General features: G+C 50.8%; 2 protein-coding genes across 11 annotated transcripts; one reads left to right on the forward strand and one right to left on the reverse strand.

The window, feature by feature from the left end:
• Positions 1-15,661: 15,661 nt before the first annotated feature.
• On the reverse strand, positions 15,662-52,883 carry Snap47 (synaptosome associated protein 47). 8 transcript variants are annotated; one of them, XM_042669494.1, is made up of 7 exons: positions 52,255-52,649; positions 50,975-51,086; positions 44,106-44,232; positions 37,638-38,178; positions 36,113-36,603; positions 28,984-29,108; positions 15,662-16,356 (listed from the first exon to the last, which is right to left on the reverse strand). In XM_042669494.1, the coding sequence occupies exons 4-7, from the start codon at positions 38,135-38,137 to the stop codon at positions 16,210-16,212; spliced, it is 1,263 nt and encodes a 420-aa protein (XP_042525428.1). In that variant the 5' UTR covers positions 38,138-38,178; positions 44,106-44,232; positions 50,975-51,086; positions 52,255-52,649; the 3' UTR covers positions 15,662-16,209. The 8 variants fall into 8 exon arrangements, with proteins under 8 accessions (XP_042525428.1, XP_042525432.1, XP_042525429.1 ...); XM_042669502.1 differs by lacking the exon at positions 28,984-29,108 and adding an exon at positions 44,975-45,062 and having other exon boundaries at positions 16,210-16,356; positions 52,255-52,653; XM_042669498.1 differs by lacking the exons at positions 50,975-51,086; positions 52,255-52,649 and adding an exon at positions 52,841-52,883.
• Positions 52,884-53,075: 192 nt separating this feature from the next.
• On the forward strand, positions 53,076-57,903 carry Jmjd4 (jumonji domain containing 4). 3 transcript variants are annotated; one of them, XM_042669489.1, is made up of 6 exons: positions 53,076-53,394; positions 54,244-54,409; positions 56,082-56,216; positions 56,380-56,647; positions 57,112-57,186; positions 57,442-57,903. In XM_042669489.1, the coding sequence occupies exons 1-6, from the start codon at positions 53,133-53,135 to the stop codon at positions 57,739-57,741; spliced, it is 1,206 nt and encodes a 401-aa protein (XP_042525423.1). In that variant the 5' UTR covers positions 53,076-53,132; the 3' UTR covers positions 57,742-57,903. The 3 variants fall into 3 exon arrangements, with proteins under 3 accessions (XP_042525423.1, XP_042525422.1, XP_042525421.1); XM_042669488.1 differs by having other exon boundaries at positions 53,077-53,394; positions 56,416-56,647; positions 57,040-57,186; XM_042669487.1 differs by having other exon boundaries at positions 53,078-53,394; positions 57,040-57,186.
• Positions 57,904-69,825: the final 11,922 nt, after the last annotated feature.

A 69,825-nucleotide genomic window follows, 5' to 3' on the forward strand; every position in this document is an offset into this window, starting at 1 on the left:
GAGCACGCTCACGCCAGGCAGCAAGCAGAACCTGGGCTGCTAGGCCCGGCCTGCCTGCTGGACAGCAGTCCCTCTTATTCCCAGTTTTGACTTCTGATTTCAGTCAGCCACTGGATGAAAATGCCAAAAATGGTTCTCGAGAGCCATCACTCCCAGAGCAGCCAGCCTCTCAAGGAGGCCCGTCCCCTGTGGCACCCACCTGGCCAGCCAGATGAGCCCAACCAACTTGAGATCAGTGGCATGAAATGTCGCGGCCAGATCGCCCTCACATCTCTGAAAATAATTCTTCAATCTTAAGCTGCGTATCTGCTGAGTCTGTGAGACTCTTAAATAAGCTACCAGAAAACCAGAGGTGGTGCTGTGGCTGAAGCGATAGAGCACCTGCCTTGAGCTGAAGAGCTGAGGGACGGTGCCCAGGCCCAGAGTTCAGGCCCCACAACTGACAAAAAAAAATCAGATGTGAAGGTGTTAAAATCTGCTGAGTTGCCCATCTGTTTCTCTGCCCAACTGAACTTCATTATAGGTAGACATGCCTAGGAAAAGCAGAAAGCTAAGGCTAGTTCTCTCTGAGGTTCCCGGAAGCCACAGGGGGCCTGGGGCCTGTGGCTGTGGATCAGGGCCGGTGGGTCCAGTAACTGAGTCAGAAGGAGCGTTGGGTGTGGACTGCCTAGATCTGCCTCCTTCTGTGCCCTGGCCTGCGGAGAGGCCCGAGATCCCTTTCCTTCCCCCGTAGCCTCTGGCTCTGAGTCCAGGAAGGTGGGGCGCAGGGTTTGTTGGATACTTTTGAGGCCAAACTCCAGGCATAACTTCTTTTGAGACTGGAGCCCTTAGGAGACAGGACTGGGAAATGGGAATTTGAACTACAACACTACAAGGCACACAGGAAGCTAATATCTATTCTGTGTCTTGTCTCTGGAGGCTCGGTCTCTCACGGTGCAGTGTTCAGACTGACTCCTCTGTCTGTAGAGGGCTGGCTGAGGGACCCCACCGTAGGGCAGGGTGAGCCTGCAGAGACCCGGCTCCTCCACGTCCCTACCCCCCCCCCCCCCCGACCCGTCCCTTCCCGTGGCACTGAAGTGCCCCTCAGGCACACCTCTGTGGACGGCTAGCCAGGCCTGGTGTGCCGGCCTGCACTCCTGGACCCCCGGTACCTTTCTCTCTCTCTGACTTCACTGCTGTAAACACTATCTGCCATATATAAACCGTTAAATTAAAAACATGTCTCACATGTGGAACGAATCCTCGTCTGTGGATGGAGCTGTGCATGCGCTGGCCTTTTCGCTGTAAGTCAGCCGGGCAGGCAGCGGCTGCCTCCAGGCTGCAGTAGCTCTGCCCTCACGGCAGAGATGGCCCTGGCGGTGACAGGCCCTGGTCCTATTGTGAGCGAGGAGGATGGCACCGAGGGGACACCGTCTATCCATGGCGTCCGTGTGTCCGCTCTGTCTTGGGCAGACATGCCAGAATGGAGGCAGGGGGCTGGCTCTGAGAGGCAGCTTGGAGGGATCTTGGAATGGAGCTGCTGGTGAAGGGCGGGACAGAAGGTGTTGGCTGGTGCTGCACGGGCCGGGACAGGGCACGAGGGATGGCAGAGGCGGCCCACACAGCTGCGTCTGGGACAGGGGCCTTGCCTGGCTAGGATGCGGGGCTTCCAGAACTGTACATGGGGCCCAGGGGCATTGTAGATACAGAAACAGGTGTTCAGAGGCAGAACAGATTTCCAGGGGCCCCACAGGCTGTGGAGCGGCCAGCACCTGAGGTGCTTCACAAGGTGTTTGAGAAACAGTTCCAGCTTGCACTGAAAGGTGCAGAGACAGGACACAGTGAAAACAGCTACTGGTCTTCCACATTTTCCCGGTTAGAGTGGAAGTATGGGCTAGACCCTGGCGACACAGGTCAAGGAAAAGCTCTGCCTGGTGATGTCCTGTTACCGATCAGACACTAAGGGCTCTCGGTGGAAGGACTGCACATCCAGGCAAGACCTGGAACGCATGGGCCCTGCGTCAGGGAGTTTCCTTGGGGGCCTGGCACGGTCACACCTGCCTTCTCAGGAATAAAGTGAGTTCCTGCTGCTCACAGAGGAGCCCCGGACCTCAGTGGAAGGAGCTACGCTGCCGCCAGGATAAAGAGGAAAGGGTGTTCCCTGGGAGCTCAGAGCACCACCCTCCCTTGGCAGCTAGAGGAAGTGGGGACCTTGGTCTATTGCCACGAGGAACTGAATTCTTCCAATAGCCTGGTTGAGCTGGGAAGAGGTCCGTATGCACCAAGGTGAGAATAAAGTCTGACAACACTTTGATTTCAAATTCCAGCCTTGGGAATTGTGAGATAATAAATCTCAGTTGTCTCAGGCTGTGCAGTGTGTGGCACTTTGTTAGAGCAGTCCTAGGAAATTAATATAGAAAGAGGGATTCTGCTGAAACAAAAATCTGAATACGTACAAGTGGCTTTGGAATTAGGAACGTCTAAGGCCTAACATAGAGAAAGTGTAGGCGACTCTGAGTAGTGTTGGTATGAACATGGATGTTAAAAACAGTGCCAAAGTCGGGCGCCGGTGGCTCATGCCTGTCATCCTAGCTACTCAGGAGGCTGAGATCCGAGGTTCAAGGTTCAAAGCCAGCCCAGACAGGAAAGTCTGTGAGACTCTTATCTCCAATAAACCACCAGAAAACCAGGTGTGGTGCTGTGGCTCAAGTGGTAGAGCGCTCGCCTTAGCTGAAGAGCTGAGGGACAGCGCCCAGGCCCAGAGTTCAAGACCCATAGCAGCCGGGCGCTGGTGGCTCACGCCTATAATCCTAGCTACTCAGGAGGCTGAGATCTGAGGATCGCGGTTCAAAGCCAGCCCAGGCAGGAGAGACCGTGAGACTCCTATCTCCAATAAAACCACGAGAAAACCGGAAGTGGTGCTGTAGCTCAAGTGGTAGAACGCTTGCCTTGAGCTGAAGAGCTGAGGGACAGCGCCCAGGCCCAGAGTTCAAGCCCCACGACCGGACCAAAAAAAAAAAGATCCATAGCAGACAAAACAAAACAACAACAAAACAGTGCAAAGGAGGATGCAGAAGAAAATGGAGAATGTATAATGGAAAACCAGAGTGAACTTGCTATAAAGAGGCCAAGAACTTGGGTGACTTGTTCTCCTGTTGGGTGGAAAGCAGAAATCCTAAGATAGTCCTGAGAAGATTTCTATACAAAGCACTGAGGGTATGGCCTGGATTTTCCTAGCAGCTTACGATAAAATGCAGAAGGAAAGAAAGAAATCAAGGGTGGGACTATTTAAAAAACAAAAACAAAAGAAACAGTACTTGGTGGTTTGGAAATTCTTGGCTTTTCCAAATAGCAAAGGATACTAAAACCAGGAGGTTCTCCTTCTCTGGAGTGTTTGCTGAGAGACAAGTTGGTGTGTGTGACTTGGGGAGCCAGTGCAGTGTGCAGGAATAAAGATGGGCTGAACAGGTTCCTCTTGTACCATCTCAGTAACCTTCTTGACCTGCACAGATTGCAGACAACGTTTTTGCGCATTCATCAAAATTGTCGCCATTTGAGCAGAAAGCTACAGAGACAAGATACAATGAAAAAGGGACGCTGGATTTCCAAAATTCCTTAGGCAGGAAATAGGCTGGTAGAGATACTAGGCTGTGAACATGTTCTACTGTGACAGAAACAGGAAGAATGACTCCAAAGGTAGAGATTGGGGCCCAGAGGGTAGATACTTGAGTCACAGAGCATTATTAAAGTCCTCACTTGTTTGTGGGTCAAAAGAGTTAGTATTGTAAAAATGGCTGTATTACTAAAAGCAATTGACAAATTTAATGCATTCCTCTTAAAATGTTATTTTTCATAGAGAAAAAATTTCCAAAGTTTATTTAAAATCGCAAAATATCCTGAATAGCCAAAAAGCAATTCCAAGTAAAAAGAGCATCACTGGAGTTTCCACAAAACCTGACCTCAAGTTATACTACAGAATCATAATAGTAATGGCACAGACACAGACACATCGATTTAATGGAACAGAAGGTACAGAAATGAGCCCACATAACTACAGCCCTCTACTTTCTGACAAATATGCCAAAAACATGTATTAGAGAAAAGACAAATCAACAAATGGTGTTAAGGAAACATTATGTACATGTACAAGACTAAAACTAGATCTCTATTCTGATCCTATAATTTAATTTAAAATTACATTTAAAATGAATCTAAGATCTTTTTTTCTCTAAGATCCTAATGTAGGACCTGAAGCTTTGAAACTGTTAGAGGAAAATGTAGAAAAAAATTCATGAGGGGGAAGTGGCGCTGTGGCTCCAAGTGGAAGAGTGCTAGCCTTGAGCAAAAAGAGCTCAGGGAAGCCAGGCGCTGGTGGCTCACGCCTGTAATCCTAGCTACTCAGGAGGCTGAGATCTGAGGATCTCGGTTCAAAGCCAGCCCGGGCAGAAAAGACTGTGAGACTCCTATCTCCAATAAACCACCAGAAAACGGCAAGTGGCGCTGTAGCTCAAGTGGTAGAGCGCTCGCCTTGAGCTGAAGAGCTGAGGGACAGCACCCAGGCCCAGAGTTCAAGTCCCACGACCGACCAAAAAAAAAAAAAAAAAAAAAAAAGAGCTCAGGGACAGCACCCAGGCCCTGAGTTCAAGCCCCGTGACCAAAAAGAAAAAAAATCATGAAGATAGAAACAAAGTTTTTCTGAATAGGACTCATCACTCAAGAAATAAAAATTGACAAATGGGGTTGCATTAAGTTAAAAGACTGCTAAAGGCTGTGGTCTTGGCTCAAGTAGTAAGCCCTGAGTTCAAACCCAGGAACTGAAAGAAAAAACAAAGAGAAACAACTACCACACACACACACACACACACACACACACACACACACACACACACTGAAGCCAAAGGAGAATAGGAATAGGAATGGTGGACGAAAGCTCAATAGCTATGTACAGAAGATCATATAAAATAACATTCTATGAAATCATCTCCAGTAAAAGGAAACGAGACATTTTTTAGTTGCGGTTGTTGCTGTTTTGTCTCTGCTTTTTCTCTTCCTTTTGTCTTGCTTGTTCATTCATCTAAAAGGTGATCAAGGATGAACAAATACAACAGTGATACTCAGTAGACATCGTGAAAAATGAACTGGATATCTTGTAGGTGGGGCAGGAGGGAAAAATCAGGAGAGGAGACAGAAGGGGAGGCACGGTTTAAAAAGAATGGCACTCATTACTCATTACCTGACTCATGTAACTGTAACCCCGCTACGACAGGATGGGGGGGAGGGCGGAGAAAAAATCTACAGAACAGAAGAAATCTATGTCAGGCATTCATAGAAGATCAAGTAATCCAATTAATGAATGGGAAAATAAGTGGAACTTCTGTTCCCCAAAGAAATGATACATGGGGGCTGGGAAGGTGGCTCAGTGGTAGAGCGCTTGCCTAGCATGCATGAAGGCCTGGGTTTGATTCCTCAGCACCACATACACAGAAAACACCAGAAATAGCACTGTGGCTCACACGGTAGAGTGCTAGCCTTGAGCAAAAGAAGCTAAGGGAGAGTGCCCAGGCCCTGAGTTCAAGCCCCAGTACTGGAGGAGGAGAAGGAGGAGGAGAAGGAGGAGGAGAATGAGGAAGCGGAGGAGGAGGAGGAGGAGGAGGAGGAGGAGGAGGAGGAAAAGGAGGAGGAGGAGGAGGAGGAGGAGGAGGAGGAGAACAGGAGGAGGAGGAGGGAGAAGAGGAGGAGGAGGAGGAGGAGAAAGAAGAGGAGGAAAAGGAGGAGGAGAGGAGGAGGAGAAAGAGGAGGAGAAAGAAGAGGAGGAAGAGGAGGAAGAGGAGGTAGAACAGGAGGAAGAGGAGGAGGGAGAAGAGGAGGAGGAGGAGGAAAAAGAAGAGGAGGAAGAGGAGGAGGAGGAGGAGGAGGAGGAGGAGGTAGAACAGGAGGAAGAGGAGGAGAACAGAAGGAGGAGGAGGAGGGAGAAGAGGAGGAGGAGGAGGAGAAAGGAGGAAAAGGAGGAGGAGAGGAGGAGGAGGAGGAGAAGAACAGGAGGAGGAGAAAGAAGAGGAGGAAGAGGAGGAAGAGGAAGTAGAACAGGAGGAAGAGGTGGAGGAGGAGGGAGAAGAGGAGGAGGAGGAGGAAAAAGAAGAGGAGGAAGAGGAGGAGGAGGAGGAGGAGGAGGAGGAGGAGGTAGAACAGGAGGAAGAGGAGGAGAACAGAAGGAGGAGGAGGAGGGAGAAGAGGAGGAGGAGGAGGAGAAAGGAGGAAAAGGAGGAGGAGAGGAGGAGGAGGAGGAGAAGAACAGGAGGAGGAGAAAGAAGAGGAGGAAGAGGAGGAAGAGGAAGTAGAACAGGAGGAAGAGGTGGAGGAGGAGGGAGAAGAGGAGGAGGAGGAGGAAAAAGAAGAGGAGGAAGAGGAGGAGGAGGATGAGAAGGAGGAGGAGGAGGAGGTAGAACAGGAGGAAGAGGAGGAGAACAGAAGGAGGAGGAGGAGGGAGAAGAGGAGGAGGAGGAGGAGCAGCAGCAGCAGCAGCAGCATTGCGGCCGCACGCTAACCCTCCCAGGTGCTGGTGGCAGATGACATGTTTCTATGCTTCTGCTCTACTTCACTTGAGGAGCCGCACAGTGGGTGTCTCCTGGACAAGTCAGAGCCTGGAGAGTCAGAGTCTGGATTAAAGAATCCAGATTCGTAATGTTCTTCTCCATCCATCTCGTGTATGGATGGATGTGTGGCCAGCAGCCCTCATGAACACCAGCACAGATGAACCAGATGGTAAAATCCTGTGGGCTTTCCAGCGGGTCGGGGCACGGGCGACCTCCGTGTGCCGCCCGTTAGGGCCCAGGGAGCCCACCTGCATTAGGAGGCCTCTGGCAGCGAAGGACGGGGACCCCTCCCCTCGTGTTTGCAGCAGTGGTGGACCCAGAAGCCCTTGTCTGGGTGTGTGCCTGGCAGGAAGGGGTCGAGGGTCAGGGGTCCTGGCAATGAGCGGCAGCTGTCCAGGCTTTGGGTGGCCAGCAGGGATAACACTGCTCTTGTAGACTCGAGCCACACGAGCATCTGACAAGAGGGTCTCCTGGATGTCAACTCTGCCGCGCTGGTCAGTGTCCCTGGAAGTTGCATGGCACTCCTAACCAACTCCTGCTCATGCCCAGGAGCCTGCCCATCCATAAGCAGCGGCTCTGAAGTCAGCGTACCCTGCACACCCCGGGATGGCTATGCAACTGGCTAGGGAGCATCCTGAGAGGAGGGGGGGGAGCACAGTGTGAAAGGTTAGGGGGTGTCCTGAGAGGAGGGGGGGAGCACAGTGTGAAAGGTTAGGGGGCGTCCTGGGAGGAGGGGGGAGCACAGTGTGAAAGGTTAGGGGGCGTGCTGGGAGGAGGGGGGGCACAGTGTGAAAGGTTAGGGGGCGTCCTGGGAGGAGGGGGGGCACAGTGTGAAAGGTTAGGGGGCGTCCTGAGAGGAGGAGGGGGGAGCACAGTGTGAAAGGTTAGGGAGCGTCCTGAGAGGAGGGGGGAGCACAGTGTGAAAGGTTAGGGGGCGTGCTGGGAGGAGGAGGGGGGCACAGTGTGAAAGGTTAGGGAGCGTCCTGAGAGGAGGAGGGGGGAGCACAGTGTGAAAGGTTAGGGGGCGTCCTGAGAGGAGGAGGGGGAGCACAGTGTGAAAGGTTAGGGGGCGTGCTGGGAGGAGGGGGGGCACAGTGTGAAAGGTTAGGGGGCATCCTGGGAGGAGGGGGGCACAGTGTGAAAGGTTAGGGGGCGTGCTGAGAGGAGGGGGAGCACAGTGTGAAAGGTTAGGGGGCGTGCTGGGAGGAGGGGGGAGCACAGTGTGAAAGGTTAGGGGGCGTGCTGGGAGGAGGGGGGGCACAGTGTGAAAGGTTAGGGGGCGTCCTGGGAGGAGGGGGAGCACAGTGTGAAAGGTTAGGGGGCGTGCTGAGAGGAGGGGGAGCACAGTGTGAAAGGTTAGGGAGCACGCTGGGAGGAGGAGGGGGGAGCACAGTGTGAAAGGTTAGGGAGCACGCTGGGAGGAGGGGGAGCACAGTGTGAAAGGTTAGGGCGCGTCCTGGGAGGAGGGGGAGCACAGTGTGAAAGGTTAGGGGGCGTGCTGAGAGGAGGGGGAGCACAGTGTGAAAGGTTAGGGAGCACGCTGGGAGGAGGAGGGGGGAGCACAGTGTGAAAGGTTAGGGGGCATCCTGGGAGGAGGGGGGGCACAGTGTGAAAGGTTAGGGAGCGTCCTGAGAGGAGGGGGGAGCACAGTGTGAAAGGTTAGGGAGCATGCTGGGAGGAGGGGGAGCACAGTGTGAAAGGTTAGGGGGCGTGCTGGGAGGAGGGGGAGCACAGTGTGAAAGGTTAGGGGGCGTGCTGGGAGGAGGGGGAGCACAGTGTGAAAGGTTAGGGGGCATCCTGAGAGGAGGAGGGGGGGCACAGTGTGAAAGGTTAGGGGGCGTCCTGGGAGGAGGGGGAGCACAGTGTGAAAGGTTAGGGGGTGTCCTGGGAGGAGGGGGAGCACAGTGTGAAAGGTTAGGGGGCGTGCTGGGAGGAGGGGGAGCACAGTGTGAAAGGTTAGGGGGCGTGCTGGGAGGAGGGGGGAGCACAGTGTGAAAGGTTAGGGAGCGTGCTGGGAGGAGGGGGGAGCACAGTGTGAAAGGTTAGGGGGCGTGCTGAGAGGAGGAGGGGGAGCACAGTGTGAAAGGTTAGGGGGCGTCCTGGGAGGAGGGGGGAGCACAGTGTGAAAGGTTAGGGGGCGTGCTGAGAGGAGGAGGGGGCACAGTGTGAAAGGTTAGGGGGCGTCCTGGGAGGAGGGGGGAGCACAGTGTGAAAGGTTAGGGGGCGTCCTGGGAGGAGGGGGAGCACAGTGTGAAAGGTTAGGGGGCATGCTGGGAGGAGGAGGGGGGGGCACAGTGTGAAAGGTTAGGGAGCGTGCTGAGAGGAGGAGGAGGAGCATAGTGTGAAAGGTTAGGGAGCATGCTGGGAGGAGGAGGGGGGAGCACAGTGTGAAAGGTTAGGGGGCGTCCTGGGAGGAGGGGGAGCACAGTGTGAAAGGTTAGGGGGCGTCCTGAGAGGAGGAGGAGGGAGCACAGTGTGAAAGGTTAGGGGGCGTGCTGGGAGGAGGGGGGGGCACAGTGTGAAAGGTTAGGGGGCGTCCTGAGAGGAGGAGGAGGAGCACAGTGTGAAAGGTTAGGGGGCGTCCTGAGAGGAGGAGGGGGGAGCACAGTGTGAAAGGTTAGGGGGCGTCCTGGGAGGAGGGGGAGCACAGTGTGAAAGGTTAGGGGGCGTCCTGAGAGGAGGAGGGGGGAGCACAGTGTGAAAGGTTAGGGGGCGTCCTGGGAGGAGGGGGAGCACAGTGTGAAAGGTTAGGGGGTGTCCTGGGAGGAGGGGGAGCACAGTGTGAAAGGTTAGGGGGCGTCCTGGGAGGAGGAGGGGGAGCACAGTGTGAAAGGTTAGGGGGCGTCCTGGGAGGAGGGGGAGCACAGTGTGAAAGGTTAGGGGGCGTGCTGGGAGGAGGGGGGGAGCACAGTGTGAAAGGTTAGGGGGCGTGCTGGGAGGAGGGGGAGCACAGTGTGAAAGGTTAGGGGGGCGTCCTGGGAGGAGGGGGGAGCACAGTGTGAAAGGTTAGGGGGCGTCCTGAGAGGAGGAGGAGGGAGCACAGTGTGAAAGGTTAGGGGGCGTCCTGGGAGGAGGGGGAGCACAGTGTGAAAGGTTAGGGGGTGTCCTGGGAGGAGGGGGAGCACAGTGTGAAAGGTTAGGGGGCGTCCTGGGAGGAGGAGGGGGAGCACAGTGTGAAAGGTTAGGGGGCGTGCTGGGAGGAGGGGGAGCACAGTGTGAAAGGTTAGGGGGCGTGCTGGGAGGAGGGGGAGCACAGTGTGAAAGGTTAGGGGGCGTCCTGGGAGGAGGAGGGAGCACAGTGTGAAAGGTTAGGGGGCATCCTGAGAGGAGGGGGGAGCACAGTGTGAAAGGTTAGGGGGGCGTGCTGGGAGGAGGGGGAGCACAGTGTGAAAGGTTAGGGGGCGTGCTGAGAAGAGGGGGGAGCACAGTGTGAAAGGTTAGGGGGCGTCCTGGGAGGAGGGGGAGCACAGTGTGAAAGGTTAGGGGGCGTGCTGGGAGGAGGGGGGAGCACAGTGTGAAAGGTTAGGGGGCGTGCTGGGAGGAGGAGGGGGCACAGTGTGAAAGGTTAGGGGGCGTGCTGGGAGGAGGAGGAGGGAGCACAGTGTGGAAGGTTAGGGGGCGTCCTGGGAGGAGGGGGGAGCACAGTGTGGAAGGTTAGGGGGCGTCCTGGGAGGAGGGGGGAGCACAGTGTGAAAGGTTAGGGGGTGTCCTGGGAGGAGGGGGGAGCACAGTGTGAAAGGTTAGGGGGCGTCCTGGGAGGAGGAGGGAGCACAGTGTGAAAGGTTAGGGGGCATGCTGAGAAGAGGGGGGAGCACAGTGTGAAAGGTTAGGGGGCGTCCTGGGAGGAGGGGGAGCACAGTGTGAAAGGTTAGGGGGCGTGCTGGGAGGAGGGGGGAGCACAGTGTGAAAGGTTAGGGGGCGTGCTGGGAGGAGGAGGGGGCACAGTGTGAAAGGTTAGGGGGCGTGCTGGGAGGAGGAGGGGGCACAGTGTGAAAGGTTAGGGGGCGTCCTGAGAGGAGGAGGGGGGGCACAGTGTGAAAGGTTAGGGGGCGTGCTGAGAGGAGGGGGGAGCACAGTGTGAAAGGTTAGGGAGCGTCCTGGGAGGAGGAGGGGGCACAGTGTGAAAGGTTAGGGGGCGTCCTGAGAGGAGGAGGGGGGGGCACAGTGTGAAAGGTTAGGGGGCGTGCTGGGAGGAGGGGGAGCACAGTGTGAAAGGTTAGGGAGCGTCCTGGGAGGAGGGGGGAGCACAGTGTGAAAGGTTAGGGGGCGTGCTGGGAGGAGGGGGGAGCACAGTGTGAAAGGTTAGGGGGCGTGCTGGGAGGAGGGGGAGCACAGTGTGAAAGGTTAGGGAGCGTCCTGGGAGGAGGGGGGAGCACAGTGTGAAAGGTTAGGGGGCGTCCTGAGAGGAGGGGGAGCACAGTGTGGAAGGTTAGGGGGCGTGCTGGGAGGAGGGGGAGCACAGTGTGAAAGGTTAGGGGGCGTGCTGGGAGGAGGAGGGAGCACAGTGTGAAAGGTTAGGGGGCGTGCTGGGAGGAGGGGGAGCACAGTGTGAAAGGTTAGGGAGCGTCCTGGGAGGAGGGGGGAGCACAGTGTGAAAGGTTAGGGGGCGTGCTGGGAGGAGGGGGGAGCACAGTGTGAAAGGTTAGGGGGCGTGCTGGGAGGAGGGGGAGCACAGTGTGAAAGGTTAGGGAGCGTCCTGGGAGGAGGAGGGGGGAGCACAGTGTGAAAGGTTAGGGGGCGTGCTGGGAGGAGGGGGAGCACAGTGTGAAAGGTTAGGGGGCGTGCTGGGAGGAGGGGGAGCACAGTGTGAAAGGTTAGGGGGCGTCCTGGGAGGAGGAGGGGGGAGCACAGTGTGAAAGGTTAGGGGGCGTCCTGAGAGGAGGAGGGGGGGCACAGTGTGAAAGGTTAGGGGGCGTGCTGGGAGGAGGGGGGAGCACAGTGTGAAAGGTTAGGGGGTGTCATGGGAGGAGGGGGAGCACAGTGTGAAAGGTTAGGGGGCGTGCTGGGAGGAGGGGGAGCACAGTGTGAAAGGTTAGGGGGCGTGCTGGGAGGAGGGGGGAGCACAGTGTGAAAGGTTAGGGAGCGTGCTGGGAGGAGGGGGGAGCACAGTGTGAAAGGTTAGGGGGCGTGCTGAGAGGAGGAGGGGGAGCACAGTGTGAAAGGTTAGGGGGCGTCCTGGGAGGAGGGGGGAGCACAGTGTGAAAGGTTAGGGGGCGTGCTGAGAGGAGGAGGGGGCACAGTGTGAAAGGTTAGGGGGCGTCCTGGGAGGAGGGGGGAGCACAGTGTGAAAGGTTAGGGGGCGTCCTGGGAGGAGGGGGAGCACAGTGTGAAAGGTTAGGGGGCATGCTGGGAGGAGGAGGGGGGGGCACAGTGTGAAAGGTTAGGGAGCGTGCTGAGAGGAGGAGGAGGAGCATAGTGTGAAAGGTTAGGGAGCGTCCTGAGAGGAGGAGGAGGGAGCACAGTGTGAAAGGTTAGGGGGCGTCCTGGGAGGAGGGGGAGCACAGTGTGAAAGGTTAGGGGGCGTCCTGAGAGGAGGAGGAGGGAGCACAGTGTGAAAGGTTAGGGGGCATGCTGGGAGGAGGGGGGGCACAGTGTGAAAGGTTAGGGGGCGTCCTGAGAGGAGGAGGAGGGAGCACAGTGTGAAAGGTTAGGGGGCGTGCTGGGAGGAGGGGGAGCACAGTGTGAAAGGTTAGGGGGCGTGCTGGGAGGAGGGGGCACAGTGTGAAAGGTTAGGGAGCGTGCTGGGAGGAGGGGGGGGGCACAGTGTGAAAGGTTAGGGGGCGTGCTGAGAGGAGGAGGGGGGCACAGTGTGAAAGGTTAGGGGGCGTCCTGAGAGGAGGGGGGAGCACAGTGTGAAAGGTTAGGGGGCGTGCTGAGAGGAGGGGGGAGCACAGTGTGAAAGGTTAGGGAGCGTGCTGGGAGGAGGGGGGGAGCACAGTGTGAAAGGTTAGGGGGCGTCCTGGGAGGAGGGGGGAGCACAGTGTGAAAGGTTAGGGGGCGTGCTGAGAGGAGGAGGGGGCACAGTGTGAAAGGTTAGGGGGCGTCCTGGGAGGAGGGGGGAGCACAGTGTGAAAGGTTAGGGGGCGTCCTGGGAGGAGGGGGGAGCACAGTGTGAAAGGTTAGGGGGCGTGCTGAGAGGAGGGGGAGCACAGTGTGAAAGGTTAGGGGGCGTCCTGGGAGGAGGGGGGAGCACAGTGTGAAAGGTTAGGGGGCGTGCTGGGAGGAGGGGGAGCACAGTGTGAAAGGTTAGGGGGCGTGCTGGGAGGAGGGGGAGCACAGTGTGAAAGGTTAGGGGGCGTCCTGAGAGGAGGGGGAGCACAGTGTGAAAGGTTAGGGGGCGTGCTGGGAGGAGGGGGGGCACAGTGTGAAAGGTTAGGGGGCGTCCTGAGAGGAGGGGGGAGCACAGTGTGAAAGGTTAGGGGGCGTGCTGGGAGGAGGGGGAGCACAGTGTGAAAGGTTAGGGGGCGTGCTGGGAGGAGGGGGGGCACAGTGTGAAAGGTTAGGGGGCGTGCTGGGAGGAGGGGGGGCACAGTGTGAAAGGTTAGGGGGCGTCCTGAGAGGAGGGGGAGCACAGTGTGAAAGGTTAGGGAGCGTCCTGGGAGGAGGGGGGAGCACAGTGTGAAAGGTTAGGGGGCGTCCTGGGAGGAGGGGGGAGCACAGTGTGAAAGGTTAGGGGGCGTCCTGGGAGGAGGAGGGGGGAGCACAGTGTGAAAGGTTAGGGGGCGTGCTGGGAGGAGGAGGGAGCACAGTGTGAAAGGTTAGGGGGCGTGCTGGGAGGAGGGGGGAGCACAGTGTGAAAGGTTAGGGGGCGTGCTGGGAGGAGGGGGAGCACAGTGTGAAAGGTTAGGGAGCGTCCTGGGAGGAGGAGGGGGGAGCACAGTGTGAAAGGTTAGGGGGCGTGCTGGGAGGAGGGGGAGCACAGTGTGAAAGGTTAGGGGGCGTGCTGGGAGGAGGGGGAGCACAGTGTGAAAGGTTAGGGGGCGTGCTGGGAGGAGGAGGGGGGAGCACAGTGTGAAAGGTTAGGGGGCATCCTGAGAGGAGGGGGGAGCACAGTGTGAAAGGTTAGGGGGCATCCTGAGAGGAGGGGGGAGCACAGTGTGAAAGGTTAGGGGGCGTGCTGGGAGGAGGGGCAGGGAGGAGGGGCAGGGGCACAGGTGTGAAGGTTAGGGACTGCCCTGTCCTGTCAGAGGACCAGCCGTGCCCTTCTCCATCCCTGGTGCTACAGGTGTCAGTGGCAGTGAAGGTGTCTCCCTGGTGCTCAGCTGCAGGCCATGGCCATGGTCCCAGAGACCACCAACAAAGGAGCAGCCCTGTCACCTTTCCTGTTCAAATGGGGCCTGGAAATACCTCTCCAAAAATGAACCACCGCACCGAACTTCCAGGGGGGACCAAAAGCTCAAAGATGTAGTGGATGTGCAATCTCCTGACAGCATGGATGCTCTGAGCTGCACCCAAGCCGTGACTCATCCTTTGGCCTAGAGCCCAGAGGCTGGCGCCTGGCCTTGGGAGAGGGAGTGCCGGAGGCCAAGGCTGCACCCAGGGCCCCTGGCCTGGGTGGACACAGCAGAGAGGCCCCTCCCAGAGGGGCCCTGCCTCATCCTGTTCTACACAGATCCCACCCTCAGAAGCTGACAGGTAGTGCTTTCCTCTCTCCTAAAATGTCTCCACATATGCCCACGTGAGGCCTTGAAGCTCTGCTCCCTACTCACCCTTCTTTTGAGTACTGCCTGTTACTGCTTTTATCAAGTTGCGTATTTCTAGGGTCTAGAGACATGTCAACCCATGTCCACAACATGCTGTAAAAGCTGACCAGGGTGATTAGTACACTCATCTCCTCAAACGGTTTCCACTTCTCTGTGTGACCACATTCCCAACTTCTTTCTTCTCCATGTTCAAATATGCAATTTGTTATATTCATCATAGTTGCTAGACTGCATGACAGAACACTACAAATCATCCCTCCTAATTTTGTTTCCATTCTGTGGCCTTCCTGTGCCTGTCATTACCTGTCCCGTGGCGAGCATCATTCTACCCTCCAGTTCTGAAGACTGGCCTTTCTACCTTCCGTGTATCAGTATGATCATCTGGTCTACGAGTGGGTAAAGGCTTGGGGAGGGCAAGGTGATTCACAACTGTAGTCCAGTACTTGGGTGGCAGAAGCGTGGGGCTACAAGCTTGAGGCCAGCCCGAGCTATATACAGTGAGACTCTGTGTCAAAAAAGATAGGAGAGAGATGGATGCCAGCAGCTCACGCCTTAATCCTAGCTACTCAGGAGGCTGAGATCTAAGGATCAGGTTCGAAGCCAGCCTGGGTAGAAAAGTCCCCATGAGACTCTTATCTCCAATTAACCGCTAAAAAACTGGAGATGGCGCTGTGGCTCAAAGTGGTAGAGTGTTACTTAAGTAAAAGAGCTCAGAGACAGTGCCCAGGCCCTGAGTTCAAGCCCCATGACCAACCAAAACAATTTTTAATTTTTTGTATGTGAACAAGTTCAGTGGTAGGGCACTTACCTAGCATCAAGGCCTTGAGTCTAGCACCTCAAAAAGGATGTAGAAATACATGTATATACAGTGGGACGATACTGAGCAATAAAAAGAATAAAATCTTGTCATTTGCAGCAGCACACATAAACCTGGAGGGTGTCAGGCTAAGGGACAGGAGCCAGGGGCAGAGAGACAAGTTCCTCCTTCAGGGGAGGAAAGCCCGCAGGCGAGGCACAGAAAGGTGTTCAGCAGAGGCTGGGAAGGAAGTGGAGAGGGCAGAGGCCAGACCAAAGCACAGCGGGCACGAGGAAGAGCTCTAGTGCGCCGGCTACAGTGGGGGCGTGACAGTGTGCAGATAACACTTTATAAAGCCCAGGAGAGAAGAGCTGCAAACACTGGTTCCCAGCCTGACCGTCACACACTGCAGACCCTCGCAGACACAGACAGCACGTGTTTCTTAAACGCCCATGAGAGTCACAAGTCCTGTTGTGGGGGTGTGGAAGGCCCAGCCCTCCCTGTGTGGGCTCTCCTAGTGGTGCAGTGAGTGCACTTGCTCCAAGTACACCAGCAAGCAAAGGGGAGCAGCAAGACACAGCTTCAGAACCAAAATCAGAACTTTCCTTTTATTTCTGGATAGCAGCAAAATCAGAGATCAACCTTCTGCTGGTAGCATGGTGGAAGTGTTTCTGTAGAGCTTCGGGGTAAATGTCCAAACATGCACAAAGAAGATGGCTGACCAGAGAAGACAGCAAGGTGTGGGTGGGTGCCGCTGTGGCTGAGCAGGAGGAGTTTGTGTGTTGCTGGTAGAGCATGCCTGTGGGGCTCAGACAGGACAGGGCTAGGCTGAGTCTCCTACTTCCTTCAAGAGGACTTACAGGTTTCTCTAATGCTCGGTGAGAACGGTGAAAAGACAAAAATGTGACCATATTCATGTTGGACAACTGGGCCCCGGCCAGGCCCAAGTGTGAAGACTGAGATCTCGGGGTCACCCGGTGTTCACGGCCTAGGCCTCAGAGGGCCCGGCCACATGCTACAGCGTCCTGGGGGCCCTTCCCGAGTGCGGTGCTCTAGGCGGCCCATCGCAGCTGCCCAGGTCCATACGAAGGGCGTGGGAAGCTGGACACGGCAGCTCCGCGGCCCATGTCCCATCCTGCTAAGTCAGCTTTCTCATGCGCCGGGTATGTTTGTCCACAGTCAAGGTTGCTCGGTCCACGGCTGCGGTGATGCCGTCCAAGGCTTCATCCTGCCGCTCCAGTTCTGTCTCCGTGTCCAGCGCCAGTCCTTTCAGCTTGCTCAGGATCTGGGCAGCAGCACAGACGACAGCGTTAGTGGATGTTCTGTAAGCACCCAGAGACATGTCTATCCCCTGCATCCCCTCTATAGCACCCCTGACCCTGGGGTGACAAGGTAGATTGTTTGAGTCACTGGGGACAGAGCCAGCGTCGGGGCTTGGCCTTCACAACCAAAGGACCCTGCAGTCTCTGGCAGCCCCCAACACAGAGCAAGTACTGCGGAAGTGGTGAATGAGCCTGCGTGGATATGTGAGTTCCTGTGCTGTCTGTGCGTTACCTGTCTGCGACCACATGGATGTGGGAAAAACAGGACTAACCAGAAAAAATAGGGCTCTTTCCTCCACTGCATGTATGAACATAAAGGGCAGGACCAAGCAGGCTGGCACAGGCGGAGCAGCAGGTCTCCGCGGGCAATGGGCTTCGGGCAAGTCCACAGATGACAACGGAGCTGAGCAACCTGTCCCCTCGTGACCGCACGAGGTCCACACCGTTCAGCCTCGCGCATCTCTGGGGTACTGTGCTGCCAACTGCAGACAGCAGAGCAACCATGTGGAGGAGGAGACGCGTGGTAGGGATCACGAGTGATTGTTAATGCTCGTGGACCCTCGGCGCCATGGGCTTATCGACGAAAGGGCTCCCTGCAGCACTCCCCTGACGGTCTCTCGGAGGCTTCGCCACCCCAGCGACGCTCCCACCTAGGTCACCCTGACGTTCGTGTGAAGCACAACGCCTCACAGCACGCTCTCCAGAAGCACTTCCTGTGACCCACTGGGTGCAGCAACTGGGCATAAAAGCCTGTCAGAGATGCGGGAGGCCCGGCAGTGCTGACCACAGGGGTCCAGGGCTGTGGAGCCTGCTGGCCGGGCTGGCCAGGCTGAGGCCCCTCCGCTCTCCACCCACCCTCCGTGACTCACACCACACCCAATGTCGTTATCCTGTGGAGACTCATCACACTGTGGAGTGCTAGTTTAACTACATGCTCATGAAGCCTGGGTGTAAAAATTCAATATACAAAAAGGAAAACGTGGTAAAAGAAATAACACTGACAAGCACTTGTGATCCATGTGAACACCCTCTTAGGGAGTCTCCCCAGACGTGAGGGAGTGAGGCCATGAACACAAGCCGAGGACCCCGAGTTCCGTGTGCACGGGAGCCTTCCGCTAGCTCAGCACCTCCCTCAGCCATCCGGTGGCCAGGACCCCTCAGGGGCCCTTCCCTGCACTCACCCCTCAGGGGCCCTTCCCTGCACTCACCCCTCAGGGGCCCTTCCCTGCACTCACCCCTCAGGAACCCTTCCCTGCACTCAGTGGCCAGGCATTGCCCCCAGACCCCTCAGTGTCGCACGTGTGAAACGCTGCCCCCGGGTAGGGGCCTGAGCTGCGCCAGCGCCTCGGGTGGAGTAGCTGGCTGTCACCAGGCAGGTATTCAGAAGATGTACTGCCGCTGAATGTCAGGTTCTCCACTCTGGAATCCATACTGTTTGCTCACAGGCCAGCCTCCCACAGGACGGGGAGAGCTCGGTCCTTCACTCTGTGTCTCGATTCAACAAGAGCTGGGAGGAGCCCAGGACAGTATGGCCCCGCTCCTTCCCCAGATGGGGAGGTACGCACGATCTGGCACAGTAACAGCTGTGCCGACGGAGGGGGGCCTCCGTGATGGAGCCTGTCCCACCTGTGTGCAGGCAGACGGGAGGTAGGCGGTGCACGCAGACTTCAGCAGTCTGCGCGGGGACCACCATCACAGGAGGCCAGCACCGCTGACTGCGGGCAGCTGTTCTACGCCAGCTTTCCTGCCCTCTCTGGGACACAGTGGAAACTCCATCATTGAGTCATTCCTGAGAAGCTGGCTGGAGCTCTGGAAAGTATACTGTGGGGTCAGCTGGCTCTGGGGGATGGGCAGATGACGTCATGCAGCAGGTCTTTTCCATCTCTTCCTATGACTTCACACAGCAGATGCCCAGACAGTGCAGTAAAAAAGAAAAATGAATCCCACCCACTGCCACAGCGGGTTGCTCCTCCCTGCCACGTGCTGTGGTTGGTACCAGCCCTCCCAGGCACCTGGTCTATTCGGAAGGTCACCCTGCCAGGAGCGAGTGCAGAGGAATCGCCCGTGCCACCCCGGCACACCGTCTGAGGTCCTGCGAGGAGCACCCTGCCTCCTGTGGTCAGACCACACACAGCCTGGAGGTGGTGCTCTGCAGGGTCTAGGGCCTGTCCATCACTGTGAAACTGTGCTGGAATTTATGGCTACGTGCCAGGTAACGGTGGAGTTAGTGACGGTGCCCTGTGCAACCTTCCTTAGTTTGTGTTCATGTACCAGAAATGCCCCCCAAGGACACGGTACTCGGGCTGTTCCCATCCCTAAGGACACATGTCTGAGTTTAAAACTGAAAGGCTGTCATGGGCCGTAAGGCTCTGCACTAGCTGCTGTGCTCTCTGGGCACAGCAGCTGAGAGCAAGGGTCTCGGCCCTTCTGGAACTTGGGCGCTTCGGCGTCCAGCGTGGCTATGTGTGTGTCCTGTTGTCCCACCTGCAACTTGTTCCCTCCGCTCGTGACTCACCAATTGCTTGTTTTTGTTCTAGCCAAGAATGGTGCATGTGGGATGCAAGCAAAGTCAGGCAGGAAGAGGTCTTTCACACTAGTGCTACAGGTTTGGCGTTCCTACTCTGAAAATCCAAAGTCTGGAATGATGTTGCACCGAACATTCCACACCAGACCTCCTAGGTCGGTGGTAGTCAAGACAAATGTGTACTAAAATTCAGTAAGATCACCCGCGGTGTATGTATATACAGGTGTACATGAAACAAGTTAATTCCATGGTTAGACTTAAGTGCCATCCCTAAGGCATCTCATTTTGTCTATCTAAATACTCCAAATCCTAACCAACCCAAAACGCACAACACTTTGTCCTCAGCATTTCCTTCCTAGCAGGAGAAGCCCTATTTTTACCACTATGTCAAAATGTTCTTATAAAGCAAAGATATGAATTCAAGCATATACAGTTCTCTTTTCTGTTTGTTGTTTTCATTCTCTTGCTGTTGTAAACAAAAGCTGAGAATTAAGGGACCCTGGCTATTTAACTGAACATGGCTTTATGAACTTCACACATAATCTGCAAACATATGAACAAGGTCAAGGAAGGCTGGGCACTGGCCCACAGTGGAGATCCGCTGGACCCAGGCCAGGCCAGCCTGCAGCAGGGTACAACCTGCACGACATGAGACATTCTGGAACACTGACTCAGTAGCAGCACCAGGATTCTGAGAAGTCCTCTGTTCCTGAAAACCAGAACGAGGACTTCATCAAGGACATGAGGAAGCCACATACACACCCAGAGATACAGGCCCAGGTGCTGTGTCCACACTGGAACCTCCACAAAGCCTATCCACTAAAAGGAAATGTAAGATGCAACTACAATCGGAAGGACCCACGTGTCAAGAAGCAAACAATGGCTATCTACAAAATACCATATTTTACAAGGAAATCCATTAAAACGGTGAGTGACTGGGTATAATATTCCTTTTCAAAAAGAACTCTTAATATTCTTTTTTTTTTTTTTGTCGGCCGTGGGGCTTGAACTCTGGGCCTGGGCACTGTCCCTCAGCTCTTCAGCTCAAGGCGAGCGTTCTACCACTTGAGCCACAGCGCCACTTCCGGTTTTCTGGTGGTTTATTGGAGATAAGAGTTTCACAGTCTTTCCTGCCCGGGCTGGCTTTGAACCGCGATCCTCAGATCTCAGTCTCCTGAGTAGCTAGGATTACAGGCATGAGCCACCAGTGCCCGGCAAGAAATCCTAATATTCTTATGTGAATGTCAAACTTGAAACATATGTCGACCAGGACAAATAGCTAAACACTAGCCACATGTGAAACAAGACCACAGAGCCACAGGACCACCAAGGACCACCTCCATGACAGACTTTCTGAGTGTCCTTCGCTTCCTTCCTTAGCTTCCTGACAGGCTAGGAGATAAGAATATGCACATCCCCTGGCCTTCACCTAATATGCACATGCAACCAACAGCCAAAAGCAGCTGATTACCTATGAACGCTTGGGCATTTTACTGTATAAATACTCAAAATAAAGGCTGGTTGCTATTCAACTTTTGACTTGGAAAAAGTCTCACCATTTTTTAAGTCTTAAAAATAGAACTCATTCCGAACAGCCAGTTAAGACCCTTGGCCTGCCTGCCAAAATGCACTTGAAATTAATTAGTACTGTAAAAACTGAAAAGATCTTTATAGCTACTAAGTGTGCAGACAAAGAAAATGACTGAGTTAACCTTCCAAGTGCTAGCAGTACCTCTAGAATCTTGGTAGGCTTTCTTCTTTAAAAGAGGGACTGAAGTAATTAAGCAGCGTCGGGCACATTCCATATAACTGAGGATGGAAAGAATGGAGCTCATGAAGTCTGGCCAAACCTTAAAAACAGTTGTTCCCCCTGTGGCCCAGGATGACAAGCTGTCTAGTCATCAGTGCACAATGCCGCCAGCCTCTGAAATATCCAGGGGCCTCTCTGATGAGCCCTTTCTGGCTGTGTGTCAAAGACTAAGCTCAAAACGGATGCTTCCCCAAGTCCCTGCTACATTCATGAGTAAACATGGTCACTAGGCAGTTTTACCCACGTAGAGGTTTACCTGTCTCAAAAGTGCTCTGAGTTCTAGGAGAAAGCAGCACAGAGCCTACACAGCACAGGCAAGACACAGAAATGTGTGTGTGTGTGTGTGTGTGTGTGTGTGTGTGTGCGCGCGCGCGCGCGCACGCGCATGTGTGTGCATTTAGAAAGAAACCTCCACGACAGCCAGAGCTCTGTGGTTCGGGGCAGTCCCAATGTCTGCACAAGGAGAGGCAGCAAGTGCTGCTGCTGAACAGGCTGGCCGGTCATCTCCGCCTATGAAGGAAGGAGAAGGGCTTGGGGGACTCAGGCAGAAACCAGCCAGGAAGCAGAGACTTGAACAAGCTCAGGGGAGAAGGCAGACAGAGGGGAAAGCAGTCATGGTCCTGAGGATAGACACTTTCCTAAGGCTTTCTTTGAGGAGCCAAGATCCTCGAGGCTTGGCCACCTTGCCAGCCCTTGGGTCCCAGAGATGCCCCGGAACAAAACACGCATCGCTCAGTGATACGTGCCGGCAGCCCACATGTACAAAGCTGCCTGGATTTAGGACAAGCATCACCAACACTGCCTGGGTTGACAGGAACACCATACGAGATGTACCACAAGAGGGAAAGTGGGGAGAGCCATCTCCATTTTGTCCAAAAGGAGAGGAAGTAGGTAGTGTAGCTACAGCTCACTGAGGCTGCACAGGTATACTTAACACGAAGCTTGTGCGCAAGCACCACCTCTCCCTGCTGGGGTGCAGCCTCAGCCTGGCAACCTACCATACAGCCCAGCTCTGGTGACCAGCTCTGTGCCCCCGCTAGCTGCTGTCACTCCGCCCCAGGGCTCAGGTGAGACCATGTGAATCTCAAGTGCCTGCCGTGAGTTCACTGTTAGCTAGCTTGGAAGCCTCAACTGTCACGCTGACTCACCCAGAAACTGTGAATTTTCTTGCAGTGAGAAATTAGCAACCATTTAGGAACAGAGCTGGGATAAATCAAGCTGTCTACAACTCCAAATAGCTCTACCAGTCGAGGCCGTTAATATGCTGTGGGGAAGGCAAGACAGGGAAGTTGGCTTTCGCCACAGCAAAGCCCCAGGGGCTGCAGGAACATGCTCAGCTGCAATCTGTCACATGCAGCACTCTCAGACCACCCTGCCTGCTCCGAGGGGTGTGGGGGCTGGGAGCAGGGTAGGCGTGGGGCTCCCCTCTCAGGAACCCCACATCTGTGGAGTGGTGGGGCTGGCTTGTGCTATTTCTGATGGACTTAAGAGACCCCGGAGGTCTTCGGGGACCTGTGCGCCTTGAGCTACATCTGGCAGCTGGTTGCCCTGGTAGATGGCTGTTCTTACTCCAGGTCCAAAGAGAGAAATAGTGCTGGATGCTGAGCATTCGGGGCTGGGCTTGGTCACTCCCTTGATTTGCTACCAGGCCACAATGAGATGCCAGGGTTTGAGAGAAAAAGGAATCTTCATTTTTTAACAGAAGGGATTTGAATTTAAAATGCCACTTTGAAAGGTCATATGAGAAAATGTGTGTGTGTGTGTGTGTGTGTGTGTGTGTGTGTGCGTGTGTCTCAGCGGTACCCTTAACACAGGACAGAGAGAAGATGAACTGAACGGTCTCTACACAGTCTACTAGGCTCAGGAACACGTGGGCTTCGTTAGTTCAGTCAGTCCCCAGCAGGGCTCTGCCACGTGGAAAGGGCAGCGCAGCAAGGAGCCATCCGGCTAAGAAGTAGCATGGTATGTACCCATCTCAGGATGTGCTTTCTCACTGCGCACAAGATGGACAGACAGACATGTGCTGTCCAGACCTAGCACCAATGGCCTCCTTTGGCTTCATCTCCTCTCGTTTGCATAATACGACCCAACAGCATCACAAATCCAAAACCTGCTTCCCAGTCTAAATCAGGAAGTGTGTAGCACTTATCACTTATTTCTAAAAGTTAATAGCAGGGTGGGGGAAGATGGCTCACACCTGTAGTCATAGCTATTCGGGAGCCTGAGATCTGAAGATTGAAGTTTGAAGCCAGCCTGGCCAGGAAAGCCTGTGAGACATCTCTAATTAACCAGCAAAAAGCAGGAAATGGCTCAAGTGGTAGAGTGACAGTCTTGAGCAAAAGAACTCAGAGACAGCACCCAGACCCCAAGTTCAAGCATTTAGAACTGTTCCCTAGGCAGGTCCTCCGGGAACGTGTCCTTTGGGATTTTTATGGAGGCTTCCTTAGGAAGCATGGCTGATTAGAAGACACATTTCTGCAGAGAAATGGCAGGAAATAGGACTAAGACCAAATGTATATTTCATAACACAGAGGCAGATACACGAACTGCACATATCCAGTGCCAGGCAATGGAAGTATGAAATAGTAGGAAGTATTTTCTTTGATCACAGTGGAATCAAGATGTGGTTAGAAATCTGGAAATCCATAACATTCACAAATATGTAGAAATTAAACACCATTCTCCTACAATCAATGGAAGGAAATCAGTAACTCCTTGAGATAAGAACCGCAGCGTGATAACCATGCTGAATCCATGCAGGTCTGGCCCTCAAATGTGGGGTCGACTTGGAGAACGGGAGAGATGCGCATCACTCCCCCAGGAGGAAAGCCACAGGGCCACTTCCACTGGCGCACAGAAGATATCACCAAAGCTCACATCCCCTCCTGACGAAACTCTCAGAAACCAGCAACACCAGGAACGTCTTCACCATGGCCAAGGGTGTTCCTGAGAAGCGACCACTAACAGTTTTCCCCAAGATCGGGACAGAGGTGGGAGCAGATGCCAATGTCTACCACAGGGTGCTGGCACCCTGGAAGCTATAGCAACAGAGAGGCCAACCATGGTAGAAAGGACACAGTGAAATAGTCTCTGCGTGCAGAAGATATTATCTGTTCAGAGCTGATTCACGAGCTTAGTACGGTTGCAGGCCTAACAGGACAATAACTAGTTGGTTCTATACAGGAGTAAAGAATCAGAAAAGGATGTTAAGAAATTAAAACATACAATAGCATCCCAAACAATAACAAGGCAGAGTTTATGCAAGGAGGTGAAAAGCGTGCACACTGACAATGACTGAACACTGTTGAATGAAGGGACACCCTACGTGCCTGGGCTGGGAGACCTCATGGCAGCTCAGCTGTGGCCTCCTAGAGAGATCTCGAATCTGTGAAGTCACTATCAAAACTCCAACTGCAGTTTCTAAAAATGAAATGGAAAGGCCAAGACTTAAATCCCTATGAAACAGAATAGTAAGATGGAAAGACTCACCCTTCCCAATCTCAACGCTTGCTATAGAGCTATAATAATAAAGTATCACCGATGTTGGACAAATAGAAGTGAAAAAAGAGAAAAACCAGAAATAAAGTTATACTTCTACAGCTCTTGGGCGTCTGACATGGAATCAATGCTACCTAATTGGGGAAGGAATGGCTGGTTCACCAGGCAGGGCAGGGACAAGTGGATATCCACATGGCAAAAACATCTCAAGCAAGCTGGGCGCCGGTGGCTCACACCTGTCATCTTAGCCACTCAGGAGGCTGGGATCTGAGGATCGCGGTTCAAAGCCAGCCCGGGCAGGAAAGTCCGTGACTCTTATCGCCAATAAACCACTAGAAAACTGGAAGTGGTGCTGTGGCTCAAGCGGGAGAGTGCTGGCCTTGAGCTGAAGAGCGCAGGGACAGCGCCCAGGTCCAGAGTTCAAGCCCCACGGCTGACAAAAAAAAAAAAAAAAAAAGAATTATTTTTATGGAAGTGGAGTTGTAGCTCAAGTAGTAAAGCACTAGCCTTGAACCAAAGAAGCTTAGAGACAGTACCCAGGCCCCAAGTTCAAACCTTAGAACTGGTGGGCATGCAAGCGTGCACGCACACACATGCACACGCGCACGCGCGCGCACACACAGAGATATAAAGAATTTCTACACAATGAAGTCTTATCCAAAACAAGCACAAGAGCAAGGCTTTCAGAGTTTGGACTATTTCCATGCATATTTCATCTCATGATGAAACCTAAATGAATATCAAAGTTTACTTCTGATTTTTATACACCTTACACATACATAGCCCAAAAGGATCTTATGCAGTACCCTCAGTACACCTGTGTTGTGACATCAAGTGTGCATCATGTCTTTGGTCAAAAAGATTTAGATCTTGGGACATTTTATATTTTTGGATCAGACAATCTGTGAGTGAGATAGATGTTTCAACGCATCACTAACATCTACACTGGAATCAAAGTTACACGGAAAAACAGCTCTATAAACCCCCTGCTCCCCAAAATCTGTCTTAGCTGCAGTGTAATAAGGAAGTAGATGGCCAGTGTCCAGTGGCCAGCTCCGGCAGCAGGAGGTCGCCAAGCAGAGACGACAGAACCCTGCAACGTGCTGTGACACACACACACAGTACCCCATGGCTCCAGACTCCTTTGTCTGGCGGGCACTCCCCAGGTGAGCAGTCTGGCTGTCAGGCCTGTTCACAGGGGCCATGTGCTCCTCCCACAGTGCTTGCCCATGCAGAGCTCTTGAGGTTTGCACCAACAGTCACACGGACAAACGAGCTTGTGGCTTCTGCAGGTGGACCGTGTGTGTGCAATCGCGTGTATGTGTGTGTATGTGCACAGCCAGCATTCATCGGTCCTCATGCTCATCTCAGGCTCTTGTTGGCTGGGGCCCCATGGTGCAGATGAGGCGCTAGAGAAGAGGCTAAGTGATGCTCTTCTAGCAGAGTGAGGACACAGACGGACCGGAGCAAGTTTAAACCTGAGTGCTGAGATCAGCCAGGGAGATGAAAGGCGAAGGAAAGACAAGCGTTTCTTAAAACAGTTCCACAGCCCTAAGATCATCTACCTGTGAGGACGGGCATGGGGTGGCGCTGGAGTTGGCACAGCCTGACACGGACTTCACAGATGCAAACATGAAGACAGAAGCACCTGCATCTCTTGTGGCTCTCAACTACTCAGGGCCTGAGAGCCTTGGGCGGCCACCACACCCCCACCCCACACTACAACTCCTCACACCCGAAGCGTCCCCCTGGAATAACTGTTTTGTTGAGCTGAGTTAATCAACTTGGTCCTTTTCATTTCTATGCACTCTGTGTGTGTGTGTGTGTGGCTTTTTTACTGGTTAATTGGAGATAAGAGTCACACAGCCTTTTCTGCCCAGTCAGATCTCATCCTCCTACGCAGCTAGGTTTGCAGGCATAAGCCACCAGCACCCCATGTTCTTACTGTTTGCGAGAGCCCCAAGCACAGCAGGTGCGTCCCAAGAGGAGCCTCCACACACTCTTCTCACCACCACACGAGGGTCTGGGCACAGCAGTCCCCTTTCTCCGCCATAGCCTGTCACTAGGACCAGCTGCATCCTCTTGCTAACACCCAGCAGTCCCAACTGCTTGGTATCCCCTGGCTGCTTCTCATTCCAAGGGGAAGTGGGGATGAAGAGCCTCCAAATAGGACAGAACAAAGAAATGGAGAGGAAAAAACACAACGTGGGCCCCCCATACCCTGCTGAGCACAACCTATTGCCATTTTTTGTTTTATAATCCTCAACGTGGCACCCACAGATCTGATAGAGCACAGCCGCAGTTCTAGGGAGGAGAAGACACGGTGGCCAGCAGAGGGGCGCTGCCAAATCCACCAGGGAATGGGCTCCCCGCGGCCCCCTGGGATCTTCCTCCCTAGGCCACAGTGACGCGGCCGCCGGCAGCCGCAGACCACGCACCCACACAGCCCACTCCCATCCCCATGCCATCCTGGCTGCCTCCCCCAGCAGCCTCAACGGCAATTTAAATCATCAGGACACGTCTCAACATAATGGCCTCCACAGCATCTACAACCAAAACCACAGCTGGATGGAGGAGGAGTTCGTGCATTTTTGTTTTCTCCAGAAAATTTAACTCATTCCTACTTATGCTGAGCTTCAACTGTAGAGTGAAGAATTCTTTCCTAACTATGAAACATGTGTTTTTAATCTTGCAAGGAACATTCTGTGTAAAGCTGACCAGTAGACAGGGCTCAGCAGCCTTCTCCACGGGTCCCGCCAACTGCTCCTGGCCAGCCCCATCACAGACAACTGTCCACACCACTGGCCTGGGCGGCTCAACAGGCTGACCTTGACACACGGTACCCTCTGTGACCCTGGATCCTGCCACAGACAGTCCTGTCCTCGCCCTGTGTGAGTGCACCCTGACATCCCCATCTCAGGCCAGCCTATGGCACAGGCTGGCCACTGGCTATCTGGAGACAGAAGAGGGCCCTGGAAACAGTATGTTCACCTAACAGACGACGTTCCCACCTTTTCATCCAGAGCGTGGCTCCTTCTTCAGTCTAAAGACAACTAGAGAGCACAGCCACTAACACCATGGTACGGGGCACCCTCAAACCTCTCCTGCCCTACGACCCGGGTGTGCTCTCGCAGCCTCTTAGACAAAGGCTCAGGAACAGCCCAACAAGATGGTACTCAGTGAGCCCGAAAGTCAATACACTGAGGACACTGTGACCTGTAGAATGTGCCATCACAGCTGGCAAGTAAGGTGTGTGTGTCATGCTTGAAAATGACTACTAGATCACAAGGAAAAAGGGGCATGGATGCATTTTTAAATATACCATTCAAAAGATGAAGGCCTTTCTTCATTCAAAGAAAGAGCTGAGCTCAAAGAAGTTTATGGCTATGTGAACACATAAAATGTAAATCAACATGTGGCGGCTTATACCGGTAATCCTAACTACTTAGGAGGCTGAGACCTGAGGATCACAGTACAAAGCCAGTTTAGGTAGATAAATCAGACTCTTATCTCCAATAACCAGTAAAAAGCTGCAAGTTGAGGTGTGCCTCAAATGGTAGAGTGCCAGCCTTGAGAAAAAAACCAAGCAAGTACACGAGGCTCTGAGTTCAAGCCCCAGTACCCCCTACACACAAGAATTTGTTTTTAAAAAGCAGGCTTAACAGATTGCTCATAACCACTTTCCAGTGGCAGTGGGCAGACTCTCACACACTTTGTCCGATAGGACACCAGGGTCCATCTACTGTCTGGGATGGAGCTGCTGCACATCCCCTAGTACTGAGCATGGACACAGGTCTTGGACAGGCCAGGCCACTGTGTGTTCATTTCAATAGCAGAACTGGGCAAGTGTAAATGCTGACTCAAAATTGCATGATTTGGAGGAATTACTATTCTTTTTTCAAGGCAAGAATGGTATCGAGATTACTGTTTAACAGCTTTTATCTTTGATCTTGGTGTTTTTGAGAGAGGGTCTCACTATATAACCCAAGCTGGCCTCTAAGCCATGGTTCTCCTGCCCTAGCCTCCCAAGTGCTAGAATTACAGACGCAGAGACCACAGACGTACACTTCCATGCCCAGCTTATGAACAGCTCTTATCTGTTAAAGAAACATACTGACGTATCTGCAAATGAAATGATACAATGATGAGGTGCTACTCAGAAACTAGAAAACACATTACACTGTCCAGCAATACCACAGGAAGACAAACTAAAAATGTGTGTACCAAATATTTGTTTCCTAGGGAAATGTTGTGAGCTTCTTTACAAACCAAAGCTCAGGATGAGAGGGAACTGCATGTGCCAGTGCACCCTGGCTGCACATGCACGCGTGGCCCATGTGCACACGTGCGTACGTAGGGGCACGCGCGCGCGCACACACACGCCCCCCCCCCCCCCCCGGCAGTGCACATACCAGTACATGAGCAGTAGACGCAGTACACACCACACACGTACAGCACACACACACGGACAGTATATGCAACAGGAGCACAGGTGTACAAACATACACTATGGGTGGAAGAGCTACCAAGGCAATTGTGTGTGCAGGAACAAACGAGCATGCTGTGCCGTACTTATGCCATGACAAACACGGACTTGGAATGAATGGGCAGTGCCCTTCCTGTCCTCTTCCAGCTACAGGGAGCTCAGCAAACCACTGGATGCAGGCAGCTCTCTCCAGAGAGTCCCCCACAAGAGAGCAGAGCCTGTCTTCAGAGAGAACACTGCCCTCGCCCGTGGCAGCTCTGAGGATCCGCTACCTGTGTCAGCTCCTGGGCTTCCCTGTCAGAAAGGAAGGGCTGTCTCCTCTGCAGCTGCAGCCGTCTGCCCTCCTGGTCTCCTGTGGGTTGCTCGTGGTGCATGGAACAGCCCATCAGCCCGGATGCTGGAACGGAAAGTTGAGGTCAGCGGTGACATCTTTCGGAAGGCGCAAACCACACACCAATGTTCAGAACCTCACAAAGGGACATTTATCACCACAGCACTTTGGTCTGGTGGGGTGTGTCCGTGTGCTCATTATGGGTCTCTGTCCCTGGCTCCCACAAATCTGAATACCCCACCCTAGGGACTTCATCTAGCCTTGGCCCCACATCATTGAAGTTTGCAATACCATAAACACCTAGTGGCTAGTTCTGTAACTATCTCTCCAAAGTAAAGCTCTTTTAGTCAAGAGTGGTTGGGAGCTTTTTTTTTTTTTTTTAAAGAAAAAACTAAACGTGGTGAATAAAAAACACAAGAACCGTTGAACCCTGGTGAAATGTACATAAGAAACATCACCAGGAAACTGTGGGGACAGCTGAGCTATTCCACAGAACACTGTGGTTCCAGAGAGCACAGGAAATGGCCGACAAACGGAGCCAAGCAGAGCGGTGTGTACAGCTGCCCCGAGGTGGGGTGAGTCAGAGCCGCTCTGTGCTTAGGCAGGGCTCGGGGCAGCGGGCAGCTCCATGGCTTGGGAACGTACACGAGCCACCAGGTTCCCTGATCACCCGCACACCGGGTATGCACACATCTCACACCCAATGCCGAGCAGCTGACTGAACGGTGAAGGGGGGCCATTCAGCATGGCCCTGTGGCTGCCACAGGGGACCACCTGTTCTTTAATTAGAGCCAGTCCAACTGCAACTCCAGCACTTCCTGGCTCAGATAAGGGCTGCAATTAAAGTCTGATCTTTGCTCTCCTCTGTGACACAGGCCACCTCAGATACAGAGCAACAGCCAAGGGCGTACATTAGACTAGGAAGAAAGAGAAAGGGCACTGGGTTGATAACGCGCATCTCCGGGCAGCCAGCAGGTATCCTATACAGTTGCCTCACAGCTAGATGAGATACAGCAGCTTAAAGGCCAATGCTAAACACATAAGAACAGGAAAAGGAAGCACACGTGTGTGTAGAGGTAGAGGGGGGGTAAAGTAGGGAGGAAGGCTCGGAACCTGAAGACCAGGAACTAAATAGGTGGGCCCTCACGATATGACAGCCAGGTACTCCATTCCTCCCTAGGAAAGATCACAAGCCTACACACACACACACACACACACACACACACACACACACACACACACACACACACAAGGTCACAAGCCTACACACACACACACACACACACACACACACACACACACACACACACACACACACACACACACACACACACACACACACACACACACACTTCTAGTCTGACCATCTTATATATATTGGTGCTGGGCCTGGGCTTGAACTCGGCCTGGGTGCTGTCCCTGAGTTTATTTTGCTCAAGGCTAGTGCTCTACCACTTGAGCCATAGCTCCACTTCTGGCTTTTTGGTGGTTAGCTGGGGATAAGAGTCTCACAGACTTTCCTGCTCAGGTTGGTTTGAACCATGACCCTCAGATCTTAGCCTCCTGAGTAGCTAGGATTAGAGGAGTGAGCTAATGGTGCTAGGTTCTCCCAGTAATCTTTACAAGGTAACTTCCCAAGTGTGAGGCTGAGCAGGGAAGTGACCTCACCCACCCATAGGAATAAAGGTGGGGCAAGGCGGGCGGGCAGGGTAGATGCGCCAAGGCTGGTGGGAGCCACTTGGGAGGGAGGCCTCATCAACTTGACCCCCACCCTACACAGCTCAGCATCTGGACCCAATCACACACAGCATTAACTTAGGATGTATCCTTGGGATGGCTGCCTTCTTATTCCGCTCCATTTTTTCTTTTTTTGTAGGTCCAATATCAGGACTCAAACTCAAGTACCTGACTTTCACTCACTAGCTAGTGCTCTACCAACTGGCTACAACTCCCACTCCTTATTCCATTCTTAAAAACCAATCTAGTGGCAGGAAGCCAAATTTATTTTACAACCTGTGTCTGCCCATGCTAATGGTGGAGACAAAGCTCCCACTCCTCCTGCAGTCTTCAGAGCTCATCAGTTAGTCTGTCTGCTCATGAGACCGCCCATTCCTGACTGTAATAGCACTTTGGTCAGCAGTGGACACAACCAGCAAAACAGGCAAGAGGCAATCTCCTCAGACCACACCCAGAGGACCCACTACTATATTTAACCTGGCCCCTTTGTCCCTTGTAGACCTGCTTAGGGACAGGAGCAACCTCTTGACCTGGCCTGTGTAGTTAGCCACACGCTGTCCATGACCCGCCCACCTGCACATACCTACAGCGGTCCTGAAGCATTCTCAGCGTCTCCTGTGGGGATGCCTAGGTAGAGCACGGGATCTATGGAGTACAGCTGGGTCTTCCTTTTCACACCTGAAGCTGTAGCAAAGACCCTGTCTGACTGAATTTTAACAACTGGGACTTTGCTTCAAAAAGCAGAAAGTTGAAGTAGGGCTTTTCTTTCCGGATGTTACTAATTACCCACAGATACATGGAGTCAGATTCTGCCACAACCTGCAGGGTCAGCTGGGACACAGCTAAGCCGCAGGGCTCCACCACCTCCAGGGCTGGTTGCTGACTCCGTCAGTCTATGTCTTAAAACATCTGAGAAGAATTACCGTGGTTCTATGAGGATTGTTTCTCTCTCTCCAGTCACTACCAAACTCAAAGCAACAAGAACAGCTCCTGCTGAGGGAATGAGACAGCACCTTCCAGAAATAAAGAGGCAGGGAAAGGACCCTGGGTCAGGTCATGCTGGCAGAGGGGACACAGAAACTGGCTCTGGAAGAGGACCTCCACAGGACGCCTTCTGGCCCGAGTGGGAGGCCCTGCCCTGCAGAGGAGACACACAGTGCCGCGCGGGTGCCACACCTGCCGGGCAGGCCTCTCCCCTGGCTTCCCCTTGGTATCTCACGTGTACTCGGAGCAAGGCTCCCTCTAGCTGGGGCACCCTGGCTCGGAGGATGCCCAGTACTAAGAAAAACCAAGCGGTATATGCCCACATGGGAAGGACAGAACAAGGGGCTGGACAGAAGCAGAAAGCAGCAGGTGTGGCTTTACAGACACAGAGCGTTCCCACAGAAAAGGTAGTACATGGCACAATCTGGCCCAGAGGCCTCTAGAGGGCTTAGGCGTCAGCTCCTGGCCACCCAGGACCTCCATCACACACCACACACAGCACGCCTCCCCACAGGGTCTCTCCTGGAGTTCTCGAAGCTGTCACATAACACACTGCTGGACCCTTGGTCACTCCCCCACCCCCCACTCCTCCCCCAAGCTTAGCCACACACACAGCAAGATCCTCCCTCTCAACTCAACTCAGTCTTGCAGAGTGAAGTATGTACATCATCTTGAGACCCTTAAGGACTTCCCAACGCTTCAACCTAACTCTGGCGATTCAAAACATGGCTTGGAACCAGCACGGAGACAACTCATCCACTGTGCCAGTGGCCCGGCCTGCCTGGTGCTGGGAAGCTCTGAGGGATTAGGCATGAGGTGCCTGGAGGGTCCTCAACCCAGCTCAAGCAGTCTCTCTGAGAGCAGGTGACGCATCAAGCAGTTCACAAAATCAGCAGACAAACCATCTGTAGAAAATGGTGTCTGTTGCAGGGCACCGGTGGCTCACGCCTGTAATCCTAGCTACTTAGGAGGCTGAGATCTGAGTATCGGTTCAAAGCCAGCTTGGGCAGGAAAGTCTGTGAGACTCTTATCTCCTTGTTAACCACTAGAAAACCGGAAGTGGCGCTGTGGCTCAAGTGGTAGAGCGCTAGCCTTAATCTGAAGAGCTGAGGGACAGCGCCCAGGCCCAGAGTTCAAGCCCCATGACTGACCAAACAAAGAAAAGAAAATGAAGTCTGTGCTCAGCCATGGATATGAGAGGGCACCTCACCCCATGGCCCTCGCATGAGCCCCCCCAGCCCTCCTACAGGTTGTCTAGGGCCCTGTGGGGAATGTGTGAAGCACTGTCAGTCAGGGAGCCAGGGCTGGAGGATCACAGGCCCCCAGGGTCTGGGCCAGGAGATCAGGTGGAGACAGGGTATGAGACAGGCTCTGTCGGTAAGCCAGGACAACACAGAATACTAACCTCAGGTGTCAGCCAAAGGGCGGATGTGGGGGGGAGGGGGGAGGGAAGGGAAAAATACAGGACTCTGTACAGGTTAAGACTGAACATCCCCAACCTGATAATCCAGAATCTAAAATGCTCCACACCCTGAAACACTCTGAGCATAAACATGATGCCACAAGCGGAAGATTCCAGGCTGTGCAGCTGTGTCATAGGCAATTTTTAAAACATTGTATAAAATTACCCTCAGGCTATGTGCATAGGTGGACATGAAAGGTGAGTTTCATGTTTAGACTTGGATCCTATCCTCACTGGCTATGTGCAAATATCCCACAATCTGACAGGGGATAAAAGGCCTGCATTGTCTTCAGATGTTTCCTGCAAATCTGAAACTGTTCTAAACGCCAGATTCTAAGGATGCAGTACAGAGGAACATCTGCAATTGTGCTTCTGAGGGGTTACGGCCCACGTTTCCCACTTGCCTGTTCCAGGGGAAGCCTTCAGAGGGCCGGTGCCTGGAACGCTGCTTGGCTGCCACCCTGTGGCCATTCGTACACAGTACATCTCCAGGAGGGAATGCATCCTGGGACCTGTTTCCAACTTCCAGCAGTAAAACCAGCTGGCAACACACCACAGCCCGGGAAAGTGGGAACAAGGTGCTAGCTCTGGTCACTGAACACGTCTTAGTTTCCAGAAACAGAGCCTGCCTTTCTCACCAAGGCTCAGTATTCGCCAGCCTCCTGCAGATAGTCAGGGAACTCTATCTTGGGACCCCAAGTCCACAAGCTGTGGGCTACACTCACCAGCTTGAAAGAGAATGGTATTTCCTGCTGAGCACAAACACACAACAGGGAGTCCTCACAGGAGACCAAGAATAACAGATGAAAACCCATGCCATTCTGCAGGAATTCTACACATCTCACACAGGGTCCTTGCGATGATGGCTTTTCTGTGCTCCTTCACCAGAGAGAGATCCCAGTAATCTGGTCAAATCCCGACTACAGAAACACCCCCAAGGCTGACATCCATAACTAGGGACCTGAAATGAAGGGGCCTGCGTCAACGGAGAGGCAGGTCTGAACAGAATTAGGGTCTTGAAACACCTCAAGCCTCCCTGAAGAAAATGAAATCAACTGTAAACCACCGTCAGCCTGAGCCTAAACAGCAGTGGAATTCTGACCACACAGGCCTTGAGATGTCTTCTATCCAACAAACCTGTTCCTACACAACTTCTGAATTCTACCTGTGGGATAAAGTCTAGAAATTCCTGGAATTCCCTCCCCCAGGCATAACATGCCTCTTCCTTAAAGTCACATAAACCTGCACCATGTCCCCAGTCCTCCTCTGCACTGGGACAACCACCATGTCCAGACGTCCTGTCCTCCTTCACAAGCGTCCCATACTTTCTGCCTCTCCTCAGTCTTGGGTGAGACAGTGGTTTCTTGCTTTCTCATACTTAGACGTAGCCACAGCATCTGATTTGTTACATGTCTCAAGCCCCTTTTCTCATCTGGATCCTGGCGCAGCTCAGAAGTACACAGACGTCCCCATGCTGGAACCTGGGGTTGGTCTGGTCACTGTCATGTGGAACACCTGAATCCTGAAAACTCACCACTGTCTGCTGAATTCTCAAAGATGCAGACACCCAAACAGACATAGGCACTGTGCTCTGGAAAGACCTCAATTTAATGTTAAAGGAACTGGAAAAGCTAGGAAGGGAGAGGGACGAGAGACACACCAAAGAGAGGGTCGTGTCAAGTGAGATCTGAAGACAGACACCCTGACAGTGGACTTGGAGCTCCCCTCTGTTCTGAAAAACTTACTGAAGTCGTGCTATTGTTCACACCTGGTTTGCGACCCTCTAGGGCTTATATTGTCAGTTTGGTCCCCAGTGCAATAAAGTCAGGAGGCTCTGAGATCTTATAAGAGGAGCCTAGTGAGAGGTACTTATTAAGTCGCTGAAGGGATTTAAGTCATTTCTATAGGATTCTAGTTAATTCTCAAGAGATCAAACAGATATACAAGACCAAAGTGGCGGAAGTGGTGGTCGGGCGCCAGTGGCTCACGCCTATAATCCTAGCTACTCAGGAGGCTGAGAGCTGAGGATTGCGGTTCAAAGCCAGCCAGGGCAGGAATGACCGTGAGACTCCTATCTCCAATAAATCACCAGAAAACCAGAAGTGGTGCTATAGCTCAAGTGGTAGAGCGCTCACCTTGAGCTGAAGAGGTGAGGGGCAGCACCCAGGCCCAGAGTTCAAGCCCCACGACTGACCCAAGCGGCCAGTGACTCTCTCTGGCTTGGTGGCCATCAGGGCATCTCGCCCTCTCCCTCCTGCCAGGAGGCATTCACCAGAGGCCAAACAGAGGGAACTAAATAACCTCGGATTCTACACCTCCAAAACAGTAAGCTAAGAGTCAACTTCTACCATGATAGGAGCACAGGGAGGAGCAAAACTGATCACCACTTTTTTTTTTTTTTTTTGAGATAAAGTCTCACAATGTAGTCCAGGCTGACCTCAAATGTGAAATTCTCGTGCTTTCACTTCCTGACCTCCGAGATTATGAACATTGCCACCATGTCTAACTCACAGTGCACCTCATCACTAGCCAGGAAGGGAGAGCGCGGCAGGAGCGGGGCCCACCATCACCTTCGCATGCCTGCCTCCGGCGACCTACGGACCTCGCTTGGCCCTCCTGCTCAAGGCTTCTCACCTCCCCGTAGTGCCACTGTAGGGACCAAGCCTTGAACACATGGCCTTTGGAGGGCACTGAACATCCAAACTGAAGCACTGACCTATCCTGAAATGAACTTATTCATCAACTCGGCAGTCTGAGACTCATGCACGTCGAGAGGGAGGATGGCTGTCACGTGTGAGCACACAGGCTGCGTGGGAGCACCACAGGAACACTGAAAGTGGCTCTAGTCTGAGAAGTTGGTCTAGACACTGCCCAGCTGGCTGCTCACCTGCACGCCAGACAGAGCAACTCCTCTCTGCAGCATTGGTGGCTCCTGTGCTTCTAAGCGCTAAGGCGTCTTCCAGAAGCTCAACCTTCTTGCTGAACTGTACTTCTAAAATGGGAATGACCTCTGGCATCTTGGCAGATATCACTCGATAAGTCACATCTGGCTTCCCAATAAACCGCTGGCGTATGCTGACTTCATAAGGTGAGTGGACCTTAATGTCATCTACATCTTCCCTCTCGAACCTGTGCAGAAGCAGAGAGCTGGAATCATGGATTTCCAAGCCAGAAACCAAGAGGGTAAGCCTTCCTGGTTTCATGTGAGATTCTGTTCTTTGGGAAATAACGGCAGGGATTTTGATCACAACCCCTTCCTTTCCAAAAGGCTCACAACCCGCTATGGAGGTGCCCTCCTTGGGCTTTGCTTCTGCTGGTGTCTTCCAAAGCTTGGAACTGAAGGGCCACCAGGAAGGGGACTCCAGTTCTGTCAATAACCTAAAAACGCAAAGAAAACACAACTAGCTTTAAAGACAATTGAATCAATTGGTTTTAGAAGACCTCTGTTAAGCATATCATGATTTTACAACCAAGCTTTATCAGCAATGACTAATGAGGCAGGAAAGGCAGGCTGTTGCCTCCCTGATGAGGGAAACCTAGGGCTCAGAGTGAGAACACCTGCCCAGAGGCACCGGTTAACCAGCAGAACTCAAAACATTTGCAGAACAAAAAGGAATTCTTGAGAATTAAAATATAACCAAAGGAAGGAAGAGAAACTCAAGAAATATAGACTATAAGAAAAACAAAGACCCATGGCAAAATGAAGAGAAAATATGTAAAGTTTGACAAAAAAAAAAAAAAAAGTTCTACAAAGACCAATATATATTTTTTAATCAGGGAAAGAAATAATACAAGAAAAATTTCCAGTCTGAGGGACAAACTCTGTAAGCTCAAATCACAGCTGAAAATGCATTAAAAAAAAACCAACAAACAGAGTTGGGAAGGTGGCTCAGTGGTAGAGCTGGGAAGGTGGCTCAGTGGTAGAGCGCTTGCCTTGCATGCATGAGGCCCTGGGTTCAATTCCTCAGCACCACATAGGCAGAAAAAGTCAGAAGTGGGGCTGTGGCTCAAGTGGTAGAGCGCTAGCCTTGAGCTGAAGAGCTGAGGGACAGCGCCCAGGCCCAGAGTTCAGGCCCCATGACCATGACCATGACCACCACTACCACCACCAACAACAAAAAAACACATCAAAACATAGATCATTACAGGAGAAGGCAAGACTTTGCTTCTGTGATCTAAGACTTGAGGATGTAACCTAATGACTAAACAGAAGCCAGATGTCAATGGAGTCCCAGCATTCTGTGAACTTATGGGACTCAGTGTTGATGACAAGGATGGCTCTCTGAGATGTTGCCCACGTGGCATCCACAGGACATGCGCAGCCCTGCCCAGATGTGTGCTAATTACAGCACTGCACTTCACCAGGTCTGCCAGGTGGGGATGAGACCGAGAAGGCCTCCAGGGTCACTCACCGATCAGCCACATCTAAGTCTGACTCCATCTTCTCTAGGCCTCTCATGACACTGTCCAGCTGCTCGCCCTGGTGGTTCAGTACCTTTGCCGTGTCTTCTAGACGCCTCTGGGAGCCTGCCATCAGAGCCGTCAGCTCCTGCCCCCTGGTCTTGAGGGAGGTGTTTGCATCAGCACCAGCACCAGGCTGGGACAGCAGCAGCTCCCTCCAGAAGTGCTCAATGACATTGAAGACAACATTGCGACTGGGTCGCAGGGAGCTGAACCAGTGCTTCCGGTGGCTCTCCTCGAGGATAGTGACAGCACTGAAAACAAAGTGTGATGCTTCCTTTCTGATCTCTGTGATGCTGGAGAGGGGTAAGCCAAGGAGGGCTTCTCCAGTTCCATCTGTGCTGAACTTCAATGAGCGTGGTGTCAGGGACAGTTTCCCAGGGACCCATCGCTTCTCAAAGTCCAAGTAGTAGGAGCAGGGCCAGGAGTGGACACAGATATCGCTGCTCATCTGTCCCTAAGTGGGCTGGGCTGAGACCACAGTGTTTACTTCTGTGGAAGACAGACAGTTAGCAGATAGGACAAAGCTAAAATGTCTAGAGATACAGTAGGAAAGCAAACTGGAGGAAGGTTAGTCTTGAAGCTGCTCTTGGCACTTCCTGGTAGCCTCAGGATGAAACCAAGCCCCCAGTCAGAAAGTGAAGGGTGCAAGGATAGGGTAGAGAGTTGAGATCAGATCCAAGACAACGCCCCCACTCAAGTCCTAGACCTGTGCCTAGATCCTCAGTCCCAATATGAAGCTCTCCACCCCTGCTGTGCTCCCTAGACATGCCCGGAGGAGAGCAACCACTGGATGCCACGCCCCAAATCCTAGGCCTGCTTTCTTTGGCAAGACCGATAGCTTAGCCACAGACCTCACAAACGCGACCTTATGGCTGTGATGCCCCTATTCCCACTCACCCATACAAAGTTATACTCTGTCTCTGTCACATGAACACAATTTTATGAAGAAGTGAATTTACCATATCTGTGTATGTGTGTCAGTATTGAACTCAGAGCCTAGGCAACGTCCTTCAGCTTTTTTCACTTAACACTGGTGCTCTACCACTTGAGCCACAGCTCTACTCTCAACTCATGGACTTTCCTACTTGGGCTAGCTTAGAACTGTTATCTTCAGCTCTTAGCCTTTTAAGTAGTTGGGATTACAGGTGTAAGCCACTGACACCTTGCTGTTAATTCATTTTTAACACTGGGAGAACAAATTTCTAATAGGGTCCCTCAAACATTAAGAAGTATAAGCATTTCACAAAATAGTTCAGGGATACAGGAATGTTCCTGGGTCAGCTAACAGGTCTGCAAGCCCCTGATACACAGGTGATATGCTGGGCAGCAAGCACAAGAGGCAATGCTGAGCCAGGCGACGGTCGCTCACACCTGTCATCCTAGCTTCTCAGAAGGCTGAAATCTGAGGATCGTGGTTCAAAGCCAGCCTGGGCTGGCTTTGAAAAGTCCCTCTAAGACTCTTATCTCCAATAAACAACTCAAAAAAAGCCAGAAGCGGCACTAGCCTTGAACACAAAGAGGCTCCGGGACAGAGCCCAAGCCCTGAGTTCAAGCCCCAAGACCAGCAAAAAAAAAAAAAAGAGGCAATGCTGGTATAGGCACTGGCTCATGAGGTATATGATGAAAGAGAAGCGCATACGGCCTCTCACTGAGCCACCCTGTGAAGAAACGGTTTTCAAGATAATCACAGACATGGAACCTGTATCAAAATGAGGCATATCCAGACTGCAGTCCCCAGGCAGAGAAGCCCTGAGTGGTTGGGCCCAGTAGGGCTGGGCAGCTAACAGACACAGGCGCATACAAGTTAGAAATAATACACAAGTTCAGCAACGTTTTTGAAATACAAAATTAGCATACAAATAAACAGATTGCTGGAAAAGACATCAAGCCTAAGTGACAAAATAGTAGGAGAGTATTTTTATAATGACGATGGGACATTGATTAAAGAAATTATAAAAGCCAGGTGTTGGTGGCTCACACCTGTAATCCTAGCAACTCAGGAGGCTGGGATCTGAGGATCATGGTTCAAAGCCAGCCCGGGCAGAAAAGTCCATGAGACCCCTATCTCCAATGAACCACCAAAAAACTGGAAGTGGAGCTGTGGCTCAAATGGTAGTAGAGCACTTGCCTTGAGCTGAAGAGCTGCGGGACAGCGCCCAGGCCCAGAGTTCAAGCCCCATGACTGACAAAAAAAATAAAAATAAAAATAAAAAAATAAATTATATATATATATATATACATACACACACATATATATATACATATATATAGAAGGGGGACAAAAAAACAATATGCTGTGTTCATAGATTAGAAGAATATTGATAAAATACTTGAAGGATCCACAGTGATCTGTGAATTCAACACAAACCTCATCAAAATGACGATGATATTCTTCACATAAATAGAAAAACATAAAACTCCTATGAAATCACAAAAGATCAATAGAATAGCCGAAGTGGCCCACAACAAAACAAAACAGATGGAGGAATTGCTGTAATTGACTTCAAAGCATAATACATAGTAATCAAAACAGCATATTATTGGCATAAAAACCAACATAGAACAATGGAACCTAAATATGCTTCCATATACAAACTAATTCCCAAAAAAAGTACAAAAAACATACAGTAGAGAACAGACAACCTCTTTAAAAGCAACAAAAACAGAGCCAAAATTTCAAGAACCTAAATGTAAGGCTTGAAGTTAAGAAATTACTGTAAGAAAAAAAAAGCCAATACTTCAAGACAAGGAAACTAACTTTCAGATATGTATTAATAAAGGTATTTTCTTCGCTATGACAAATACCTGCAGTGCCTTGGTTCAGGGCTTCAGAGGATTCAGATTACACCAGTGTGAGTCTGTGGTCAGACAGAACATCATGGCCGAGAGGAAGTAGCGAAGCGAAGCAAGAAGCCAACTGAGAGTGGCAAGAAGAGAACAGGGACAAGATAGATACCTTTGAAAGGTGTCCTCCCCATGACCCAGCTCCTCCAGCCAGGCCACATTCCTAATCATGACTTTGGTATGCATAGTGGATGCATCATAAGAGATAAATTCAGGGACTAAGTCAGAGCCTATGGGATCCGTCACTTCCCTAATGCTCACCATCTAGTAAACAAGTCTAAAGCACATGAGTAAGCCTTCAGAGGACATGTCAGAATTTCCCCACAGCAAAGAAAATAACCAACAACAGTGACAGCCTACAGAATGGGAGAATATACTTGGAAACTGTTCAACAAGATAGGGTTCCCATCCAGATGCTCTGATTCTTGGCTGCCATGAGGACAGCTTTTCTCTGCCACGTCTCCCGTCTGCCTCGCCACTGCAAAGAAACATGGTGGCAGTGACTGTGGAATGAAGCCTTGGAAACCATATTTGTCACAGTGATAAAAACTAACTGACAGGGAGGGAGCTCAGTGGAAAAAGGTACTTTCAAAATGGAGGAGATATCTATCCCAACACGTGCAAATGCAACCAAGAAACAAAAGATGTACTACTGAATATTTTAAAAAAACAACAAGTAACCTGACTATTCTAAAACTTCGAAACTCTTCAACAACAAAATCACAAAATAGATGAAATGCTGGACAAAAACACTCAAAAGGAATTTAAAAAATAATCAGTCACTTCAAAGGGGATAAACAGCTGAGTGAAATAAAGAAAACAATATAAGGTGTACATGAGAAGTTTTAACAGAGAGAGAGAGATTCTGGAAAAAAAAACAGAATCTTGGAAATGAAAGTCTCAATAAAACTCAAATGATAAAACTGAATAAAATTTCAGGGGAAGGCATCGCTAAAACACTGAATCTACCAGAGAAAAACATATCACGGCTTAAAGACAAATTCAATAAGTTATTATACTTAGGCAATAAGAAAAACAGAAATTATGACCTCAATATTTATGACTTCTAGGACAAGATCAGGAAACCAAATTTTTAAATTTTTGGTAAGGCAAAGACAATTTTTTCAGTAAAGTAACAGCAGAAAATGTCCCAAGTCTAGGGAAAGCTTACGGACATCAAGATAAGAGGCCCTGTGAATCTCAAACAGACCAGAAAAGAGCCTCTCTGCATCATAGTTGAAATACCAAGCGAACAGGACAAAAACAATACAGAGAGCCACAAGCGGGGCTGGGAACGTGGCTGGGTGGTAGGGTGCTTGCTTGCCAGCACCCATCAAATCATTCCTCAGCACCACACGCACAGAAAAAAGCCGGAAGTGGTGCTGTGGCTCAAGTGGTAGAGCGCTAGGGCTAGGCTTCACGATGTCTGTGAAACCACCAGCCACAGCATCTGGCCAGGTACAGGGATGGCTGTGACTCAGTTTCCCCACTACATTCCCTACTGCTAGCCTTGACCAAAAGCAGCTCAGGGACAGTGCCCAGGCCCTGAGTTCAAGCCCCAGGACTGGCCAAAAAGAAAAAAAGAAAAAAGAAAAAATACCCAGTCCTCCCAAGAGTATAGAGCTAAAAGTAAGAACTGTTAGGCACTGTTTTTTTTTTTTTTGGTCAGTCGTGGGGCTTGAACTCTGGGCCTGGGCGCTGTCCCTCAGCTCTTCAGCTCAAGGCGAGCGCTCTACCACTTGAGCTACAGCGCCACTTCCGGTTTTCTGGTGGTTTATTGGAGATAGGAGTCTCAGGGTCTTTCATGCCCGGGCTGGCTTTGAACCGCGATCCTCAGATCTCAGCCTCCTGAGTAGCTAGGATTACAGGCGTGAGCCACCAGCGCCCGGCTTGTTAGGCACTGTTAAAGCTCTATCATTCCCAGTAATAGGCCCTCTTTAGGCACTTCTTTTAATGTTTATTTTTCCTTTAAATAAGTTAAGATGTAGGGGCACAATGATTTGTCTCCCTAACAGTTTTTAGACCCTGATGTTACCTTGAGTAGTAAACTGCCAGCCAAATAACCCTGCTTTGTCAGCCAGCCAGTCATCATGACAACCCTGCTACTTTAAACTTTCAACCAACACCCTGAACAAGCTATACAAGTGCTTGCTGCCAAAACACAACTCTGATTCCGGAAGTCCAACCGTTTCAAACTGCTTACAATGGACTTTGCCATCAGAAGCCTCAGTGAACTCTAGCACTCATTTTCACCCAGGCCAGAGAGAAAAACACTTCCCCCCATGGTCCAGTAGAAGGTCTGCAGTTGGAGCAAACAATCCTTCCTTTGCATGAAGGACTGTGCTATGACTGGTGTAAACATCTTTACCTCAACCACTCACTTTCTTCCAAACACTTGGGAGACACTCTCCTGTGTGCTCTCTGGTGTTATACCACTGGGTCCTTAAAAGGCCTTTCTTGCCTACTTTTGATGTTTATCGTTAGTAGAGAGGGCTAAAGTGGTAACCAGAGGAGACAGCTCAAGCAGCAGCAAAGGCAGCAGCGGTGGTGGTGAAAGGGCAGTGAAGAGTTACAGAAAGTGAATGGGGTGAGGAACAAAGGTAGAGAAACAACAGAGCTGAAGACAACAAGCTAGTGGTGGTCACTTGAAGAGTTCTAGGGAGCTGCCAAGCCTTAAGTTTCAAGGGTCCAGTCAGATACTGGTGGTTCATGACTGTGTTCCTAGCTACTCAGGAGAACTGAGAATTATGATTCAAAGCCAGCTCAAGCAGGAAAGTCCGTGAGAGTCTCATCTCCAATTAACCCCCAAAAAAGCCAGAAGTGGAGCGACGACTCAAGAAGTATGGTACTAAGCCGGGCGCTGGTGGCTCACGCCTGTAATCCTAGCTACTCAGGAGGCTGAGATCTGAGGATCGTGGTTCAAAGCCAGCCCAGGCAGGAGAGACCGTGAGACTCCTATCTCCAATAAGCCACCAGAAAACCGGAAGTGGCGCTGTAGCTCAAGTGGTAGAGTGCTCGCCTTGAGCTGAAGAGCTGAAGGACAGCGCCCAGGCCCAGAGTTCAAGCCCCACAGCCGACCAAAAAAAAAAAGAAGTATGGTACTAGCATTGAACAAAAAAGCTCAGGGACAGCTTCCAAGCCTTAAGTTTAAGCCCCAGGTCTGGCAAACACACACACAAAAAGAGTCAAGGGTCCAAAATCCTAGGGCCAAGTGACCCTACCTTGGGCCCAATAACTGTAACATAGTGCTGTAGGAGCAAGGATGCCAGGCCTGAGGGCTGTGCTGGTTCTGTCTGCTACGGCTGCTAGTCAAGGATTACAATAACTTCAAGTGCTGGTGCCACTCAAAGCCAGAGCAAGCCTCCAACCTGAGTGCCATAAGTCTCTGGCTCCTAAGTCTTGGAGGAACAGGCCCTGACCTCTTGGAGCATTTGGATCTGTCAGTCTAGCATTGGAGCACTCAAGGGCTATGGACAGAAGAGCTTCTTTTCTCTTACTTGTGATTTCTAACTGGGGAGAACAAAAGGACCCCAGAGAGCCAACTGTTAGCAAGAACATGGTTTGATACATACCTATTCAAGGTCCTGGCTCCTGGATTTCTTCACAATTGTCATGGTTCACAGTATTTGCTCATCTGAGATGCTGGAGTATATAGCTGAGATCCATCCTACAAACTGTTCACTGCTGCCGCCTGGAGTCCTATTGACAACAACCTTTATCAAGACTATATGAAACAAGCTGAAGAGACCAGAGTGATATGATGGCCTGTCCATTAGGGGTATCAGGAGTCTACTACTGTAACTTGAATCTGTCTATGTTATGAGTGCTGCCACGTGGCCTTAGCTTTTACCATCATCCAAACATATAACCTCAGAACAGCATGTTGGCGCAGAAACAAAGAGGATGAAGGACAGAGGAAGAAGAGAAAGTTTACTAAGCAGGATGCTAAATTTACACAAACCTGAAGTGCTAAGTTAAAGCATAATGTGCTAGGAAAATGGAAAACGGAAAAGGAACAGACTGGACTCGATTGTCAACAGGTGAGGATTTTTTTTGCCAGAGAGGGGCACAGACCTTCCCATGGGTTTGGAGGTTGTATGAAGGACTGGATTTTGGGGTGGGTATATATGTCTTTTTTTTTTTTTTTTTTTGGCCAGTCCTGGGGCATGAACTCAGGCCTGGGCACTGTCCCTGAGCTTCTTTTGCTCAAGGCTAGTGCTCTACCACATGAGCCATAGCGTCACTTCTGGTTTTTTCCATTTATGTGGTACTGAGGAATCAAACCCAGGGCTTCATGCATGCTAGGCAAGCACTCTACCACTAAGCCACATTCCCAGCCCATATAAGGTCTGAACAAGGAGGCAGAGGATAAAAAATGAGCTACGGTCTCTTGGAGGCCAAGGGTGGTGTCCTTGGTCAGGCCCAGAGTGGAATGCTCTACCTGGGGTGAGGGGCTTTTAGCTAAGCCAAGGTCAGAATGACTTTCCTGCAGCGGGACACAGGAGCGCCCATCTGGTGCTGTGCTTGACCTGGGGGAAGAAGGCAGGAATCAATCTAGCATATTCCATCTTTAGATACATGAAAAGATGGGCTGAGAGGGGAGCAACCTGGGAGTTAAGAGAACAAAGTAGATTCCCACCAAAATGACCACTCCCTTGTGAAATAAATTCAGCTTTGCGGGTTTCAGTGTTTCAAAAACTTTCTCTTTGCCACAATAGCAAGGGCAGGTCCAAATCCATGAAATAAGCATCTATACCAATCCAACACCATTAGTTACTCTTGCCAATCACCAGACCACTGCTTGAATAGTTACTAAATCTGAAATCAGGACATAGCCTGAAGAAATCTGCCATGATCAGTATGAGAGTCCTGTCATCACAAAATAAAGTCGGACAGGAGACTTAAAACGAACAAGAATGTCAAGGTTAGAGGGATCTCAGGGATAACCTGAAGATGCAGAGGGGAACCCGGGCCAATGGGAGCCCCACTGGGCCTCCTAAGAACTTGTCCTTGGCCAAACCAAGGAGAACCTCCATGTTAAAGACAAACAAAACACCTCACACTTTTACCTCAGGAAAGCTCTGTGAGAGACAGCCAGGAAGTTTATGGGCTGATGTCACTGGAAAATGGAGAGAAATTTTCTCAGCTGTGGAAGACATCTCCCGAACAGAAGGCTGACCTTGTCTCCCTGAAGGAGGGCTTGCTGGGGGAGCCTGGAGCACAAGCTGCTCCCTAGCACACATCAGGCCCACAGCAGCAGTCCCCAATGAGAGAAGCCCTTCCAATGTAATGGTGTCTCTCACCGCACGGATAAACCCCAATGAACCCTACTAGAAACCCCCATGTGAGCCGCGCCGTGGCATCCTGTAGGACGGGGCAGGAGCCTGGCCTTCCAGGCACAGGCTAGTCAGTTTAGTGGACACGGGAACAGCACTCTAAGTCACATACAGGACATGGGCAGTCACTGGTATCTACTTCTCACAATTAGGAGAGACACTTCAGCACCAGCCATGGTCTTCAAAGTCTATACACTGAAGACAAGGAGCCCCATGCTGGGACAATAGTGAACCTCTGAAGATAGCCATGCCCCATTCTCGGGGCCAAGACAGGCCTCCCACTCCTGAGCCACACCAGACCTGCCAGAGAAGAGCATGCTCATTCAGCTCATTCAATGCCTGGGTACCTGTAGGAAAAAAAACAAACACACTCGCTTTTTCCAACACTACTCCTAAACATAAACTGAAGTAAGGTGGCTGGGCCTAAATAATTTCCTGTGGACTTCCTGGGGCCCAGGCAGGAGATGGGGGCTGTCCACCCGGCCCCAATGCCCGGAGGCAAGGTGAGCTGTCCTCTCAAGGGCAGATGCCTGGCTCACTGGGGTGAATGTGGAGGGCCTGGCCTTAGAGAGGTGCAGATGTCATAGTCTTAGGAGAGCTGAGGGCTCTGATTCTGCATGGATTAGCTCGAATGGCTTGAACCACCCGGCTCTGAGTAGCCTCTAAGCTACTCATATGGAAGGTCGAGGCCTATCTTCCCTGGATAGAAAGGTCTGCTGGTACCTGAGTGTGTCCATGTAAGGTCTTCACGGTACAGTGCAGGAAGGTGATCCCTGGAGACAGGGGTGGGCACTCGGCTGATAGGTTACTGAACCTGCCAGTCTAGCACCTGGGACTGGGAGTGTCCTGTGTCACAGGACGCCATGCTGTGAGTCTCCGTGCCTCCTGGCTTGTCCCTGGTCATATGGCATTCCAGTTCAGCTCTCCACTGGAGCTGCACTGGTTTGTTGGTATTGTTTTGTTCTTTCTTCCCTCTCTGTCCTGTTTCCTAACTGTGTTAGGTGTATTTAGGGGCTGCAGGCCTTTGTAACAACTGGCTGCATGCAGCCTGCTAACTGTGTAATAGACTCCAATATTCCATCTACCTAAATGTGGCTTCTGGGATAATTCACCTTACAACAAAACCACTTCTGACCACAGATACCAGAGTTCCCCTCCCCCCACTAGTCAGCAATCCGTTCTAAAGTAGACATCAACCAGGTGTTCTCCAGTCCAAGTCCATTCCAACAGTACTTCCCTGAAGACAACAGCAGATCCCACCAGTTCAGGACCCAGTCCCCAAAATGTCCTCCAATTCTAATGTCAATGTCAAGCCCAGGCTATCTTTCTGTGCTTCTGACAGACCAAATATAAGTCTGGGTTCCCAAGACACTTCCCAGCCCTCCTTTGTGGTTTTTATGGAGGCTTCATTACACCGGTATGGCTGATGAAGCCACTGGCTACTCACTGATAATCAGCTCAACCTCAGGCTTGGTCCCTTCCCTGGAGGTCAGAGGTAGGACTAAAAGTCTCAATCGTTCGATCCTGCTTAGACTTCTCAGTGATCACTCCCACCTCAAAGCTACCTAGGGGTGGCCAGCCAACAGTGAGCTCACTAGATACAAAAGATATCACTGGGGGGCTGGGAAGGTGGCTCAGTGGTAGAGCGCTTGCCTTGCATGCCTGAGGCCCTGGGTTCGATTCTCCAGCACCACATAAGCAAAAAGAAAAAAGCCGGAAGTGGCGCTATGGCTCAAGTGGTAGAGCGCTAGCCTTGAGCTGAAGAGCTGAGGGACAGCGCCCAGGCCCAGAGTTCAGGCCCTATGACCAGACCCCCCCTCCCCCCCCCCAAAAAAAGACATCACTGCAGAGATTCAAAGCATCTTTGGTGTTATACACTAAGAAAAGAACAGATCCCAAAAACATACTTGGCATCCTAGCTCCCCAGGGTTGAAATCTCAGGAAGATCTGAGGCTGGCCTGGGTAAAAAAAATTCACAAGATCTCATTTGAACTAATAAACAGGCCCAGTGGGTGCACGTCTATCTTCCCAGTTACACAGGGGGATCTTAGTTTCAGGCCAGCCCAAGCAAGAAAGTTTGCAAGACCTCATCTCCACAGAAAAAAGCTATTAGTGGTAGTGTACCACTAGCCAGGTTAGGAAGTGTAAATAGGAGGATTGTGTCCAGGAGGGCATGGGCAATCATCAAGGCCCTATCTCAAAATTAACCAGACCAAAAGGGGTGGAGTATGACTCATGCAGTAGAACACATGGTTAGCAAATAAGAAGCCCTGAGTTGGGGCCCTAGTACTGCCAAAAGAAAAGACATATCACTTCCAAGATTATCAGGATCTTAGGAGTTACATTCTAGAAAACAGTACATTTCACAGTCTCACACACAGCACAGAGAGTGAGTTTAATGGTTACATGTCCCCAAGGGACTGCTCCTGAACATACACAATTGGGAGGAATTCCATGGTCACCAAGTGAAGCTGTGCACACACTCCCCTGAGCATCAGTGCCCAGCATCCCAGACCCAGAGGAAGCACGCTGTGGTTCCAGCTGCAAGACCTACAGCTCTGCCACAGACTTTGAGACCTGGGAAAAGTTACCTCACACATGCACCTCGTTTACTCTCACCTCAAAACAACATCAGCTAAATTCAAGAGAAAAGAACAGAAAGCAGAAAAATGAAGAGGGGACCAATCAAAACCTAGTCCTTAGGACATTACAAACAATAAATATGAGAAAGCTATGCAAGTTTGACAAATACTGAGAAAGAAGCAAAGGAGAAACGTGGCCACAACTTTTGCTACCAAAGATTTCCAGGGCACTTTTCCCAGGAAGCCAAAGTAAATGGACGTTAAGTGGAAGGACAGAAGTGAGAAAAATATTCCCACCGTGCCTCAGAAGTTGCCGGGCTTCTGATCCCACCGGTCCTTCTTACCGGTTTTGTGCACCTGGCTGACTCTCCCCAACACAGTCCCTGGGAAGGGGATGTGACCCTTGATCCCCTAGAAGGTCATGCCTTCCCCAGAGGCTCTGCATCAGGGGAGTGGGATGTGGCCACAGGCGGAAGCATGGCAACCTCTTTCATTTATCAGTTCACAAGCTTGCTCTAGGATCTCCAACTTAAAATAAACACACAGGCCCCTATCCCTCACATGCCTTGTCTCTCAGCCATTTACTCCACAGAGACAGTAACTGCTACCTACCTCACCTCGCCATCTCCCAGGCACCTCTTCTCTAGGTGGTCACACCCAATGCCCACATCTGATCTAGCATCAGTGTAATGCATTGGCACGGGTATGTTTTCATCGTCCTTTGCTCATTCTTTCACTTGTGATTAACTAGCCATGGGTTTGGCTTAGTACAAAATCTTCCTTCCCCACAAGGCAAAATAACATGATGACGTTCAATGACACCACAAGGCCGATTCCACCCAAACTTATCTAACAAGCCCAGGAACTCTTGAGGCTCCAACTAGACATCCAGTGGTCTTTGGGTTCCACCATGCCACATCTACCAGGCACGTCCAACTTGATCAGTATCACCACCAACTGCTCATCTGGTTGCCTGCTGGGTACCTCCCACTTGACTAGCCTCTCTTCTCAACAAAGACTCAAGAGTTTTCCTACATCCCTCCTCCCTTCCTCAGCCTGACCTGTAAACTACCCATCAACCAGTCCTGGCAGCTCTCAACTGACTTCTACCTCCATACCCACTACTCTAAGGCAGAGGTAACAAACACCTATACAACTCTTCCACATACCTCCTCTCTTTATCCCCCAACTAATTAGTAGTTATAAAACAGAGTTATAAACTATTACTCTCTGCCAAGACCATAACATAAAATAGGAAAGTGTATCTCAGTGGCACAGTATGTGCCTAGCACACAGGAGGTCCTAGGTTATGAAAAAAACACATCAACAAAAAGACAACCCCAGAACATTGCAAAGAAGCAAAACCAAAAGCCAATTACAAAAAAAGTCACCCTTCCCAATTAACTTTGAATGAAATTACTGTGGGTGTGCCCGTGCTTCTGCCGGGCCTCAGAGGATATTGCTCACTGTTTTTCCAGAATCCGAATGGCACTTCCAACTTCAGACCTCTGCTTCAATGGTATTTTCATCCTTCCAAATGCAACATCACACTTGAGTTTGTCCAATTGTTTACAAAGCTGTTAACTCAGTCTGCACAGCAGAAGCATATGTGCTGAGTTGGCCATGTAACATGTGGAAATATAGACTGTGTCCATATCTGCATTGTGTCACATTCTGCCTGGTTCTCCAATGATGCTCCATTCTTGGAACTCTTACTTGGTGCGTGCCTGCTATAATCGGGGACCTGTCTGGAACCAAAGATGCTATGAATCTAGAGACCTACACTGACCTTGTACATATGGAGCAGAATGACTGTAGGAGACCATGGCAGGGAGCCCTGGGTGCCTGAGCCTGATGCGCACAAGTGACGCTCTTGGGGAATTAAGTCGATGGTCACATGGCCATGAATCCTAATTCACTGAGATTGACATAATGGGTCTCTTTCAGCATTTCTACCACACATGTGCCCCTGAGTGAGTCTCAATAGCAAGTAAACACCCTATTTTTAGTTAATTTCCAAAGTAACAGAACAAGCAACATTTTGCACACCTTCCACCACCTCGGATTACAAGGCTGGGCGGGAGAACAGTGGGGTAGTGTGTGCACCGCGGGGGCGGCCTGGCGGGCTGTTTCCATTACCTGCCCTCCTACTCCACAGCAGACCCTCTTTCCACTCCCTCACAAGTTCCCTTCCCCACCCTGGGAGGCTCAGTCATGTTGTCTGGGGTGTTCATCCTAACACCCTACTCACAGGGATGCTGTTTCCACCCCATTTCCTCTAATGTACTAACTTCATTCCCCTTCCTGTTGTTTTTTTTTTGAGGTGGTCCTGCCCAGGAGGCTCAGGCTCTATAAGTGTGGGTGGGGCCCAGGACGTGGATCACTAGCCAGTTCCAAGCCACTGTGGGGGCTGTCTAGGGATATACACCTGTGCTGCAGACCTCTCTCCAGGACCTAGGGGCACAAAGTAACACCAGAGGGCCACCGTGTGGACAAGAGGAAACACAACACCAAACATCTCACCAGAGAACTCAGGGTCCCAGCTATGGAGTCAAGGCTCAGTTGTTTCCAAAGATCTCGGGAACCAAGGGAATCTGCTGATCTTGACCTCTTTTTTTCTCCCGGAACTAGATGTCTGTCACAGAGGTGCAGAAATTCCTCCTGAGAAATGCCTACCTGAACTTCATACTGTGCTAAAAAAATTTTTACATTTGTTCTCACACAATCAACATAGGAGACTTCTGGGCTGGGAAGGTGGCTCAGTGGTAGAGTGCTTGCTTCGCATGCATGAGGCCCTGGGTTCAATTCCTCTAGCACCATATACACAAAAAAGGCCAGAAGTGGCGCTGTGGCTCAAGTGGTAGAGCGCTAGCCTTGAGCTGAAGAGCTGAGGGACAGCGCCCAGGCCCAGAGTTCAAGATCCACCACCCCCCCCCCCAAAAAAAATAAATAAATAAAAAATAGACTTCTGTAAACCCCAAAAATGAGATTCCCCCCACCCCCATCAGCAAGCAAGAAATGCTGCACCAAGTGAATACTAGCTGTATGTCTAGTTCAATTTAGTTATGGAACTGCCTGGAAAAAGGGTCAGACCCTTTAGGTTAAGGGCTCAGTCCCTAAGATGGCTCTCACTTTAGATTACAATCAACTCTAGGATATGTATGTATGTATGTATACAGTATCCTATATAAATGCATCCATGTCCCTTCCTTGGATTGGATTTTTCTCAAGTTGCTTATAAAACTGAAAGAAAGGACTGGGAAGGTGACTCTGGTAGAGTGCTTACCTAGCATGTATGAAGCCCTGAGAACCATATAAGCAGAAAAAGCTGAAAGTAGCACTGTGGCTCAAGTAGTAGAGCGCTAGCCTTGAGCTGAAGAGCTGAGGGACAGCGCCCAGGCCAAGTTCAGGCCCCACAACCGACGAAAAAAAGAAAAGGGGCTGGGAAGGTGGCTCAGTGGTAGAGTGCTTGCCTTGCATGCATGAGGCCCGGGGTTCGATTCCTCAGCACCACATAAGCAAAAAGAAAAAAAGGCGGAAGTGGCGCTGTGGCTCAAGTGGTAGAGCACTAGCCTTGAGCTGAGAGACAGCGCCCAGGCCCAGAGTTCAGGCCCTACGATGAGAGAGAGAGAGAGGGGGGGGGGGGGAGAGAGGGAGAGAGGGAGAGAGAGAGAGAGAGAGAGAGGGAGAGAGAGAGAGAGAGAGAGAGAGAGGGAGAGAGGGAGAGAGGGAGGGAGGGAGGGAGGGAGGGAGGGAGGGAGGGAGGGAGGGAAAACTGAGAGAAACAGTTTAATTATGTTTACTTGTAGGCTCTGCCCTCAAGGAACTTCCACCTGTCGGGCTTCTTGGACGTTCTCTGGACTCCGCAGACGTCCTTTCACAGAAGCTTCACTACACAGGTACTGCTGATTACACCAAGAGGACGAAGGCTATGTGTGTATACACATACACCTGCATATAAACACGCACACACAAGGTGCCTGTGCAGGAGGGCACGAGACCCTTGCAGAGAGGAGGAGAGGAAAAATACGCTCTGTGCAGACGACTTAAAGGCCCCATGGCTGAGACTGCTTCGTGGCTCGTAGTTCTGAGACAAGGTCTTGCCTCCGCCTTCCCCGGTACGGGCCTGCGCTTGAACTTCTCCGGGCATTTCTTTTCTTACCATGACCACATCCACCAAGAAGACGACCTCAGCTCGCCGGGCGCCGCTGGCTCGCGCCGGTCACCCCGGCCGCTCGGGGGCGGCGCCCGGGCTGCGGCCCCGCGAGCCTCCCTTCCCAGCCACGCCGCCCCCGGCCCCGCCGCGGCCCAGGCCCCGCGGTCCGTCCACTCGCGCCGGGGGGCCGGGGTCCGCGCGCAGGGCGGCGGCACGCCGGCGCCGCCGCTCACCTGAGGCGGGAGGCGCGCGGGGAGCGCCACCCCGGAGCCCGGCCGACCGCGGGACGCCAGCCACCGCCGCAGCCGCCCGCCGGGAGACGCGCGCTCCGCGCCTGGCCGGAGGCGGAAGTGGGTAGGCGCGGGCGTCCGGCCGGCGCGCGCTGCTGGAGTTCCGGCCGGGACGCGGCGCCGCTGCGAGTCTGGTTCCGGCCGCGCGGCTCTCCCCGCCCGCCCCGCGGCGGGTACTCCTCGACCTCCGCTCCCCACCGGGCCGCGGGGTCCGGGCCGCGCCCCGACGCCGGCCATGGACCGGGAGACGCGCACCTTGGCCGAGCGGCACTTCCGGAGCCTCGAGGGCCGCGTCCTCGGCGGCGGCGCGGCGCCGGCCCGCGCGGCCTTCATCGCGGCGCCCGCCGCCTTCTCCTACGCCGACTTCGTGAGGGGCTTCCTGCTGCCCAACCTGCCCTGCGTCTTCTCCAGCGCCTTCACCGAGGGCTGGGGCAGCCGGCGGCGGTGGGTGACGCCGGCGGGGATGCCCGACTTCCAGTACCTGCTGGACAAGTTCGGTGAGGAGGGGCGCGACGCGGGGCCGCTCGGGGACCGGGGACGGCGGGGGCAGCGCGGGGGCAGCGCGGGGACGGCGGGGGCAGCGCGGGGGTCCAGGGCCGCGCGGGGACGGCGGGGGCAGCGCGGGGACGGCGGGGGCAGCGCGGGGGTCCAGGGCCGCGCGGGGACGGCGGGGGCAGCGCGGGGACGGCGGGGGCAGCGCGGGGACCGGGGACGGCAGGGGCAGCGCGGGGGCAGCGCGGGGACGGCGGGGGCAGCGCGGGGACGGCGGGGGCAGCGCGGGGACCGGGGACGGCAGGGGCAGCGCGGGGGCAGCGCGGGGACGGCGGGGGCAGCGCGGGGACCGGGGACGGCGGGGGCAGCGCGGGGGCAGCGCGGGGACGGCGGGGGCAGCGCGGGGACGGCGGGGGCAGCGCGGGGGTCCAGGGCCGCGCGGGGACGGCGGGGGCAGCGCGGGGACGGCGGGGGCAGCGCGGGGGTCCAGGGCCGCGCGGGGACGGCGGGGGCAGCGCGGGGACCGGGCCGGCCGGGGGAACCGGGGGCCCAGAGCGGCGGGGCAGGCATGGAGAATTGAGAGCCCCCTCTCCAATCATGGGATGTACCCACGGCCTCCAGAACTGGCGTGGGAGAAGTTAGGAAGGTGGAGGGGACCTGAACCCTCCACCCTGGTCCGAGCGCTGGCAGAAGGGGCCGGGATGGCTTCCCAGGATGCACTGCAGACCAGCACATGGAAGGGGCCACCCAGGCCAGTCTAACCTGGATGCGCCAGGCGCTGGCTTGGAGGGTGGTAGAGCCCGGGAGGCAAGGTACACGACTGTTCTCACCCACGCATGTGCTGTCTTCTTCAGGAGACGTGATTGTACCTGTTGCCAACTGTGGGGTCCAGGAATACAACTCAAACCCCAAGGAGCACATGTCCTTCCGAGACTACATCAGCTACTGGAAGGAGTACATCCAGGGGGGCTACAGTTCCCCTCGGGGCTGCCTCTACCTCAAGGACTGGCACCTGTGCAGGTAGTGGGTGGCCCTGTCTACAGCCCCTGATGCGCTTTGGTTTCAGTGGTGGCCATATTGGCATTCCATTGGAAGTCAGCACATCAGCCTGGCAGCCCAGTGGTGGCCACAATCAGTAACTTGGTTCTTACACATTTGGACTGTGATTTTTATTTTTTTATTTTTCTGTTGTGGGGCTTGAACTCTGGGCCTGGGCGCCATCCCTCAGCTCTTCTGCTCAAGGCAAGTCCTCTACCACTTGAACTACAGTACCACTTCTGGTTTTCTAGTGGTTTATTGGAGATGTGTCTCACTGACTTTCCTGTCCAGGCTGGCTTTGAACTGTGATCCTCAGATCTCAGCCTCCTGAGTAGCTGGGATCACACGCCCAAGCCACCAGCACCTGGCTGATTTAGGATTACAGGCATGAACTACCAGAACCCGGCTCTGCCTTAGGATTTTTTTTACTTTGTGATGGTGCAAAATGCACAATGCATTCAGTAAATCTGTCTCTCAGATTTCAAGATTCCCCTTTTCCTGAGCTAGCAATGTAGTCTGTGTTTCCTCTGACTGGCCTAAAAATTTTAAAAAAAGGCAGAGGGAGGCGTGGAGTCGTACAATCAGAAGGATACAGGAAAATCAATGCCCAAACCCCAAATAGGTTTGTGGACTGCACCAAGACATATGTGTCTGTCAGAGAAACGCATATGGTGTTTTGGCATCTACAAGTGGTTTGTTGCTACCAGGTGTCAGCCCTGTCTTGTCTGACTAGGACTCGTGTGAGCATGAATCTAGGTGGCTTCTCCAGTGCAGTATTGTTTGAGCTGTGTCTTCCCTGGGACTGGTATAAAATGTTTCTGTGGTTGGGGTCTCATTGCTGAGATTGAAAGGATTCACAGGCAACCTTCATGCTTGGCCTGCAGCCTGGAATCTGATAGCAAAAGTTGAGTAGTTCATTGGCCATTATGAAGAAATGGAAAAGCCAGGGGCCATTGGCTCGTGTCTATAATCCTAGCTACTCAGGAGGCTGAGATTTGAGGATCACAGTTCAAAGCCAGCCCGGGCAGGAAAGTTCAGGAGACTTTTTTTTTAAGGGGGGGGTCCAGTCATGGGGCCTGAACTCTGGGTGTGGGCACTGTCCCTCGGCTCTTCAAGGCTAGCGCTCTACCACTTGAGCCACAGCACCACTTCCGGGTTTTTTCTTTTTGCTTATGTGGTGCTGAGGAATCGAACCCAGGGCCTCATGCATGCAAAACAAGTGTTCTATCACTGACCAACCTTCCCAGCCCATGGAGACTCTTATCTCCAATTAACCACCAGAAAACCAGAAGTGGTGCTGTGGCTCAAGTGGTAGAACATTTGCCTTGAGCTGAATGAAGTTCAGGGAGAGCGCCCAGGCCGAGTTCAAGCCCTACAACCATCAAAAAGAAAAAAGAAAGAAATGAAGGAGGAACACCAAGTGCTCAGAGTTCCCAATGTAGCCAGAAGCCAAAATCCTGGGATTGTGGGAGAATGGCCACTGTGTGTGGTAATGCCAGGGCACAGTCCACCCCAAAGCCACTGCCATGCTTACCATCCTGGGCTGAGCATGTGAAGGGTTTCACCTGCCAGGTTGGTCTTAACCCCATGTGGTATGGGTGGGGTGCAGTGTGGGCTCCTCCGGTAGCCTCCTCTGTACCTGTGCTCTCCACAGGGAGTCTACAGTGGAGGACTTGGAGGATGTGTTCACTCTTCCCGTGTACTTCTCATCTGACTGGCTGAATGAGTTCTGGGATGCTCTGGATGTAGATGACTACCGATTTGTCTACGCAGGGCCCAAGGGCAGCTGGTAATGTCAGACAGGGTCCACAGGTATCTGGTAAGGGGAAGGGTGAGGGCTGTGACTGCCCTTTGTGCATAGAGACCTCTGGGGAGCCAGCTCGAGGGCCCCTCAGGAGAACCAGGGCCCACTCTGAACCCCACAAGGCATAAACCAGGAGGCCTTGCTGCAGGTCGCCCTTCCACGCGGACATATTCCGCTCCTACAGCTGGTCAGTCAACATCTGTGGGAGGAAGAAGTGGTTGTTATTCCCACCTGGGCAGGAAGAGGCCCTGCGTGACTGCCATGGCAGCCTGCCCTATGACGTGACCGCCCCTGTGCTCCTGGATGCCCGCCTGTACCCCCGGTTCCAGCACAGCAGCCCGCCCCTGGAAGTCCTGCAGGAGGCTGGAGAGATGGTGTTTGTACCCAGTGGGTGGCACCACCAAGTGTACAACCTGGTAAGGTGGGCACACCAGGTCCTGCCCTTAGTGGACCCTTCCCTTCACACAGCTCCTGTCTGTGTCCTCTAAGAAAGGGGTTAGCTCCTGACCCTCAGGGTTGGATAAGCAACAGACCAGATGAAGCTGTGGAGTTCCCAGTCCCTCGCTTTACTCCCTGCCTTATTCCTGCCCTGTGCCTATTCAATCTGAGCCCTTTTCCCACCCACCAGCCCGGGTCCCTTTTGGGTTGGCACTGTGGGTCCAGTCTCTGGGCTGAGCACCTGGCATGTTCCAGGGTTGCTCTGCTAGCACCTAGGCCTGACACTCAAGGTCAAGGGATAGGGAGATAGGCTTGCGCGCCCATGGTACCTGCTGCGGACTTGGTAGCTAGCCTGTGCCCTGCCCTCCAGGATGACACCATCTCTATCAACCACAACTGGGTCAATGGATACAACCTGGCCAACATGTGGCACTTCCTACAGCAGGAGCTCCAGGCTGTACAGAGGGAGATAAGCGAGTGGAAGGACTCCATGCCCGACTGGCACCACCACTGTCAGGTAGGTGGGTGGCCAAGACAGGCAGAGCAGAGGGCAGCAATCATGCATGCTGTCTGAGCCTAGCGCCAGGGCAGACACCCAGGGCCTGCTGTGAACTCAGAGCCTGCAGAGCACCGGTGGCCAGGCTGTCCTCAGTACCTCTGTCTCATGGGTTCCTGCCCTGGTCTGTAAGCACAGTATTGGGATCCGTTGTAAACTGAGGCCACATCCATGGCTCTAGCCCACAGAGCTCACTGGCCTTTCTGCTCTGCCCAGGTCATTATGAAATCCTGCTCCGGGATCAACTTTGAAGAGTTTTACCACTTTCTGAAGATCATTGCTGAAAAGAGGCTCCTTGTCCTAGGGCAGGGGCCAGAGGAGGTTTTCAAGGACAGCCCGGGCCCAGGGCTAGGCCACCAGCAGGCTGCATTTGATGTTAGCCGCCTTGTGGAAGTGCTGACCTCTCTGATCACACACCCTGACTTCCAGAGAGTAGACACCAGCACATTCTCCCTGCGGCCAGAAGAGCTGCTTGCACAGCTGAAAGACGCCATGTCCAGTACTGCAGCCCTGTAGTGCCTGTGGGAAGTTACTGCACTAGGGATGCCAGTGCGCAGCGGACTTCTGCCTCTGACTCCTTCACGAATTACAGGCTGTAGCAGGGCGCCAGCGGCTCACGCCTGTCATCCTAGCTACTCAGGAGGCTGAGATCTGAGAAACAGGATCAAAGCCAGCCCGGGCAGGAAAGTCCATGAGACTCTGATCTCTAATAAACCACCAGAAAACCGGAAATGGCATTATGGCTCAAGAGTTAGAGCACTGGCCTTGAGCTGAAGAGCTGAGGGACAGTGCCCAGGCCCAGAGTTCAAGCCCCATGACCGACCCAAAAAAAATACAGGTTATAGCTGGGTACTGGTGGCTCATGCCTGTAATCCAGCTACTCAGGAGGCTGAGATCTGAGGATCTCGGTTCAAAGCCAGCCAGGCAAGGAAATCCATAAGACTCTTATCTCCAACAAACCACTAGAAAACCAGAAGTGGCTTAAATGGTACAGTGCTCCCCTTAAGCTGAAGAGTTCAGGGACAGCACCACTATCCAAACCAAAAGAAGAGACTACTCCCTGCCCTCTTGTGGCTGGAGAGGCCTCTGCTGAGCCGGCAGCACCACTCTCCTGGGCTGCTGATCCTGGCCCTCCATCTCGGGAGGTTTGGCTGGCTCGCCACTGAGATTAGGTAAGTGTTCATCTGGCCTACCAAAAGCCAAGGACTTCACAGTGTGTGCCTCAGGGGCTCCAGGCTCTGCCTGGGCCACAAGTAACTGGGCACTGCATGACAGAAGCTGGCTTGTTAAGCTGGGTGTTGTCCACCCACATCTAGAGGCACCAGGACTTAAGTGGCCAAGACACTCAGCCAGGCGCCTGGGATGGAGCATCAGTACAGAAGGAAGCCTTCTGCACAGCACCACGAGCAGCCTGGGCTCCTGTGCCCTGCCTAGCACACTAGCTATCTTGTAGCAGAGCCAAGCACAACAATGGCAGAGGGAACACCAGCATTGTGACAGTCTCTCCCCACCCATGGTGTCCAGCCCTGGGGAGGGAGCACCTGCTGTACTGGCTAGTCTATTTGGCAGGCACTTGGAACCTGAATTGACAGGCTGTCCCCTAGCCAGACTACAAGCTCCTATGACACCCTATACCTCAAGACACCAGTGTGAGAAGTAGCTTACAACTCTTGATTTGGGCCACTGGGTCGATGCATAGGTGGGCACGTAGGGCTGGGTGGTATGGGTTCTTCTACAGCTGCTCTGATTTTCAACCTTTAACCTCATCCACAATCCTGCCAGACCTTATCCCCCCAGTAAGGGTTTTAGATGGGACTGAGGTCTGTCCGACCTCTCCCTCAAGCTAGAGTTCGCTCACCTTTTCAGGTAGGTGGTTTCATCAGAACAGAGGAAGGTGATGTCTGCCTAGCAGCCACATCTTATATCCTGGATGCAGCCTCCTATGAAGTCCAGTGGAACTGGCTGACCCCCAGCTAGAATGGAAGCCCAGGAGGGCAGCGATTTGATGTGTCTGATAATCTATGCTAGGGGCTGTCAGATGAACCACAACAGTGCCATCCAGGCTTAGAGCTCCAAGGACCGGCCTCCCGCTGGAACTGCAGACCTTTTAGGAACTAGGAAAGTATTGCTCTGACCTGCAGTGCTACTGGGCGAGGACTTCTTGGGGAAAAGGAACTGGAAATGGTCACAGCTCCTCCAGAGGCCGCACTACAAGGCCTGATGTTGGGAAATTCTTTTCATGCCTGGGTGGGGTCTTGCACTGAAGACATCCAGTTGTTTCCTACAAGATGGTGCTCAACCTGCACTGCAGGTTCCACCTTACTGCCTTTGGCATTAACTAGAACCCCACTGGAGGCCTGTGCATCTGGCCACAGATGGGCCCCTATTTAATCAGGAGAGTGCTCTTCATAGTGGAAATAGTTCAGGGTGAGGGAAAATAAAAATAGCAATGGCTTCATATTTGCTTGAGGCTGTACCAAAAGAAATGTCTCAATGAGTGCTCAAGGGCTACTGAGGCTAGAATGCAGAACTGTCCCATACTGTCCTGCCTGAGGACCTGACCTGGGGAGGGATGTCTAGGGCCCTGGTTCCACCCACTTTGGGACAGTTCACACACATGGTGCAGATGAAGATTAATACACACATGACAGACAGAGCATGGAGCCACTGGCCAGACACCTTGTTGCAGTTCATACTAGTGAGAAGAGGTGAGTAAATGCAGAGTGAATGAAGATAAACGAGGAAGGCTAGAGAGGACAGAAGGGAGTTTGGATGGGAGACACTCAATGCACATGTGCATATATGGTAGTGTCACAATGAAACTTGTGGAACTAATGTAAGCTAACAAGAAATAGAATAAAATAGATGTAAATCCAACTGCACCCATTAAGTGTAATGAAAGAAATGCAATTCTTGGGCTGGGAAGGTGGCTCAGTGGTAGAGCGCTTGCCTTGCATGCTCGAGGCCCTGGGTTCGATTCCTCAGCACCATATAAGCAAAAAGAAAAAAGCCGGAAGTGGCGCTGTGGCTCAAGTGGTAGAGCACTAGCCTTGAGCTCAAGAGCTGAGGGACAGCGCCCAGGCCCAGAGTTAAGGCCCCACAACTGTACCCAAAAAAAAAAAAAACAAAGAAATGCAATTCTTTGATCTCCACAGAAGTCACTGCATTCAAGATGCCCGTGCAGTAGCCTGGGTTTGAAGATCTCTATAGTATCACAAAAGAAGTACAAGTTGAAAATAAGATATGAGTAAGGAAGAGTTGGTTTTCTATCAGTGTGTTCATTACCCATCTATGGACTCAACCAAGCATGCCACAAAGTTTTTTAGGGGATAGAGTCTTCGAGCTTGAACTCTGAACCTCCATGGTGTCTCCGAGCCTTTTTGCTTACCACTAGTTCTCTACGACTTTGAGGCACATCTCCACTCCCGGTTTTCTCAGGGTTAACTGGAGATGAAGGGCTCATGGACTTCCCTTGCCCTTGCTTTGAACTGTGCTCAGACCTCATTTTTAAACTAATTCTAAACAGTTCAAGCCCCACGACCAACAAAAAAATAAAGTTCAAAAAAGCACAATTGGATTTGCCATGTGCAGATTATACTAGATCCACAGAAAATGTGTGCATTGCATTAGATTACAAGTGCTCTGGGGATGACTTCATGTGTGGGAAGATGTGCACAGGTTATACACAAATACGATGCCACTTTATATAAAGGACTTGAGAACTGACTGATACTGTTATCATTGGTGGGTCGTGAGGGTAAGTAATCTTGGGGTATTTTAGGATGGAAAGATATCATGAAAATAGCAGAAACTAATTGATATTTAAAGGACACTATCAGACAAAATATTTTTCTTACTGGTGTTTGGTTTTGCTTTGGGTTTTTGTTTTTAGGGAGGGCAAAGGGAGCTGCAGAAAGGGAGAGGAATAGTGAACAAATACCATAGTAGTCAGAATACACTATGTGGAAAATGGACAATGTAACTTATAGGCAGAGATGAAAGGGGAAAACCGGTGGAAAATGAAACGTGACTGTCAGAAGAAAATACTCATTACATGACTGATGAAATGATAACCCCTCTGTACAAAACCTTAGTAATAATAAGACAAAAATTGGATTATTTTTAGATAAAATGTCATTGTGTAAGCAGTAACTAGTGCAAATTACAAACACACAAACACAAAATTGCCAACATTTATGAAGACACCAGTGGTAAAAATTAAGGTAGAAAGCAACTTAGCAATTGTGTTTTATAGATTGCAGTACCCTGCGTTGTTTTTGAGATGAGGTTTTTGCTATATTGCCGAGGCAAGTCATGAACTCATGGAAGCTACTACCTCGGAATCCCAGGACTTACATATATTACATATATTGCCAATGTATCTTGCTAATCCTGTTATTCAATAACAGAAAGTGGGAAATCCAAACATAAGACCACGCTAAGACATTAAAGAGTAAAAATCCAAATGCATAAAAGAAAACACATGTGATGGGGGGGTGCTGATTGGTTAAGGTGTTCTGTTTACACTGTCTTGATGGAGGATGACATTGTTTTGGGACACATTCAATTTACCAGTCAAGACTACGAGATGAGTACCTACCCATGGGAAAAATGGGAACAAGAGGTAAAATCCATAGTGTGCAGACCAAAGCTAGAGCCATCAAAAAGTGGGTTCTACTGATGTGACTTATAGTGAATTGTATAGCCAGTTAGTCAAGTATAAGTAGTTGAATTTAAGCAGATGGCTTTTCTTTGAGACGCACACAACTTTCAAACTGACTATTAACTATGTTTGGTCCATTTTATTTTAGCAGTGTTTCCAATAGCCTTTCATTTACACCATTGATTAGCAAGGAATTACCACTAGACACTAGAAAAAGCTAACAGTAATTTCTCTTATGTAGTCATATTCAAATGGAGAAGTGCACTAGAAGCTACAGAGGGAGGGCACCGGGTAGCAGGGAGAATGCATGGTAGGTATAAAGGGAAAGGCTGTGCCAGAACATGAGAGGCTTTTTGGTTCTCATGGATATGTAATTGGTTTTGAATATTTGAGCAGGGAGAAAACTGAAAAGCTTTACTACAGAACAAGAGTTTAATGCTATACTACAATGTTTTAAAATACTATTAGAACACTGAATCCAACAATATAAAGAGATGAACATTACATGATTTAACCCAGAAAAGCAATGCCGTGGAGGAGGGGTTGGTGGGAGAGCAAAGGAGGGGGAAATGATGCATGACAGGAAATGTACTCATTGCCTTGTTCATGTAACTGTAACCCCTCTGTACAATACATGACATTCCCAGTTTGTGTTATCATATATCTTTATAGATAAAAAAATGAAGGCATACCCACTTCCTGTACAACCATAGTATTTACCTTATAATGGAAAGTGAAAAAGTTAAGCACTTACCATATCCCTTATATTCTTAAGGCTTTTATCCAAACTACATACTTCCATTTTGTTTTTTTGGGGGCGGTGTCAGTCCTGGGGCTTGAACGCTGGGCCTGGGCGCTGTCCCTCAGCTCTTCAACTCAAGGCTCGCTCTCTACCACTTGAGCCACAGCTCCACTTCTGATTTTCTGGTGGTTTATTGGAGATAGTCTCAGGCTTTCCTGGTGGGCTGGCTTTGAACTGCGATCCTTAGATCTCAGCCTCCTGCATAGCTAGGATTACAGGTGTGAGCCACCATTCCCAGCAGTACTTCCATTCTTTAAGGGGAAATATATAGAAAGCATTGGCATATTTTAAATTTTATCAGGGTTTTCTGTAATGAGTCCTTTTGTGTTTGACAGAAAATGGAAAAACTGAACTTTCCCATATTCCTTGTTTACAGGACTTTCTTCCAGTATGGGTTTTTCATGTAATCCAAGTGGAATATGTGAAGTCTTTAATAAAATTTCCTATATGTGTAAGATTATGCAATGTGAATTTTTAAAGAAAGCCAGTAAACTTGTCTAGTCACATTCATTATTCACAGCTTCTCTCCCATGAGCACTTTCATCTTCATGAGAACTGAAACTTCATCCAGACAGCTTGCTTTTCACTGTCAGTGCTGTATTTGAGATCAAGTGTAAGACAGTTATGCAGAAACTTTTTATGTAATAAAGGGATTTTCTCCAACACAATTTCTTTCATGTTTACATAGGAAGCCCATTCTTTGCATTAACTGGGCTTTTCTTCAGTATGAATAGTCCCAAAGATTTGGAAGGTTCATGGGAGCAGTGATCGCTCAACACTGTTTACAGTCACGTGGTTTCTCTCCAGTATCAGACTTTCCCACATTGATTACCTTCATTGGGAAAACGAAGACTTTCATTTACAGTCCATTTCCAATGTTTTGTCACATGTATTTGAAAACTTGTGAGAAAGAGGATTTGCACATTTAGATTCACAGAGGTTCTCTCCAGCTTTTGAATGGAGTTAGAACAGAAGGTTCTCATACATTATTTATATTTATAAGGATTTCCACAGGATGAGTTTGTTCATGTTTTCGAAAGGACTTTAACGACAGAAAGCTTTGCCATTGTTTAAACTATAAGGTTTCTCACCAGGATGCATTTGTGCATGACTTCAATTGCAAGTAATTTGACTAAAGGCTTTACCACAGTGTTTACTCATAGGACCTGCCTCTCTCCAGTATGGTATCTTTGATGTATTCTCAATATACTAGAAAAAGCAAAGGCTTTCCCACATATCTTGCATTTAAAAGGTCCGTTGCCAGTGTGCCTTAGCCTGTGTATACGAACACTTGAAGGAGAACATAAAGCTTTACCACACTGCTCACATTGATAGGACTTCTCTCTACTATGAATTCGTTTATGTGTTTGAAATGAACTGGGATAACTGAAGGCTTTACCACACTGCTTGCATTCATAGGGCTTCTCTCCAGTATGAAGTCCTTCGTGGTATTTAACCGACTTGGAACAGCGAAAGGCTTTCCCGCAGTGCTTACATGCATAAGACTTCTCTTCAGTATGAGTTCTTTCATGGTTTCGAAGGTTATTGGCACGACTGAAGGGTTTCCCACAATGTTTACATTTATAGGGCTTCTCTTTAGTATGAGTTCTTGTATGTATTCTAAGTGTACTAGGGTAAGAAAAGGCTTTCCCACACATAACACATTTATGAGGTCCATTTCCAGGGTCCATTACCCTGTGTCTTTGATCACTAGTGAGAGAAGTGAAGGATTTGCTATTTGGTTTACATTCATTGGACTTCCCTGCATATTCTTCACTTTCATGTGAGGTGTACATAGAATGACTTCCAGTGTACCTATTAAGAAATGAGTGACATATTAAGACATCACATTAACTACATTTACATGGTTTTTCAATACTAGGAATGATTTTTCAGATTAAGAGTTGGAATCTCACTGATAGTTTGCCCACACTGAGTTTTATGAAGTCACTCTACTCTGAGCTCTGTGCAAAGATAGAAGTACATTATTACTGATTGGTTTACTAGTTCTATTTACTAACTTGGACTTACATTACAAACAATATAACAGGCAAAGTACAGGCTTCCTACATTTCTCAATTATTTGGAAATAGATCAATTCCATTGTAACATGGTTTTTCAGCAGTTATCATCTAAGAACTGATAACCACATAGAAAGTTTTTTAGCTATATTTAGAACATAAATATTTTGAAAACTGAACATCCATGTTGCATTCAAGTAAATGTTTCTGGGGAAAAACTGCCAAAAATAAAAGTGCTTTTTGTTTGGTTTATTTAAAAAAAACACATGTGCAACAGCTTCTAGAACATTGCTTCATCTTATGAGTACAAATAACTAGATTTACCCAGGCTTTTTGTTTTGATCATCAATGGCTTGGTCTTCCCATTCATTGCCTAAAATGTAGACCCAGAAAAAATTATGAATCATTATGAATTTCAAAGAAATAATAGATTTGAGCTGCACTGTATACTATAATCAAATGTGAAATTCACAAAACATTCCTTTTCCATGTTCCAAAATGATGGCTAAAAGTATCCCCACTGTCCTCTATTTGATTAAGTAAAGCTTACCTACAAAAACCAAGTTCCTGAAGACTTCCTTCATCACATCTCTGTAGAGATTCTTCTGGGAATGATTTAGCAAATCCCACTCCTCTTTGGTGAAGTTCACAGCTACTTCCTTCAAAGCCACTGAGTTCTAAAACATTCCACATATGAGCAGGCGAAGTGAGATTGACAGCACTGGGCATCTATACTCCTTAGGTATGATATTCACAGGGTCTGGTGATCCGATATTCCATGATTTGGTTATCTAAAATGTTACTTTCCCTCCGTATTCACTTCCTTGCACACAGTTGGTGACAATGGAACAGAGCTACTCAGAAAAGCAACATCAGAGTAGAAACACTTCCAAACTACTGCATTTAGGTGGCAAGGTCTGTTACTGGGATACCTCTAATTTCTTTTCATAGAGTATATATCTCTAATTCCTGTTATAACAAAGTCCTACACTCTGCAAAAAATTATTAGCATTTGGGAGTACTCATTCTAAAGTGATGTGTGACCTTCTATAACAGGAAGTCAGAATTTAGGAGACATCCTATATAAACCTAAGTGTTAAGTGATTCACATGCCAGGTCCTAATGGCTCAGGCCTGTAAATACTAGCTACTCAGGAAGCTGAGATCTGATGATGACAGTTCAAAGCCTGCCTAAGAAGGAAAGTCTGTGAGACTCTTATCTCCAATAAACCACCAAAAAGCCATAAGTAGAGCTATGGCTCAAGTAGTAGTAGAGCAGTAGCCTTGAGCCAAAAAACTCAGGAACAGCTGAGTTCAAGACCCAGGATTAGCCGGGTGCCGGTGGCTCACGCCTGTAGTCCAGGCTACTCAGGAGGCTGAGACCAGAGGATCGAGGTTCAAAGCCAGCCCGGGCAGGAAAGTCTGTGAAACTCTTATCTCCATTAAACCACTAGAAAACCAGAAGTGGCATTGTTGCTCAAGTGGTAGAGCACTCGCCTTGAGCTGAAGAGCTGAGGAACACAGCCCAGGCCCAGAGTTCAAGCCCCGCGACCGACCAAAAAAAAAAAAAAAAAAAAAGACCCCGTTATCAGCATCAAAGAGAAATTAAGAAAAAAATTAACAACACAGTTCCTAAATAGTTTTGGCAAAATATGGCATTTACTTAACAACTTTTCTTAAGTTACTATTATTTCCTTTTTTACAGTTTTTCCTAGAAGAACAGCACAAAGGCTCTAACAGCCTTCCCTGGTAGACCAAAATTTCATGCTGGCTGTTAGAATTTGTTAATTGGTGGAAGTGATCCTATTCTGTGTGCCTATATCAACAGAACACTTTGGAAGTTTGTAAGTGGTTTATTCCCTACCAAATTTATCAATGTAATAAACAAGATTGTGATCAATAAAGAGAACACTGACATTTCCTGCTGGTTAATATCAAAGCATAATGGGAAAAGCTAACACAATATTTCATGCAAATAAAGGCTTTGCTTCCATCAGTTTTTAGAAAACAAGACAATGATATCTGTTCTCTACATTCTTGGTAAACATGAGAAATGTGCTACTGGAGATAATGGGAAGAAAACCCAAACAGTCCAGATTTGAAAGGACATGCACATATAACTTTGGAGACTGCCAAATGATTGGCAGTACAGATAAAGCTAGGTACATGCAAAGTCACACAATCTCTCATTCACCCTCAGAAGAAACAGCCCACATGAACCTAAAGATGCTACGAGGCACCCAGTCCCGACCTTTGCACACTACCACCTTTCTACCCTTCCCTCATCAATGGCCACAGTACATTTCACTGTTATTTCTTGTTTCCTAGAATGTCAGCTTCAAGTGGACAGGGTATTTGTGCAGACTTATTCACTGTAGTATCTACTTTAAGACTTGTTTCACCAGAGATTAATACTTGAGAAGTCACTACTGAAAAGGAAAATGCATGTGCAAGTTTTAAACTTCATTACAGTCCCATGTATTCCCAGAGTGAATTGTTTTCAACTTCATCTCCAATGATGGACAGTGTCATCATGACCCTAGCCAATTCCTAGAAATGGAGTAAGTCAAATGAGTTCGAAATATAGGTTCACACAAAAATCTGCAGTTTAGCTGGGCGCCGGTGGCTCATGCCTGTAATCCTAGCAACTCAGGAGGCTGAGATCTATGGATCGTGGTTCAAAGCCAGCCCGGGCAGGAAAGTCTGTGATAATTTTATCTCTAATTAAGCACAGAAAAAGCAAGAAGTGGCACTGTGGCTCAAGTGTTAGAACACTCACCTTGAGCTGAAGAGCTCAGGGACAGTGTCCAGGCCCAAGTTTGAGCCATAGAACTGGCCAAAAAAATAAAAGAGCAAACCGAGTTTGGTTTGTTGGTGAATATGAAAATGCCAGAAGTGGCGCTGTGGCTCAAGTGGTAGAGCGCTAGCCTTGAGCTGAAAAGGTGAGGGACAGCGCCCAGGCCCAGAGTTCAGTCCGACTGACCAAAAACGAAAACAAAAAGAAATAGATGCCTAAGAATAGCCAAGAGGGCTAATGGTCAACGTATTTTCCAGAACAACAAGAAGTGTTACAGACGGGATCCTTTGGAAACACTAAATTCATGTATGTTTGTGTATCCTGACAATAGGAACTGGGCTTAGGGGAGATAACGTCCAAGGGAGGAGTTACTGCGAGGATCCCTGGGTCAGGTCTTCCTGCACAGAGCCTCCAGCTACTCTTCTGAGAGGCCGCACCCCTGATCTCAAGCTCTAGTCGGGAAAGAAGTGACCCGGAATCTCAGACACTGCGCAACCACGACAAGGCAGCGCTGGGCTCGTTATGTCCGCCTCCAGCAGTTTTGAAACACTGGGCTAGGGAGAGGGGACAAATTTTCCTGTAAAGTTTCCCAAGAAGATGCTCAATCCAAAGATTCTGGTAAGGTATCTGTGCCAAGAAAAGAAATGGGGAGAAATGGCTGAAATTTCTACAGGAGAGCATTAGGTATTTTTTTTTTTTGGGTCCGGTCATGGGGTCTGAACTCTGGGCCTGAGCGCTGTCCCTCAGCTCTTCAGCTCAAGGCTAGTGCTCTACCACTTGAGACACAGCACCACGGTTTTTGCTGTTTGCTTATGTGGTGCTGAGGAATCGAACCCAGGGCCTCATGCATGCAAGGCAAGCGCTCTACCACTGAGCCACCTTCCCAGCCCAGCATTAGGTATTTTATTCTTTGATTACCTTCATGTGAAATATTCATAGACATCCCTTACTGTATAAGGAAAATGACAACTTAATTACCATTTCTACAATAAATAATACAGGACTCTACGTATTCACACACAATGAGACCTATTAAAGAGGATACTCTTAGGAGAGGAGCACAAAGGAGCAATGTTTAGATGCATCTGATCATACAAAATAATATTTATTCAAATGAACTCCAAGAATGGGAAAAGAGGTCTTTTCCTTTGTTGCTGTTCTCCTCTTTGGCTTGTTTAATTATGTCTTTGGGAGGGTGAAGATGGGGCACAGAATTGGAGGAACAAAGAGTGAACAAATGCAGTAGTGGTACTCACTACACCCTGTTAAGAATAAGCCATACACTTTGATATACATTATACTTACCTGTATATTTGTGGGGAAGGACACAGATGCCGAGAAGAAAAGGTGAAAAAGTGCAGCTGTGGAGCCTGGTAGGCGCTGACGAAAGTAACTACAACTTAACGGGAGGAGACAGGATGGAAGAAATGGAGAGAATAAGGGAACAGATGACATTGTAGAAAAGGAACGGTAATGTAACCCCTCTGTGTATCACCTCTATAATAACAAACCTCTACAATAAACTACACAATTTGTGGATAGGGATGGGAGGGAAAAAATTGGAGAGAGCAAGAGAAGGGGTAACATTATTCAAAAAGAAATGTACTTTTAGATAGTCTGAAGTGGCTCATGCCTGTAATCCTAGCTACTCAGGAGGCTAAAATCTGAGGATTGTGGTTCAAAGCCAGCCTGGGCAGCAAAGTCATGAGACTTTTTTGTTGTTCTTTGATTCTTTATTTTTTAAATACATAACTTACTGCAAAGATACTGTACTGAGGGCTTACAATTACATGAATAAGTTTCCATGAGACTCTTATCTCCAATTACCCACCAGAAAATTGGAAGTGGTGCTGTGTCAAGTGGGAGAGCACTTGCCTTGAGCTGAAGAGCTCAGGGACAGTGCCCAGCCCAGAGTTCAAGGCCCATGACTGACAAAAAAATAATTTTTCAATACTATTGAAATATGGATACTGAATCTAACTGATGCCATCTTGGCATTTTGGTGGGTGATGAAGACTTTCTCGTGAGACTCTGTGAACTCTGAGTGCTCTGCCAACCTGCCCCTGCCCACGATCCTACCTAGGACCCTCCACCATGCCCACCAGTGCAACATGCGTCCTGTCTCCTCAGGTGGAATCCCTGTGTAATATGAATATTTCCATTTGTATGAAGCAAGAGGAAGTCTGTTGATAGTGTTGTTATATGTTAATTCAGTCCCAAGATACAGAGAAGCCACATTTTGAGAGGTGCAATAGGGGGTCTTCATTAGAAGGCCAGCAACTGTGGGCAGACCCATATCCCCCAGAAACTTGGAGCTT

The sequence above is a fragment of the Dipodomys spectabilis genome, unplaced genomic scaffold, assembly GCF_019054845.1.
Source record: "Dipodomys spectabilis isolate Male_0828 unplaced genomic scaffold, ASM1905484v1 ptg000496l, whole genome shotgun sequence".
Lineage (NCBI taxonomy): Eukaryota > Metazoa > Chordata > Mammalia > Rodentia > Heteromyidae > Dipodomys > Dipodomys spectabilis.

What these genes read in the sequence shown, in the direction of transcription:
- Snap47 (XM_042669498.1), bottom strand. Translation starts at nt 38,137, where the DNA reads ATGAGCAGCGATATCTGTGTCCACTCCTGGCCCTGCTCCTACTACTTG. An exon ending in GACTTAGATGTGGCTGATCG is followed by an intron (nt 36,604 to 37,637) that starts GTGAGTGACCCT and finishes TTGCGTTTTTAG; the next exon opens with GTTATTGACAGAACTGGAGT. An exon ending in TTGCTCTGTCTGGCGTGCAG is followed by an intron (nt 29,109 to 36,112) that starts GTGAGCAGCCAG and finishes TTTCCGTTCCAG; the next exon opens with CATCCGGGCTGATGGGCTGT.
- Jmjd4 (XM_042669487.1), top strand. Translation starts at nt 53,133, where the DNA reads ATGGACCGGGAGACGCGCACCTTGGCCGAGCGGCACTTCCGGAGCCTC. An exon ending in AAGGACTGGCACCTGTGCAG is followed by an intron (nt 54,410 to 56,081) that starts GTAGTGGGTGGC and finishes TGCTCTCCACAG; the next exon opens with GGAGTCTACAGTGGAGGACT. An exon ending in ACCACCAAGTGTACAACCTG is followed by an intron (nt 56,648 to 57,039) that starts GTAAGGTGGGCA and finishes CCTGCCCTCCAG; the next exon opens with GATGACACCATCTCTATCAA.